This window comes from Heterocephalus glaber, unplaced genomic scaffold (assembly GCF_053883595.1).
Source record: "Heterocephalus glaber isolate CG9 unplaced genomic scaffold, H.glaber_assembly_v1.0 deba00001532, whole genome shotgun sequence".
NCBI lineage: Eukaryota > Metazoa > Chordata > Mammalia > Rodentia > Bathyergidae > Heterocephalus > Heterocephalus glaber.
This window is the reverse complement of record NW_028258330.1, coordinates 21,743,326-21,815,414: the sequence shown is the minus strand read 5'-3', so window position 1 is coordinate 21,815,414 and position 72,089 is coordinate 21,743,326. Positions and strand designations below refer to the sequence as shown.

Here is a 72,089-nt window from a genome sequence, read left to right as displayed (position 1 = left end):
CATAAACTTGGTAAACAACCCGGGGCCACAAAGTAACTATAGATTAATGATTAACAGTGGCTCTAAAAATTGCAGAAGTCAGTAGTAACATTAGGCATGAGTCTTTCATCTTTAATATTAACCTCTACTGTACCTGTTTTGAGCGGTTTACACAAATATAATAGGTAGGGTTTAAAATACACAGACTCTTCTCTATTTTGTCTATAAGAATTTGAATGTCTCCTAATTTTTAATAACTCAGTGAATAAATACACTAAATAAATATACTATTGTTTTTTGAAAATTGGGCATTGAAATTTTTGTTATAGGACTCTGTTTTGTAGTCCTGAAGACCTTTTGTAACATTAGCTGTAGATAATAAAAATATATAAAGTCTCAAATAGATAATAGGAAGTTAGTTTATACCACAAAACTAATAAAACATAGCTAGAATATTTATATTGCTATTTTTATTATATAGGTACACCTATACATGAAGCTAAATCTACCTGAGAGGTACTTGAAAGTATACTCAAATAACATAATGGGAATATTCTAAGAGAGGCAGAAGGGCACTTTTTAAAATGGTCTAGTGGTACAGGGAATCAAAGTTTTCTTATGGCTCTAAGGTTTAGGTGTAGGTGGAGATGGCCATTAGGGCCAGAGTAGTGTTTGGAGCCCCCTTGTTGCATCTAGCTGAGCTTTTTGTTTAGTATTACTATGATGGTCAATGTAGAGCTTTTTGGGGTTATACCTTCCCATTGGGTGTTTAGACCAAATTAAGACCTGTGTTAATCAAAATTAATCTCTTCACATGTGCATATATTTGTCAATGTCAAAGAAGGCTTGTAAGAGGTTAATTTTAGGGCCATGTGAGGAAGCTCTTAGCACTTCTGTAGTCTTTCACTCTCCAGTTCTGTCATTTGCCAGAATGGGCCACAGCCTTTACTCACCCATGTGGTTTCCCTTAGAAGCACGAGGATGTCACCCTCTTTAATGAACCTCCATTTATTTATTTTATTAGTGCATGCTTGTGGTATTTAATGTTTACATTCCTCATGTGGAATTGGAACATGTATATAATACATCTTAATTCCTTTCTTTCATTCCCTTTCTCTTCCTTCCTTCCCTCATTCCCCCTCCATCCATCACTGAATCTCCTTTCTGTTTTTTATGTGTCTATGGTACACAATATTTACATTTCTTGTGTAGAGTTGGCACATACACATAATACATCTTAACCCCTTTTTTCATCCCCATTCCCAGCCCTGCCTCCCTCTTCCTCTGTTGATCTCTGTTCCCTTTTATGAAGATCTGTCTCCCCACTCACTATCATCTAACTTTTCTTTCTGCTCTTTTAGTTTAAATTTCTCATATAAGAGAAACCACAGCATACTAAAGCTTGTATTTTTTATTTATTTCATTTAGTATTATGGTCTCACGGTGTATCCATTTTCCTACAAATAACTCAAGTTTATCTTTCTTTATGGCATTATGTGTAAATACCACATCTTTTTACTATGATTAGAGGTCCCACTTGACCCAGCATTTCCTCTTCTGGGTATGCTCCCAAAAGAATTAAAAGCATCACACCACAGTGATATATGTGCACCCATGTTTACAGCAGCACAATTTGTAATAACTAAACCTTGGACACAGCCAAAATGCCCAACAGCTGGTGACTGGATAAAGAACATGTGATTTCTGTATAAAATGGAGTACTACTCAGCCATAAATAAAGATAAACTAGAGACATTTATAGCTAAACAGATGCACCTTAAAACCATACTCTTAAGTGAAATAAATAGGACACACATGTGTAAATACCAAATTGTTTCTCTGGTGTGAGAAACTGAAAGTGTAAATGAAGAACAAAATGTATAATAGATACTGTGAACTAGGAAGAAAATGTTCAAAGGGGAAGGGGAACTAGGGAACAGGAACAGGGGGAAGGAAAGAAGGGAAAAAACTAGAAAGTAAGGAAAAAATGGAAACAAAGTTTTTGTGAATAAGGAGTGTGGAGGGGTGGAAGGGAGGTAAGTGGAATGGGAAAAAATTAGAACCAAGATATATCATGTACAGGTACAAATTCCCTATGATGAATGTGACCATAATATATACCTAAAATGTACCAATAAATGTAATGAATAAAAAATTACCACTTTTTTATCCATTCATCTGTGGACAGACATGTAGGCTGTTTCCAAGATTTAGCTATTATAAATATAAACATGGATATGCATGTGTAGCTATGATATGATGTCCTTAACACTTTTGGGAGGATACCTAGAAGGGGAAGAGCTGGGTCAAATAGAATCTCTCAATTTTTTGATGATTCTCCATGCTGATTTCCAAATTGGTTATACTAGTTTAGATCACACCAGCAATGTAGAAGTGTTCCTTGTTTTACCTGCAGCCTCACCAGCGTCTGATTTTTTGAGAATGATCATTTTTTCTGGGGTAAGCTGGAATCTCAGTGTTGTTCTCCCTGGCCAGTGATGTTGGACATTTCTTCCTTTATTTATTGGCCTTTGTATTTCTTCTGTGAAGCTTCTGCTTATTTCCCTTTTTGATTTCTTTATTGGTCTTTTATTGTAGGGGATCTAATTTGTTTGAGTTCTTTACATATTCTACATTTTAGTCCTCCATCTGAGGAATAGATGAAAAAGTTTTTCTCATTTAACAAATTGTCTTTTCACTCTAATTGTTGTTTCTTCACATGTGCAGAATCTTTGTAATTCGAAATGTTCCCATTTGTTGGTCCTAAAAACTATTTTCTGTGTTACCAGGGCTCTGTTCAGAAAGGTCTTTCCGAACCTATGACTTCAAGAGTTTACCTGTTTTGCCTTTCCGTGGGTTTAGTGATTCTGCTATAATATTTAGCTCTTTGATTCACTTTGGTTTTAGTTTATGACATGGTGAAAGATATGAGTCTAGATTCAATCTTCTGCATGTAGACAACCAATTTTCCCAGCACCATTTATTAAAGAGGCTGTTGTTCCTCCAGTGTGCACTTTTGGTCCCTTTGTCAAAGATCAAAGAGGTCAGTGAGCTCAAAGTTGTTTCTGCATCCTCTATTCTGTTTCATTGATGCTCATGTCTGTTTAGGTGCCAGTACCATGGTGTTTTAATCACTGTACCTTTGTAATATAACTTCAAGTCTGGGATTGCAATGGCTCTTTGTTTTTTGTTGTTGTTGTTTTTTTACCCAGGATTGCTTTTGTTATTCTGGGTCTCTTCTGGCTCCATATGAATTTTAGAATTTTTTTCTCCAGTTCTGTGAAGGATGCTCTTGCAATTTTGATTAGGGTTGCATTAAAGGTATATATCAGTTTTGGAAGTATGACCACTGTGAGGTTATTAGTTCTGTCTTTACAGGAACAGGCGACATCTTTCCCTTTTCTGATACTTAAGAATTAACCTAAGGAAGTAAATGACCTTACCTTACTTACTTTCTCATTGCTGAAACCAAATAGCTGACACCCACAACTGAAAGGATGAAAGGTTTATTTTAGCTCACAGTTTATAAAGGTTTCAGTCCATAATTGGCTGGCTCAAAGGCAGGTTAGCACAGCAGGGGGGCATTGCAGAGTAGAAACAGTTCATGCAGAGCAGGCAGGATGCAAATGGAGCAAGCAGCAGCAGCAAACCTGCCTTCCCTCTCTCCCTTTACATTTTATCTGAGCTATATATGCCCATTCATTGGTGCCAGCCACACCCAGGGTGGAGCTTTCATTTTACACACCCATAATTGTGCTAAACCCCTTTAGTTATCATACACTCTTAATCCCAGTATCACACATACTAGAATCAGCCACCTCTGCAAAGCTCCACCTATGAGGACATGAGATTTTGGGTGACATCTAGATAAAAGCCATAACAACCTCTACAACAAAAATTACAGCACTCTGAAGAAGGCAATTGTAATGAATCTCCTTTTAGCATAATGCACATCGGCTGACTCCTGTCCCTTGGGGTCCAACAGTCTCCCTGGTCAGGAGGCTGGGTGACTCACCGGAGTGGTACAACCTTTTTAGGAGTCCCATCATGTCCTGGGTCTTGGCTGACCTTGACAGGTAAGGGCCAAAGTATTGGCTTTCCTCTTAGCCCCATTACCATTTGTAGTTTTGATGTTTATGCCTTGGTTGTTGAACATCCAGATCAGTGTAACAGTCTTGAAGTAAGAACACTAGGCTTTAATCTTAACTATTATAATCTTCTTTGAATATTGGGTACTTTGAAAATAAAAAGTATGGCTAAAGAACAGCTACCTCTTTATTAATTAGAGTTACCTAATTGTGAGTCAGTGTCATATTTTATTTGTATTGTGGATGATGGCCTACAACTTTATCATGTTGTTTAAATTATCTCTGAGAAGGCATGTTGCTAAAGCATGTTCTCAGATAACAGTTATAAAGTTTTACAAGAGTTCTAAAATAAAAGGCAAACGTGGAATTGTAGCATAACAGTTATGATGACATTATTATACTAGAAAGATTAGGGATTTTATTTGTAAATATACAATTCAATTTCCTTTTTAGCATATAATAGCTTTCAATAGGTTACTTTTATCCAATTAGAACATATTAAAATTTTTCATCTAGATTTGCTAATTTTTTAATAAAGTGGTTAAGTGGAATGTACTTGTTCACAGATGTGCTATATAGATAATGAATGCCCAGTCTTTAGAGTGCCATTGCATGGACTGTATATTATTTAGGCCCATTTAACTATCATCACACAATTACATAAGAACACATAAACATAAGCCCGAAAACGTTCGACATCATAGACAACTTGAGTTGGGAGGTCGTCAATATGACAAGATGTTTTTTCAAGTTCTCCATCTTAGAAGTCCTGTACACTTGGGAAATATAAATGCAATCAACATAACAGAAGGTTAGAAATGATTAGCATTTTAGCTAATAGAAATCTTTACCATTTACTTATATAAATTATAAATATTTATATATTATATAAGTTATATAAAATTATATACATATATTTACTTCATTTTTATTCTTAAGGCAAAATTTAGATTCCTTTAACAGGTTTACATGGTATAACTGCAATGACATTATTTAGGATATTTTTAGAGTTCTTACAAGTTTAGAAAAGAGACTTATTGACCACAAATAGACTTATTAGCCAATATATAAGTATATGAGCTCAAAAAATATGTTTCTTTTAATGAGGCAGCTGCAGGTACATTAACCAGTTATTAAAACAGAATAACAGACACACAGAAAGAAGAAAACATGTAGAACACATAAAACAATTAAAGTGCACTTTTAGATACACTGGCTATGCTGAACTTTAACCATTTTCTTAGTTTCAAGTTTATAATCATAGACTAGTCAGAACTTTCCCTAAGGGTTATCAATTAGTGCTCCTTTTTTTCTGATGTAAGTCATAACAGTATTTTCTTTAATACTCCAAGTATTAAATAAAGGACCTAGTGTATCCTTTTTTCTTCTTAGTTAACATCATTCATCTACAACGAGTAAGACTCAGAAGGGGGAAGAGAAGAGGTATAAGTTGCTAAATAAAATTATTGTTCATTTTCCCTTCTTAGTGTAAAATTAAGTTTGAGACATGGTGTCTTTACTCCTTAACTGACAATTGGAGAAAAATCAACCTTCAAAAAATCTTTTATTTTAAATTTGTCCCAAATTTACAAAATATGAACTAATGACAACATTTTGAGGACTGACACTGAGCTACACATTAGAATTCAAGATGTACTATACGCCTTTAAGATTTTCCATGTGTACTTCTGGAAAGAGATGGAGAGAAAAAGGAAAGAAAAAAGACAAAAAATGAGATCCTAAGGCTCCTGAGGTGAGGCTGTGTGAGCAGTCTCAAAAACCTAAGTCAGGCTAAAGGATTTGAGTCTTCTGACAGAGGAAAGCCCTAGAGTGGGAGAAAATGGACAAGAAGGAGACTGGTGCTTTCTTGGGGGAGAGTGGAGGAAAAAATGAAAACCAGTAAGCTCCCTCTCAGTTTGAGTCCCTAGCTGCAGAAGTTGGAAGAAAAGGAGAGAGAAAAAGAGATGAGTACACTTCAGAGGAAAAGAGGATGGAGGAAAGTACACTTCAGAGAGCAAGGGGTTTAGGGAAGTGGGGAACAAAAAGAAATTAAGGCCTCTGCTTTGACGAACCAAAGTTGCCATCCCAACATCTCTTTTAACCTCCTGGCTGGCTCACCAGAGAAAATGTCACTGGACAGGATCCAAAGAGGTTCCTGAAGCTGAGCCAAGCAACCTAACACCAACTTTTTAAAAAATAAGCTTTCAGGTTGGCTGATTCTCATAGTGGGAAAAGAATTATCAAGGCTAGTCAGGAAAGTGCAGAGGGTTTTATTAGGCAGAATGTGAAAGTAACACACTCAAAAAAATACAGTGATGGCTCTCAAGAGAGAGAGAGGCACTGAGTTCCTGTAGCAGGGAACATTTTTGACCCCTCAAAATCTAGGACCCTCACAATTAATAACCAAATTCAGTACTGTAGGAGGACACAAAATCAACACACAAAAATCAATAACATTCCTATACACTGATAATAAACCCACTGAGAAAGAAATTAGAAAAAATATCATCTACAATAGCACCAGGAAAAATTGAATGCCTTGGAATTAATCTAACTAAGGAAGTGAGTGAGCTCTACAATAAAATGAAATCTACAGAACTTTGAAAAAGAAAATCAAAGAAGACATCAGAAAATGGAAAAATATCCTCTATTCCTGGATAGACAGAACCAATATAGTCAATAGGGCCTTACTTCCAAAACTGACACTCAGATTATACACATTCCACTCAAAATTCAAAGAACATTCTTTTTTTTGTTAAATTCTTTTATTGGTACATTTTAGGTATACAACACAATTACATTTCTCATTGGGAGTTCTTATTTTTTTCCCCATTCCTAGCCCTCCCTTCACCCCCTCCACCCTTCCCTATTTACTAAGACATTTTTTTCCATTTTTTCCATTTCTCATCATTTTTCCTTTCCCTTCTTTCCTTTCCCCTGCCCCTCCCACTACCCCTACCCCTTTGGACCTTTTCTTCCTATTTTGCATTATCCATTATTCATTCTAATCATTGGTATATTTTAGGTATACAATATAATGACATTCATCATTGGAAATTTGCACCTTTACATAGTCTCTTGTGGTTCTTATTTTTCACCCTTGCCCAGCTCTTCCTTCAACCTCTCCATTCCACTCTATTTACAAAGATTTTGTTCCTATTTTTTCTTTTTCTCATATTAACCCCATTCCCTTCTATCCTTTCCCCTAGTCCTCCCACTTCCTTCCCCTTTGCCCCTTTTCTTCCTATTTCACATGACCTATTATACATTTTAGTCCTTATTTACACTTTCAGTTTCTTATATCAGAGAAACTATTTGGTATTTATACATGTGTGTCCTATTTATTTCACTTAAGAGTATTGCCTCAATGTGCATCCACTTAGCTATAAATGTCTCTAATTTCTCATTTTTTATGGCTGAGGAGTACTCCATTTTATATAAAAAAAACAACCCACATTTTCTTTATCCAGTCTCCAGTTGATGGGCATTTGGGCTGTTTCCAAGCCTTAGCTATCAAAAACTGTGCTGCTATGAACATGGGCACACATATATTACGGTGGTGGTATGATTCTTTTAATTCTTTGGGGAAGACCCCCAGCAGTGGAATAGCGGGGTCAAATGGGACTTCCAGTCCTACTTCTTTGAGGTATCTCCATACTGATTTCCACAGTGTTTGCACCAGTCTACACTCCCACCAGCAGTGGAGCAGGGTTCCTCTTTCCCCACAGCCCTGCCAGCATTTGTTATTGCTTGATTTCATGATAGTAGCCATTCTTTCAGGAGTGAGATGGAATCTCAGTGTTGTTTTCATTTGCATCTCTCGAATGACCAGTGATGTTGAACATTTTTTCATATGATTATTTGCTATTTCTACTTCTTTGTCTAAAATTGTATTAGTGCATATATGACTTTTCATGTCCATTAGTATTTGTTTTATATAGTTTGGCGCACTAGTGTTTGGTGCATAGATATTTATGATTGTCATCACTTCCTCTTGGATTCTTCCCTTTACAAGGATGTAGTGTCCTTCTTCGTCTCTCTTAATCAGTGTTGGTTTGAAATCTACTTGATCTGCAAAGAGGATAGCTACTCCTGCTTTTTTGGGGGGTTCCCGTCGCATGGAGTATTGTTTTCCACCCTTTAATTTTCAGTCTGTGAGTTTCCTTTTGAATTAAGTGTGTTGCTTGTATGCAGCATATAGATGTCGCTTCTTGACCCATTCTGCCAGTCTATTTCTTTTGATTGGTGAATTGAGACCATTAACGTTGATGGTTATAACTGAAAGGTATTGACTTGTCATTGCCATGACTTTTTCTTTTTGTTGGGCTCTCTCCATTTACATTTAATTTCTTCTTGTGCCACATAGATTCATTCTGCTTTGCTTCCTGGGGTTGTGATCCTTAATGTCTGTTCTTAGGATATTGTGTAAAATTTTTGCTTGTTTGGTATTCACGAAGTTCCTAAGGGGCTCTTTGTCATGAAAGTATCTTATTTCTCCATCAATTTTGAAAGATAGCTTTGCATGGTACATTAATCTGGGTTGGAGGCTGTTTTCTTTTAGGGCTTGGAATATGTCACTCCAAGCTCTTCTTGCCTTAATGATTTGTGTTGAGAAGTCTGCTGTGATTCTGATGGGCTTTCCTTTGTATGTGATTTGTTTCTTTTCTCTAAGTGCTTATAGAACTTTGTTCTTCTGTTGAGTTTCTGGAATCTTAACATTTATATGCCTATGTGTAGATTTTTTTGATCAAGGCTATTTGGAGTCCTTTATGTCTCACTTATCTGTATGTCAAGTTCTTTTAGTTTTCTGCCATTACTTCTGTGAAGAGTTTTTTTATGTCATCTGCACTCTCTCCTGTTTCTTCATTGACTCCAATCAGTCTTATGTTATTCTTTTTTGCATCATCTAGCAGCTGCTGGATTGATTTCTTGTGTTCCCTTATAATTTTGAAGCAATTTATCTTTTCCTGGTTATTAATTGCAATCTTAACTTCTATATCTGAAATTCTGTCCTCACGTTGGCTCATTCTTCTGTGTAGGCTTTTAGCAGAATTTTTCATCTCCTGGAAATCTATTTGCATCTGCTTTATGGATTCCATTTGTTTACTATGTTGGGATTTCATCATGTTCCTCAGCTCCTCTCTAGATTTATTAATCATGTCTTGCACTAGGAGCACAATTTCTCCTGTTATGTGAGAAATTATTTCTGATTTCATTTTTTCTAGATCCCCTTTTGTTTCCAGTTCAGTCTTCCAGGTGGTTGAGTATCAGAGTGTTCTATCTCATTTCCCTTTGGGGTTGCTGTAGGTGATCTGGAAGTCTGGTTTTGAGACTTATTTACGTGTTTTCTCATTTCGACTGGGGGGTGGGGGTGTGCTGTTGGCGCCCGCATGGATCACCTCCTCTGAGCTGGGAGAGGTGGGACAGGGGCTGGGAGTGGCAGTAGGGATGGTGACCCGGAAGCCCCTTCCTCTGAGCCAGGAGTAGTGGGACAGAAGGCGTCCCAAAAGCCCTTTCCTCTGGGCTGGGAGCAGTGGGAGGGATGGTGGCCAGGAAGCCTCTTCCTCTGGACCAGGATCAGTGGGAAGGTGGCTCAGAAGCCCCTACCTCTGGGCCGGGAGTGGTGGGACAGAAGGCAGCCCAAAAGCCCAAAGAACATTCTTAATGGAACTGGAAATAGCACATCCTAAAATTCATTTGGTACGAAAAGAGCAATAAGAGAAGAGTGAAAGGCATCACAGTCCTGGATCTGAAGTTATATTACATAGGTACTGTGATAAAAAACCAAAATGGTACTGCACAAAAGCAGATATTAGGATCAATAAAGGAGAATAGAAGATGCAGAAGCAGCCTCAAGCATATTCACCTATGTGATCTTTGAAAAAGGGGCCAAAAACAAACAATGGTGAAAAAATAGGCTCTTTAATAAAAAGTGTTGGGAAAATTGGCTCTCCACATGCAGAAGATTGAATCAAGATCCATATCTCTCACCATATACTAGACTATAATCAAAATGGATCAAAATACTAAATGTTATCAGAGAAACAGTGTGTAAAATAAGTAAATGCAAACTAGGAAAAACTCAAAGTGATAGGCATAGGCGAAGACTTACTGAGCAGAACCCTGGTCACATAGGAAATAGTTCTGAGAATCAAGAAATATGAGAGGACTCATGATCCACTGGCTGGATCTCTCTGGAAGAAGAAGAAGGCAAGGGGTTCAGTGTAACAGGGTGAGTGTGACCTCTGGGCAGAAGACCTTCCCCAGGAAGGACAGGAAGTACAAGAACCTGTGACAATGAACAGCTTTGAGGCCAAGCCTCACTTTTCTGAGCTGTGCTCCCAGAAAGTGTCTGCACCTGAGTGAGGAGCAGACTGTGCCTGGCACACAGGGCCTTAGGATGGAGTGATCTGCTGCCTCTGCTGCATCCTTCTCTCCCCACTTCTCTCCTTTCCTCATTTCCTCCCTCCCTTTCTTCCTTCATCCCACAGCTATCAAATGAGTGCTTGCATTGTCCCATTGCTCTTCTAGTTACTGGGCTGTAGATGAGTCAGGTTTAGTCCCCTGCATGGTTCAGTGAGGAAGAAAAGCAGGTTGGATGACTGACTATGAAGGGGTAAACTGTTAGAGAAACACCATCATTTAAATCACAAAAAGGCTCTAAAGAAAAATTTAGGAGGTATAAAAAGAAAGGACTTGAAGAGGAATACAGTATTTAGTGAAGCTATCAGAGAAGGGCTCTCTGAAGCACTGGCCTTTGAACTGGGACCTATAGGACCAGAAATAACCAGCCATAGAGAGCTCTAGGGGAAGAGCATTCCAGGTAGAGGGGATAGCAAGTGCAGAGGCCCTGAGACCAGGAGCTTAGTGTGTGTAACAGTCAAGTGAAAATTGTGGGGCAGGGAGCAAAGGACAGCTGATAACTTTGGAGAGGGCTTGGGGGACAATGATGGAGGACCTGGGGACACTGTGAGAAATATGGATTTATCTCAGGATGAAGAAATATCAGTCTTTTTCAGCCCTGATATGAGGCAAGGCACCCTCTGGGCCCTGGGTCCTGGTGGACCCAGGTGGTTCTGGCCTCCTTTCCCCTCTGTGTTTACCAGCATCTATGGACAGCCTTGGCCACTCCTGATCTCTCCCAAGGGAGGTGCAGCCTCAGCCAACTGCTGCTCTTGACTGTTGTTGGGGTAGCAGCAGGAAGGGTTTCTGTTTCTTTGGAGTCATTGTTCCTGACCAAGGTCCCCAAGATCATGAAGGAGCCAGCAGATATTTACTAAACCAATGGATGATAAATGGGCCATTGTGTGCTTGGCGAGGTGTTCCAAAGGGAGTGCTCAGAGCAAGACCTGCACCTCTAAGACATAGCCGAGACCCTCAAATCCCTCTTCTACCACCTGAGCCTCTGAGCCTCAATTGCCTCCCCTGAGGCATGGGGGAGCTAGAAGCAAGTATGCAGCTAAACGCTCAGCCTCAGGAGAAATGGGAGAAATGGGAGTGAAGCAGTGATGAGCCACATCCTTTACAGTCACCCACAGGACTGGCACAAATTACACACCAGGGACTGCCATGTGTCAGCCAGCAAGGCTGGAAGAGGACTCACCATGTTCTGCTGGGTGTTTGGAACCCACGGAATAGTACCCATGGAACATATAGGAGTCTAGCAGTGACCCTGCAGCTTACCTCCTGGAGGAATTCTTCCTACAAGTTTCTCAACCACAGCCTTCTGTGGTCTTGCCAGTCCTCTTCCAACACTTCTATTCTCTCCGTAATAAAATCTTCATGAAAACATTGGATGGTAAAAGACCTCCATTACATTAATGAGGCTGAAATCCCAATCCACCCTCTAGTAGCAGATCTATATACAATCCTCTCCCAAATTCCAGTAGACACAAGTTGGATCTTAGCCTTGGATCTCAAAGATGATTCCTTTGCTATTCCCTCCATTCAAATTACCTGTTAATGTTTGTCTCTGACTGGTAAAACAGCAATATACTTGGATAGTTCTCCCACAAAGCTTTAGAGACACTCTCACCTTTTTGCTTGAGGACTGGGAAAGGATTTAAGGAACCTGTAGTTTAAACAGGGGATTTTCCTATAGAATGTAGATGATAATCTAATATGCAGCCCGATTTGGGAGCTATCCAATCAAAATACTATCCAAAGCCTCAGTTTTCTAGCTAAGAAAGTATATGAAATTTGAAAGAAAAAAGTGCAGATATCGCTTCAGAGAGTTCAATACTTGGGATACATTCTCTTTTTTTCCTTTTCTCATAATTTTTCCTTTCCTTCTTTCCTTTCCCCTACCCCTCTCACTTCCCCTTCCCCTTTGGATATTTTCTTCCTATTTCACATTATCTGTTATACATTTTGATCCTTATTTACACTTTCAGTTTCTCACACCAGAGAAACTATTTGATATTTACACAAGTGTGTCCTATTTATTTCAGTTAAGAGTATCGCCTCAATGTGCATGCATTTTGCTATAAATGTCTCTAGATTCTCATATTTTTATTTTTTAAAATTTTATTTTATTGGTAAATTTTAGGTATACAATATAATGACATTGATCATTGGGACTTTTACATAATCTCTCTTGGTTCTAATTTTTCCCCCCTTCCCCTGCCCTCCCTTCAACCCTTTCATCCCTCCCTATTTACAGTTTGTTTCCATTTTTTCATTTTCTCATATTAATTCCATTCTCTTCTTTCCTTTCCCCTCCCCCCGCCCTTTCCCCTCTGCCCCTTTTCTTCCTATTTCACATTATCTATTATACCTTTTAGACCTTATTAGTTTCTCATCTTTATGGCTGAGTACTACTCCATTTTATTTTTTTTTTAACTCACATTTTTTTATTCAGTCTCCAGTTGATGAGCAATTGGGCTGATTCCAAGTTTTAGCTATTAGAAACTGTGCCGCTATGAACATGGGTGCACATATATGTCTGTGGTCTGATGCTTTTAATTCTTTTGGGAAGATTCTCGGGAGGGGAATAGCTGGGTCAAAGGAGACCTCTAATCCTATTTCTCTGAGGTATCTCCATACTGATTTCCAGAGTAGTTGCACCAGTCCACACTCCCGCCTATAGTGGAGAAGCGTTCCTTTGGCCCACAGACCTGCCAGCATCTGTTATTGTTTGATTTCTTGATAGCAGTCATTCTTTCTGGGGTGAGGTGGAATCTCTCTATTTTTTTCATTTGCATCTCTGCATTGACCAGTGATGTTGCATTTTTCATATGTTTATTTACTATTTCTACTTCTTTGTCTGAGAAATGTTGATTCATTTCAGATGCCCATTTTTGAAATGGGTCTTTAAATTTGGAGGTCTGATTTTTTAGAGTTCTTTATAAATTCTAGACACTAGACCTTTGTCTGAGGAACAGCTGGTAAAATTTTTCTCCCATATTGTGGGTTGTCTCTTCATGCTGTTGGTGGTTTCCCTTACTATGCAGAAGCTTTTTAATAAGAAGAGATCACACTTGTATTTTTTCCCCATTAAGTTTATTGGTACATTTTCGGTATACAATACAGTTATATTCATCATTGGGATCTTGTACCATTACATGAGTTTCTTGGTTCTTATTTTTTTTCCCCTTCCCTTGCCCTCCCTTCACCCCCTTCACCTTTCCCTATTTGCAAAGACCTTGTTTCCATTTTTTTTCCTCTTCTCATATTTTTCCTTTCTCTTTTCTCCCTTCCCCTACCCCTCACAATTCCCCTGATCTTTTAGACCTTTTCTTCCTGTTACACAATATCAGTTATACATTTTTAAATTACAATATCAAGATCTAGGAGACATTACCACAGATTTTACAGAATTTAAAAGGATATAGAAAGCATATTACAAAAATCTTTTTTGAAATAAATTTGACAACTTCTAAGAAGTACCTTGGAAGACAAATTAATGAAACTAACTCTGGAAGAAATATAAAATTTGAATAGCACCTATTAAAGAAAGTATATTCCTAGCTTGAAAACTTACCTATATGACAACAGCAGACTCATAAACATTTTAACTGATAAATTATATCAAACAATTAAAGCAGAAAAAAGAAGGAACATTTCTCCCCTCATTTTAGGAACTCAACATTGTGCTAATCCTAAAACTGGATAAAGATAACAGAAGAAAAAAGTATGAACATAGATAGAAATTTGTTTAACAAAACAAACTATTGGAAGTCAGATCTGGTAGGATGTAGAAAGTGGTTTTGTTATAAGGATGGCAGTGTTGGTTCAACATTGGAAGATCCACTCCCAAAAGTCATCATTTTAACAGAGGAAAGGAAAAAGCCATATAATCCTGTCACTAGTTGGAGAAAAAGTATTGGACTAAATTCTACAGCTGTTCATGGTAAAAGCTATCAGGAGACTAGAAGTAGAACAGAAACTTCTCAACAGATTAAAGACATGTACTCCACACTTCCAGCGAGAATGCCTTATATAAATGGAGAAGATACAATGCTTTCTCCTTAAGGTGGGGAACAAGGGCAGATATGCTTACTCTTTATCTGTCCATTAAACTTTGAAACCTAGTTCCCACCAAAATAGTCTGGCAATAAAATGATACATCTAGGATAGGATTGGCATGGCAGAAGCAAAATCTTTATATGTAGATGAAATGATCATCTACTGAGAAAATACTAAGAAATCTCTAGGAGCCCCTAGAACTTGTACTTGAATTTAGCAGGATTACAAAAAACAAGGTATATATAAAAATTCAGGTCTATGTATACTTGCTATAAATGAAGAACTGGATATTGAAATTTAAAAGTTATGTAGGAGTACAAAGGACCTAGAAAAGTTTAAAAAAACAAAGAGTGTTGTAAGATGTTTAGTACCTAATTTTAAGACTTCCTCTAAAGCTACAATAATCAAGGCAGTGCTGGTGTAAGGAAAGACATATAGATCATTGGAATAAAACAGAGAATCTAGAAATAGAACCACACATATATGGTCCACTGAGTTTTGAAAGATTATTTAACATTAGCATTTTATAGAATATAAACTCAATTCAAGAGCTGAGGAAGAGCTAGTGTTTTCAGCAAACGGCACTAGAACACCTGGTATCCGTATATAAAAAATTAACCTCAACCCTTTTTTTCCATTCATGAAAATAACATGAAGGGATCTATGAACCTAAATATGAAAGCCTAAAAGTATAAAACTTTAAGAAGAAATTATAAGGGAAAATATTTATGAATTCAGGGTAGGCAAGAACTACCTAGGATACAAAAAAACATGATGTATAAAAGAAAAAAATTGATAAATGAAATTCCATCAAAATTTAGAACTTTAAATGACATCATTAAAATGAAAAGTAGTCCTTAAACAGACCATATTTCCAATGCATATAACCTATGGTGAGAATGTGTAAAGAATTCTTAGAGCTCATTAATAGACAACCCAATTAAAATTTAGACATAAGAAGATGATAAATAGACAGTATAGCACAATGAATGGTGTGCAACATTAGAATCAGAAAAATACTAATCAGTACAATAACAAGATTGAATTATACACTCATTAGGGAGATGAAGTTAAAAGTTTTAAAAGTCTTGTCATGACTTTTTCTTTTTGTTGAATTCTTCCCCTTTGCATTTAATTTGTCATGCCCAATGGATTCATTCTGCTGGGTTTCCTGGGGTTGTGATCCTCACTGTCTTTTCCTAGGGTATTGTCTAAAATTTTTTGGAGTGCCGGTTTGGTATTCATGAAGTTCCTGAGGTGCTCTTTATCATGAAAGTATCTTATTTCTCCATCAATTTTGAAAGATAGTTTTGCAGGGTCATCAATCTGGGTTGGAGGCTGTTTTCCCTTAGGGCTTGAAATACATCACTCCAAGCTCTTCTTGCCTTGAGGTTTGCACTGAGAAGTCTGCTGTGATTTTGGTGGGCTTTCCTTTGTATATGATTTGTTTCTTTTCTCTCACTGCTTGTAGAATTTTGTTCTTCTGTTGGATTTCTGGAATCCTAACTATTATATGCCTATGTGTAGATTGTTTTTGATTAAGGCTAGCTGGAGTCCTATATGCCTCACTAATGTGTATGTCAAGTTCTTTTCCTCTCCTTGGGAAGTTTTCTGCTATCACTTCTGTGAATGGATTTTTTATGTCATCTGCACTCTCTCCTCTTTCTTCATTGACTCCAATCAGTCTTATGTTATTCTTCTTTGCATCATCTAGCAGGCGCTGGATTGATTTCTTGTGTTCCCTTACAATTTTAAAGCAATTTTTCTTTCCTCCTCACTAATTGCAATCTTATCTTCTGTATGTGAAATTCTATCCTGACTTTGGTTCATTCTGCTGCATAGACTTTCAGTGGAATTTTTAATCTCCTGGAAATCTGTTTGCATCTATTTTATGGATTCCATTTGTTTCCTATGTTGGAATTCCATCATGTTCCTCAGCTCTTCTATTTTTTTGTCTATGTCCTCTCTAGATTTATTAATCATGTCTTTCACCAAGAACAAAATCTTTGCTGTTATCTGAGTAATTACTTCTGATTTCATTTTTCCCAGATCCTCTTTTGTTGCCAGTTCAGAGAGTCCAGGTGGTTGAGCATCAGATTGTTCCATCTCATTTCCCTTTGGGGTTGTTGTAGGTGATCTGGAACTCTGTTTTTGAGGCTTGTTTATGTGTTTCCTCATTTCCACCGGTGGGGGGGGTGCTTCTGGCACCCACGTGGCTCACCTTCCCTAGGGAGCTTCCTTCCAGGTGCTGGGACCAGCTCACCTTCTCTGCCCTAGGAGCCTGGGATGGCACCAGGGGAGCTTCCTTCTGGGTGCTGGGGCCAGCTGAGCTTCTCTGCCCTAGGAGTCTGGGATGGGAGCAGGGAGCTTCCTTCTGGGTTCTGGGACCAGCTGAGCTTCTCTGCTCTCTGGGCCAGGAGCGGTGAGACTCAGTACCTTGGTCTGGTGGTCCAGTGTCCTCTGCATCTTTGTAATGTGGAACCAGGTGGCTGGACAGAGGAGCAGGGGTGGGGGGGTGTCCAGTGGATTGTTGCCGGGGCTCAGGCTCAACACTTGTTAATTCTTTGTGCTAGTTCACAGGGAACTGAGGTTTTGTTCATGAAATATTTTCCCACACAAATGTCTTCAAAAGTGTTCCCTAATCTCTCTTCCAGGCAGTTTAATGTTTCTGTTTTAATATTTAGATTTTAATCATTTTTATTTTATTTTAGTGCATGGTGAGAGATATATGTCTAGTTTTGATCTTTGGCAAGATGAAATCCAATTTTTCCAGCACCATTTATTAAAGAAGGTATCTTTCCTACAGTGAGGGTGTTTGGCTCCTTTATCAAAGATAAGGTGACTGAGTGTGTCTAGAGTTGTTCCTGCATCTTCTAATCTGTTCCACTGATCCCCAAGTCTTTTTCTTTTCCAGTACCATGCTGTTTTTATCACAGTACCTTTGCAGTATAGTTTCAAGTTGGGGATTGTAATACCTGCTACCTTGTCTTTGTTGCCTAGAATTGCTTTTGCTACTCTAAATCTCTTCTTGTTCCAAACAAATTTTTGGATTGTTTTCTCAAGGTCTCTGAAGTATACTCTTGGAATTTCAATTGGGATTTCATTGAATCTATTTAGCAGTTTTGGAAGTATGGCCATTTTCACTATCTTGGTTCTTCCAATCCAGGAGCAAGGGATGTCTTTCTGTTTTCTGATATCCTCTTTGATGTCTCTCTTCAGAGTGCTATAGTTTTCAGAGTAGAGGTCTTTGATTTCTTTAATTAGGTTGATTCCTAGGTATTTCATTTTTTGGGGGAAACTATTGTGAAAGGAGTTGTTTCTCCAGGTCCTCTTTCACTGACTCTGTTGTTCATGTACAGGAAAGCTATTGATTTTTGTGTGTTGACCTTGTATCCAGATACTCTATTGAATTTGGTTATTAAATCTAGAAGACTTAGGCTCCCTGACTGCCTTTCCACCACTCCCAGGGCAGAGGAGGTGAGTCAATCCTAGCACCCAGGAGAAGGCTCCCTGGCCACCATTCCACAGCTTCCAGGGTGGAGGAGGTGAGCCAATCCCAGGGCCCAAGAGGATGCCCCATGGCTGCCATTCCACTGCTTCCAGGGCAAAGGAGGTGAGCCACGCAGGTACCAGCAGCACCCCACCCCCGTGGAAATCAGAAGACACATAAACAATCCTCAAAACCAGACTTCCAGATCACCTACAGCAACCCCAAAGGGAAATGAGATGGAACAATCTGATACTCAACCACCTGGACTCCATGAACTGGCAACAAAAGAGGATCTGGAAAAGATGAAATCAGAAATAATTTCTCTGATAACAGCAGAGATTGTGCCCATAGTGTAAGACGTGATTAATAAATCTAGAGGGGACACAGATAAAAAAAATAGAAGAGCTGAGGAACATGATGGAATCCCAACATAGGAAACAAATGGAATCCATAAAACAGATGCAAACAGATTTCCAGGAGATTAAAAACTCCACTGAAAGTCTATGCAGCAGAATGAACCAATGTGAGGACAGAATTTCAGATATAGAAGATAAGATTGCAATTAGTGACCAGGAAAAGAAAAATTTCTTTAAAATTGTAAGGGACCATGAGAAATCAATCCAGCAGCTGCTAGATGATGCAGAGAATAACATAAGACTGATTGGAGTCAATAAAGACACAGGAGAGAGTGCAGATGACATAAAATATCTGTTCATAGAAGTGGTGGCAGAAAACTTCCCAAGCAGGGGAAAAGAACTTGACAAACAGATAAGTGAGACATATAGGACTCCAACTAGCCTTGATAAAAAAAAATCTACACATAGGCATATAATTGTTAAGATTCCAGAATTCCAACCGAAGAACAAAATTCTACAAGCAGTGAGAGAAAAGAAACAAATCACATACAAAGGAAAGTCCATCAGAATCACAGCAGACTTCTCAGTGCAATCCCTCAAGGCAAGAAGAGCTTACAGTGACATATTTCAAGCCCAAAAGGAAAACAGCCTCCAACCCAGACTGATGTACCCTGCAAAACTATCTTTCAAAATGATGAAGAAATAAGATACCTTCATGATAAAGAGCACCCTAGGAACTTCATTAATACCAAACCAGCACTCCAAAAAATTTTAGACAATATCCTAGGAAAAGGCAATGAGGATCACAACCCCAGGAAGCCCAGCAGAATGAATCCATTGAGCGTGACAAATTAAATGCAAAGGGGAAGAATTCAACAAAAAGAAAAAGTCATGACAAGACTTTTAAAACTTTTAACTTCATCTCCCTAATGAGTGTATAATTCAATCTTGTTATTGTACTGATTAGTATTTTTCTGATTCTAATGTTGCACACCATTTATTGTGCTATACTGGCTATTTATCATCTTCTTGTGTCTACTTTTTAATTTGGTTGTCTATTAATGAGCTGTAAGAGTTCTTTATACATTCTCATCATAGGTTATATGCATTGGAAATATGGTCTGTTTAAGGACTACTTTTCATTTTAATGTGTCATTTGAAGTTCTAAATTTTGATGGAATTTCATTTATCAATGTTTTTCTTTTATACATCATTTTTTTTGTATCCTAGGTAGTTCTTGCCTCCCCTAAATTCATAAACATTTTCCCTTATAGTTTCTTCTTAAAGTTTTATACTTTTAGGATTTCATATTTAGGTTCATATATTCTTTCAAGTTATTTTTATGGATGGAAATAAAAGGTTGAGGTTAATTTTTTATATACGGATACCAGGTTTTTCTAGTGCCATTTGCTGAAAATACTATCTTTTCCTCTGCTCTTGGATTGAGTTTGTGTTCTATAAAATGTTAATGTTAAATAATCTTTCAAAACTCAGTGGACCATATACGTGTGGTTCTATTTCTAGATTCTCTGTTTTATTCCAATGATCTATATGTCTTTCCTTATACCAACACTGGCTTGATTATTGTAGCTTTAGAGGAAGTCTTAAAATTAGGTACTAAACATCTTCCAACACTGTTTTTTTCCTTCTTTTTCTTTTTACTTTTCTAGGTCCTTTGTACTCCTACATAACTTTAAAATTTCATTATCCAATTCTTCATATATAGCAGGTATACATAGACCTGAATTTTTATGTATGCCTTGTGTTTTCTAATCGTGCTAAATTCAAATACAAATTCTAGGGGCTCCTAGAGATTTCTTGGTATTTTCTCTGTATATGATCATTTCATCTACATATAAAGATTTTGCTTCTACCTTGCCAATCCTATCCTAATTGTGTCATTTTATTGCCAGACTATTTTGGTTTAGGCCTATGTTTCAAAGTTTAATGGACAGATGAAGAGTAGGCATATCTGCCCTTGTTCCCCACCTTAGGGATAAAGCGTTGCATCTTTTCCATTCATATAAGGTGTTTTTGCTGGAAGTACGGAGTACATGTCTTTTATCTGTTGAGAAGGGTCTGTTCTACTTCTAGTCTCCTGATAGCTTTTACCATGAACAGCTGTAGAATTTAGTCCAATATTTTTTCTCCAACTAGTGACAGGATTATATGGCTTTTTCCTTTCCTCTGTTAAAATGATGACTTTTGGGGGTGGATCTTCCAATGCTGAACCAGCACTGCCATCCCTATAATAAAACCACTTTCTACATACTGCCAGATATGACTTCTAATGGTTTGTTTTATTAAACAAATTTCTGTCTCTTTTTTCTTCTATTATCTTTATCCAGTTTTAGGATTAGCACAATGTTGAGTTCCTAAAATGAGGGGAGAAGTGTTCCTTCTTTTTTCTGCTTTAAATGTTTGATATAATTTATCAGTTAAAATATATATGAGCGTGTTGTTGTCATATAGGTAGATTTTCTAGCTAGGAATATACTTTCTTTAATAGGTGTTATTCAAATATTATATTTCCTCCAGAGTTAGTTTCATTAATTTGTCTTCCAAGATACTTCTTAGAAGTTGTCAAATTTATTTCAAAAAAGATTTTTGTAATATGCTTTCTATATCCTTTTAAATTCTATAAAATCTGTGGTAATGTCCTCTAAATTTTGATATTGTAATTTTTAAAATGTAAAATTGATATTGTGTAATAGGAAGACAAGGTCTAAAGGAGTAGGGGCAGTGGGAGGGGTAGGGGAACAGAAAGGATGGAAAATAAAAATATGAGAAAAGGAAACAAAGTCTTTGCAAAAAGGGACGAGTGGAAGGGGTAAAAAGAGGGCAGGGGAAGGGGGAAAAAATAAGAACCAAGAGACTCATGTAATGGTACAAGACCCCAATGATGAATGTAACTGTATTTTATACCTAAAGTGTACCAATAAACTTAATGGAAAAAAAATCTAGAAGACTTTTGGTGGAGTTCTTGGAGTCTTCTATGTAGAGTATCATGTTATCTGCAAATAATGACAATTTGACTTCTTCATTTCCTATCTTTATTTCTTTTATGTCTTTCTCTTGTCTATTTGCTGTGGCTAATGTTTCTAAAATTACATTAAACAGGAGTGGAGATAGTGGACATCTTTGTCTTCTTCCTGATTTTAGTGTGAAAGATTTTAGTTTTTAAACATTTAGTACGATGTTGGCTATTGGTTTTTCCTAGATCACTTTTGTCAGGTTGAGATAGAAACTGACTATTCCAATATCCTGTAGAATTTTTATCATGGATGTGTGTTGGATTTTGTCAAATGCTTTTTCTGCACCTATTGAGATGATCATATGGTTTTTGTCATTAGCTCTACTGATATAGTGAATTACATTTATTCATTTGCATATGTTGAACCATCTCTGCATCCCTGGGATGAATGCCAGTTGGTCAGGGTGTATGATCTTGATGATCTTCTGCATTCTATTTGCCAGTATCTTATTGAGGATTTTTGCATTTATGTTCATTAGGGACATTGGCTGATAGTTCCCTTTTTTGATTGGGTCTTTCTCTGCTTTGGGGATCAGGCGATGCTTGCTTCCAGGAATGAATTCGGGAGTATTGCTTCCCTTTCAATTTTATTGAAGAGTTTAAAAAGTAGTGGCAATAGTTCTTCTCTAAATGACTTGTAAAATTCAGCAATGAAGCCATCAGGACCTAGGCTTTTCTTTGTTGGTAAGTTTTAAAAGTATGCTTTCAATTTTGTTGATTGATTTTGGGTTGTTTAGAATTTTTAGGTTTTCTTCTTTCAACTTTGGTAATTCATATGTGTCTAGAAATTTGTAAGTATTAACGATCCTCTTAATTTCTGCTGGGTCCATTGTAATTTCACCCTTTTCATTCTTAATTGCATGGATTTGGGTCTTTTCTTTCCTTTTTTTGATAAGCTTGGCTAAAAGTTTGTCAATTTTGTTTATTCTTTCACAGAACCAACTCTTTGTTTCATTGATTTTTTTGTATCATTCTCTTAGTCTCCATTGAATTGATTTCTGCTCTGATCTTTATAATTTCCTCCCTGTGTGAGATTTGGGTTTGTCCTGCTCTTCTTTTTCTAGAAGCTTGATGTTTAGCATCAGGTTGTTTAATTGGGCTCACTCTGTTTTCCTAATATGTGTATTCACTGCTATGAATTTCCCTCATAAGACTGCTTTCATTGTGTCCCATAGATTCCGATCTGTTTAATTGTCATTGTCATTTAATTGTAGGAACTGTCTGATTTCTTCTTTAATTTCCTCTGTGACTCATTGGTTATTGAGAAGTGTGTTGTTCCATTTCCATGTGTTTATGAAATTCTTGAGGTTTCTTTTGCTACTGATTTCCAATTTCATCGCACTACTTTCAGATAACTTCCATTCCTTTGCACTTACTTAAACATGTTCTATGAGCAAGTATGTGTTGTGTTTTGGAGAATTACCTGTGTGCAGCTGAAACAAATGTGCATTCTGATTTTGTGGGATGGAACACTCTGTAAACATCTGTTAAGTTCATTTGTTCAAGGGTTTGATTGAGTTCTAGTATTTTGTTGTTTATTTTCTCTCTAGTTGATCTATCTATTTGTGACAGTGGGGTATTGAGATCCCCCACTACTATTGCATTAGTGTTTATTTGATTTTTCATGTCAGTTAGTATTTGTTTTATATAGTTGGACACATTAGTATTTGGTGCTTATATGTTTATGATTGTCATCTCTTCCTCTTGTATTTTTTCCTTTGCAAGGATGTAGTGTCCTTCTTTGTCTCTCTTAATGAATGTTGGTTTAAAATCCATTTGATCTGCAAAGAGGATGGCTACTCCTGCTTTTTGGGGGGGTTCCTTTCCCATGGATATTGTTTTCCATCCTTTAACTTTCAGTCTCTGAGTTTCTTTTTGAATTAAGTGTGTTTCTTGTATGCAGCACATTGTTGCAACTTAATACTTGACCCATTCTGCCAGTCTGTTTCTTTTGACTGATGAATTGAGACCATTAACATTGATGGCTATAACTGATATATATTGACTTATCCTTGTCATGTCCTTTTTGCTTTTGTTGGATTCTCCCCCTTTGCATTTAATTTCTTGTCATTCATGACAGATTCATTATGCTGGGCTTCCTGGGGTTCTGATCCTCATTGTCTTTTCCTAGGATATTGTGTCAAAATTTTTGGAGTGCTGGTTTGGTATTCATAAAGTTCTTCAGATGCTGTTTGTCATGAAAGTATCTCATTTCTCCATCAGTTTTGAAGGATAGTTTTGCAGCATACATCAATCTGAGTTGGAGGTTGTTTTCTTTTAGGGCTTGAAATACTTCACTCCATGCTCTTCTTGCCTTGAGGGTTTGTGTGGAGAAGTCTGCTGTGATTCTGATGGGCTTTTTTTGTATGTGATTTGCTTTTCTCTAATTGCTTGTAGAATTTTGTTTTTCTGTTGGGTTTCTGGAATCTTAACTATTATATGCCTAGGTGTAGATTTTTTTTTATCATGCCTCACTTATCTGTATGTCAAGTTCCTTTCCCCTGTTTGGGATGTTTTCTGCCATTACTTATGTGGACAGTTTTTTTTATGTCATTTGCACTCTCTCTTGTTTCTTCATTGACTTTGATCAGTCTTATGTCATTCTTTTTTGCATTGTCCAGCAGCTGCTAGATTGATTTCTCATGGTCCCTTACTATTTTAAGGAAATTTTTCTTCTACTGGTCACCAATTATAATCCTTTCTCCTATATCTAAAATTCTGTCCTCACATTGGCTCATTCTGCTGTGTAAACTTTCAATAGAGTTTTTAATCTCCTGGATACCTGTTTGCATCTGTTTTTATGGATTCCATTTTTTTCCTCTGCTGTGATTCCTTCATTTTCCTCAGCTCCTCTATTTTTTTTTAATCTATGTCTGCTGTAGAGTTATTAATCATGTCTTTCACCATGGACACAATCTCTGTTTTTATCTGAGAAATTATTTCTGATTTCATTTTTTCCAGGTCTTCTTTCATTGCCAGTTCAGGGAGTCCAGGTTGTTGATTATCAGGTTGTTCCATCTCTTTCCCCCTTGGGGTTGTCTTAGGTGATCTGGGTTTGAGACTTGTTTATGTGTCTTCTCATTTCAACAGATGCAGCCTGCTGCACCTTTGTTGAGGTGACTTTTTGCTTGCCCAGTGGGCTTCAATTTTCCACAAGCCTCAGAGAGGCCTTCTCTTTGCTACTCACCACTGTTCCAATTCCTGGGTTCAAAATGGTGTCCTTCTGGATCCCTGCACTGCCTTGTTGTCTGGGCAGGGTTCTGGCTGGTGCCTGCACACTTAGGGTGTTATGTGGGCATGCCTTTGGCTGGAGACTGCCCACCTGCTTAACTGTTGTCTGGGAGGGTCTTTGGCTGGAGGCTGTGTATCTGACTAGTGTCTGTGCAGACTTCTGTCTGAGGTCTGTGTGCACTTACCAATGGTATCTGGGAGAGCCTCTGGATATTGCTTTCATGACTGTGCAGCTCTTTTCCAGGTGGGCCTTTGGTTGGGGCCTGTGGGCCCAAGCTGCTGGTGTCTGGGCGGGGCCCTTGCTGGGACACTGGCTGCGACCTGTGCATACCTACACTGCTCTGGTCCATGCAGGCTTTTCACTGAAATCTGGGATACAGTCTTATACCTAGGGAATATAGCTGTCTAGGGACAAGATCCTATCTGTGATCTCGGGTCACTTGTTCCTTCCTGGGAATAGTTGGCTTCTGCCAAATCTGGTTACCTCATTTCGGATTAATGGTAAAGTCATTATATGAGGCTGCCAAACATCTTGAGTCTGAGACCTTAGAATAAAAAAAAGGACTGTTAATGGATTTTGCCAAATAAAACATACCCTCAGTCAGTCTATAGTACTAGGAATACCTGACTTAAGAAAACCCTTCTTGCTCTACATATCAGAAAAGAGAGGCATTGCTTTGGGTGTCTTGACCCAAAAGATGGAGCAAAAATCCTGTCCAGTGGTGTACTTTTCAAAATCAGTTAGAGGGAGCGGCTGCTGTCTAGCCACCTTGCATAAGGGCAATAGCAGCTACCGCTGTGTGAACAGAAGCTACCACACTATCTTTGGGACAAAAATTGGAATTCCTGATTCCCCATCAGGTCAGAGCTATTCCTGAGAGAAAAGGTTACTTGTGATTGACAGGGGACTAGCTTGCCAAGTACCAAAGCATGCTTTTAGACACAACTGAGGTTACCATAAAGATTTGCACTACTCTTCACTTGCCTGACTGATGCCTGCAGGCTCAGAGGTTACCCAGTCTGGTGAACAGGTGATTTCCCAGATCTATGAGAAATCATAAGAACAGTCTATCAGCCCCAGGGAGATAAATGTGCCTTAGGACCAGAGGAAATTAAAATGGTGGTTTTTGAGAAATAAACCTATTATTTCTACAAGGGACATTAGAAAGCTACATGTGAAATGATCACTTGTATGAAAACACAGGACCAGGACTAGTGGTGGCCACTTGACAGATGTGTAAAGGTTACCCACTCTGCCTGCAATAATCCTGGCAAATCTTGGCTCTGATTATTGCCAATAGCTCTCATGAGGATTCAAAACACCTTCCAAAGAGGCGAAATATGAGTCCATTTGAGATGCTATATGGGAGGCATTTGCATTTTGTTCTGGATAAGGTCTTATTTCTTCTTTGATTTCATCTGTAACCTATTGATTATCAAACAGCATATTGTTCAGTTTCCATGCATTTGCATAAATTTCTATATTTTCTTTTATAATTGATTTCTAGTTTCATTTTGCTATGATCTGACAGTATATATTGTCACAGTGTGTGACTATGGCAGTGTAGGAAGAATGATTACTTGGAGACTAGACTTAGTGCAATAACTGAGAGGCCCAGAGGGGCTATTTCAACTGAGAGTGCCCAGCATTAGGGAGACTCCCAGAAGAAGCCCAAAGCTGAATACTCTTGGCTTTTATTTAGAATATCAATGTAAGTGAAAAAAGCAGAAGAAAAAACAGTTTTGCAAGGAGCTGTCTCAAGGCTAGGAAGCTTGGGGAAAGGGCAACAGCCAGGCAAAATATGCTTCACTGTTCCAAACTTTTGTTGTTGTACCACTCATTTCTCATAGAACCTCTGTGCTATTCCTCCACAATTTAACCATTTCCTCCTCATGGATCCTGTGTGCTTTTGCCCCGCAGGTTAACCATTCATTCTTTGGGCAAGTCCCCCATATGGTACCATATGGTATAATTCCAATTCTTTTGCATGTTCTTTAGCTGGCTTTATTGGTTAGTATGTGGTCAATTTTTGAGAAAGTTCTATGTGCTGCTAAAAAAGTGTATATTTTATCATCATTGGGTGGAACACTCTGTAGATATCTATTAAATCCATTTGTTTGAAAGTTTTGCTAACATCTTATATTTCTATGTTGATTTTTTTTATTGAATTGATCTGTGTATTTGTGATAGTGGTGTGTTCAAATCCTTTACTATAATTATGTTGATGTTTATGTAATTCTTTAATGTGCAGTAGCACTTGTTTTAAGAAGTTGAGTGTGCTGTTCTTTGGTGCATATACATTAATAACTTACTCCTTCCTCTTGAGTTGTTCCATTAACCAATATGTATTGATCTTTATTGCCTCTTCTGATAAGTTTTGGCTTGAAGTACACTTTGTCTGAATATAGGATAGCTACACTCACCATTTTTCAGGTTCCTGTTGTATGGAATATTGTTTTTTTGTACTTCAATGGACCATTAGACTTAGTGTTTACACACACAGTGGGTCTGGTTGCTCCCTATGGAAAGCAAGGCCTGTATCATTCCCAGCCTGAGTTTATGCATCTCAGGAGGCCAGTTTCTGGCCCTCATCTTCTCTTGGGAGGTCTTCTGTGGTTATCTCTCACCCAGTAACACTGGAGTCCCTAAAGCTGCTGGCCTGGTCTGTACTTTCTCCCTGGGTCTATAGACTCTCTGGGCTTATTATCTCTCCCTGGACATTGTTCTTGTCCAGGATCAGGTCAGTTGGTTGGTCTCCACCTGTGCTGCCCTTTGCCAAGGGGAAGCAAAATGTACATCAGGAGGTGGTGGATGGTTGCACCATGCAGGTTGTCATCCGCTTCCTTGAATCTGTCTTACCATATTTTCTATCACACCACATAGAGATTTTCACAAGTGTGTGAGGGCAGTGTTTTGAGAGGGATTAATGGCAAAGTGTCTCTTACTATAATAAATTTTTGTGTAAATATTCACCATATACTTTGCTCCCACCGTGTATTTTTGAGTGTGTTCCAGGGGCACATGCATGTGAGGATGGGATGGGACTTTTACCTTCCTCCTCAGTTCTGAGTGATATTCCATTCATCACTGTCACCACCATCAAGGGCTCCCTCCAGCATCAGGTACAGGAAGTTGAGTGGAGAAATTTTTTTATTGCTCTGGAATTGGGAACCAGGAGATAAAGCTGAGGAGAAAGAGGTAGAAAATACTCTGGGATCTAAAGACAGCCTTACCAAGGTCCATAGGGAGTATATAGGTTATAGGGGGGCCCCTTTCTTGGGATCACTCCAAGGGACTCCCAGAAATTAAGGGTTGTCAGCCTAGTACAGCACACAGCAGTGCTATGACTTTTCCTCTACTCCAAACCCTCTAAACCTAGGGAGGAAATGCATAGGAAGCCCTCACACAGAAAGTCAAGAGCCTTCAAGGGGATTCCAGCCTCTCTTGTCCTAATGAGTCATAAACTTGTGCCTACATCCCTGTGGCTCTGCCATTCCCACAATTCTTGTATCAGAAACAGATGACCAGGAGAGAAGACAGAGCTAAAAGGGGAGACAGCAGCAGGAGAGCCTGCCTTTCCTTCATACCACGCATGAGGAGCTGTCAGGGGCCAGGACCCTTAGGAGGAACTGGGCTTGGGGGCCTGTGCAGTTGCCTTTCAGGGACCAATGGCCGGCAAGTGCCCAGAAGTGTGAGGTGAAGTGTAGACCCCTATGGGTAGAGGTGGGGAGAGTCAGAAAGAGCCCATGTCATCAAGTGCAGGAAAGGCCAGCACATCTCCTTAGAAGAAGCAACAGGGCAAACATTAACTCTTCATGTTTATACTCCATCAAGGCCAGTTGTTCAGTGAGCTGGTTGCACATATCGGTACTCTGAGCCTACAACCCTTCTTCAAATCAGCAGATGTTGGGTCCCTTCCAAAGCCTGGCAAAGTTCTTACTCCTATGAGTTTGAAACAAAAGTAGAGGGACCCATAGGATTGTGTTACTGTTGGGATCTGGAATGTCACTCAAAGGCTCCTGTGTGAAAGGCCTTGTCCCCAGTGCAGCAGCGTTCAGACACAGGGCTTTTGGGGAGTGATTGGATTATGTGGCCCTGATCTCACCACTGGGTTAATGCATTGATGATTCATAGCAGGTGGACTATTGGGATGTGATGGAAACATAGGAGCTGTGACTTAGTTGAACAGAGTCCTCCTGGGGGTGTGCCTTTGAGGGTTTTATCTTGTCCCTTTTTTTCTTCTCCCTCTCCCTTCACTCCTCTCTCCTCTCTCCTCCCTCATCCCTCCTCCCTCCCCCTCTCACCTCCTGTTCACATGCAATGAGCTGCTTTGCTCCACCACATGGTCCCACCATGATGCTCTGTCTCACCATAGGCTCAAAGGCAATAGAGCCAAGTGACTATGGCTGACACCTCAGATATCATGTACCAAAACAAATGTCTCCTCTTTTAATGTGCTGAATTTTCCTGTCTCCTCAGGCATTTTATCATAGTGACACTTGGCACAGGTGAATCTGTAGTGGAGGCAGACCAGGCGCTCTGCCCAGACCTGGCCAAGGTTTCTTTCTCCTTTCCTCTTGGGATACATTGTGCTATTTCCTAAGCCTGATCTTCAGCTCCCTGGATTCTTCAAGCCACTTCACCTTCCACATCCTGCTGAGAACTGTGTTGTTGTTGGGTTTTTTTTGTTTCCAACCAAGCAGCCTGAGCAATGTGGACAGGCCACTGGGGTATGTGGTAATTCACAAACACTGTGGACCCTCCCCCAGGCAATGGGCAAGGTGGCAATGCCTTAAATTCTCTTGCCCAGGGAAAAAGAACTGCAACAGGACAGCAGAGTGGAGATTTGTGTTTCCAAAAGTGTAGAGCTGACAGGTACCAGATGGCAAAGAGAAAGTATGACTGTTTTACAGGGATTCCCTGGGCCTGAGAGCCCCCATAGCAGAATTTAACAGGATAGGTCTTTCCACTCATTAGGCAAAACATTTAAATTCTGATCATATCAAGTGCTGGTAATGATGAGAGGAAACTTTTACTTCAGATAGGCACATACTTTGGAGGAAAACCTAGCAGCATCTAGTAAATCTGAAGTCAAACCTTTTTCATATAGCACTGTGGCTTCTAGAATCAACCCAGCACATCAGCAGTCCTGGAGACTTTGTTCTGGTATACATGACCTGTATCTACTCCAGCCTCGGATTCAGCATTTCTGTATAAATTTCTATACAGATTCACTTCTGATTCTGAATTTCTATAGAGATTTCCAGGTGCTCTGATGTTGTTCTTCCAGGGACAGGACTTTGGGGACCACTGACCTAAAGAAACTCTTGCATTGTGCACAGAGAAATATGTGCAAAAATATTTATTGCAACATGTTTAATAGCAAACAATTGTAAAATGCTAACCCACCATCAAAAGAATAGGTAAATCTGTGGTGATACAGTCGCATACCATGGTCACATACCACATACACACTCAGCCATGATACATGAGGGAGGTAGGGTTCCAGTAATCATTATGGGAAAACACAAAAGACTATGACCACGGGAAAAACAAGTCACACAATGAATCACAGCAGAACTATTTATATTGAATCCAAAGTCTATTGAACAGCTTGTAACACTGATGATGCATAAATATGTTTTCAGGGAGGACAAAGAAAGGATAAACAGACACTGAATCCAAGCTGGTGGCACCTGTGACAGATGTGGGCTAAGGGATTGGGAAACAAGCCTGGAGACTTCCTTTAAATCTGCCATATTTAATTTCTTAAAATCTGAATCAAATGTGAAAATAAATGATTTGGTCAAATTGTCTGGCAGGTGCACAGATGTGCATCACATTAATTTTTACTCTTGACTGTAAGTTTAAAATGGCCCACAGTAAAAATGCATTTAAAGAAAAAAGAATATGACTACTGTGGTGCCCTTGGGCAAGAGAGGATTGAATTCTTCTCCCTATCTTCCTTCTGCACCCCTTTCCATGTTGAGGTAATGGGCTGGAACTGTAAAATATTCTGGAGACATGCAGGGGGAGGGGGCGTTCTCAGAGCAGTGGAGAACCACACCTTGGACTAAGCAAGTACTCTCTCAGGAGAATAGCCCCCAGGTCCTAGAACTGATTTCTAACAATTCACATTGTTTAAGAGGAAAGACTGCATTTCTCAGGCTCTTTTGCTGCTATGTGTGGTTGTGTGTCCATAAGCCGTCCAATGAGATGTGAGTGGGTGTGTCATTGGCCACAGGAATGAAATGCTTTCTTTTCTGCTTCTCTCCCAAAGGAATTGCCTATTCCCTAGCTGGAGCCTTGGTGGATTCCTGTGGCTGAGAGAGCGTATAAAAAGACATCACAGTGCAGCCACACAAATTCAGGAGTGCCTACTTGAGAGATTCTATAGAAACAGGAGGAAAGTCTGGTCATCTTGTGATCACTGGGCCTTTTTTGGTTCTCCATGATTACTGATGATGTTGGGTTTTCAGCCAGCAGATGGTCACAGAGTGATGTCAGTGGAGACCTGGATGTCCTCACCTGTGCCTCTCACTGAGTAAGCTCCCTGGAGCTGAGGTGCAACCCCACCACCAAATGGCTAGAGGGCACTCAAATGACTTCAGGTGATCCCTACCATTTATCAAAATAGGAGTTCAAATTATGTTCAATTACAGAAAAACAAAATGATATTTCCTGAAAGCTCAGTTTGTGGACAGAGACACCTGACCATGGTGGGGACCTCAAGGAGACACAAAAACATTCCTGGTGTCACTCAGGGCTAATAGGGGAAAGGTCCATATCAACCTTACCCCCACTGCCATCCTCAAGCATTTGCTTAGGGCTTCTTCAGAGTCAGAAAGAGCCTAGGCCATGAAGTGAGCAACCGAGGCCTTGACCTGTCTGGGACTCACAGCTGGTGAGGGAACTGAGGTCACAGAAGTGATACCGCAAGTGAATGGGACCAGAGCTCTAAGATGAGGACTAAGTGAAACATTAAGTACTATAGGGAGAGCTCAGAAATCACTCAGCACCACACTGGCCATTTCACTAGGTACTCTGAAGGTGGAAGGGGTGGATTCTATCTCTCCCAGACTGCAAGGATGTCCTTGAGCTACTGCACAGGGTGTAGAATGATAACTTGCATGCTAGAGGAATCCTTCATGCACTCGGAGGGTGTGTGGATGCAAAGGAGATGGATCTTCAGTAACATCTTTCAACCTTGGTTTTGGTAAGCAATGGCCCTGCCACCCTCCCTCCCCTCACACGCGCGCGCACACACACACACACACACACACACACACAGAGCTCATGCTTCCTTGCCTGTGCAGTTGGCTAGGGTGCTCTCTAGTGCTTCTAGATTGTAATGCCACCTCTAACTTTCTGATTTCTCATGGTCTCATTTTAGACTCTTATTACAACTCTGTAACTTATTAGAAAAGAGCACGGATATTCCCCAAAGTTAGGGGTGTATCCTCACTTTGAATCTTCACTTTGTGAATAATAAGTGATGCCAGCAAGAGCTTGTATATAGAACTGCTCTAGAAAGATCCAAACTTGATGGTTCTTTTTTTTTTTTTTGGTACCGGGGATTGAACTCAGGTCCTTGCGCTTGCATAGCAGGTGACGAAACCACTGAGCTAAACCCCCGGCCCAAACTTGATGGTTCTTAAACTGAAACGTACATCAGAATCTTAGAGAGGTGACTCTAACCCCATGTGTGAAAGCAAACCAAAGTGGCACACTGTTCCCAGGGGAGCATGACTCTGGGAAGCAAAGGCAAACACTAACCAACCAACGAGATCCTGGATGAGGAAAGCCCCTGGGAAGAGAAGAGAATGAAGAAACCAGATCATATGACTGTCAATATTAAATCCAGCAGCCCACTGGAACTCTTGCCTTGTAGTCTCCATATGGTAGAGAACAGCAGGCTGATGGCATCCCCTCTACCAAGAGGAGCAAGGACATAGCTTGGCTTGAATGCTAACCACAATCTGTAGGGACCAACAGAGGGGCCACTAGTGCAAGAGGGCATCTCAGAGACTTATAAGCCCAAAAGTTAGGCATAGAAAATCGTGTCAGCCTGGATCTCAAGACTGAAGATCATGTAAAGAAACCACTCAGTTAATAACATAGGATTTTCTTCTTTGACTCAATCTTTTTTTGATCTTTTAAATTTTGTATTATTTTTATCTTTCTTTCACTGGATTTTTTTCAGGGTTTGGGAGTTTTCTCCCACTTGTTTTCTCTTCTTTTAGTTTCTTTTTTTGGGGGGGGGGCTTTTATATTTTTCCCTTCAAGTTTTTTTCCTCTTCCTTCTTATCTTCTTATCTTCTTTTATCTCCTGTTGTTTGCTGTTTATTATTTTCTTGTTCCTTCTTTCCAGTGACTGTTCTCTATCACTATTAATTTTTTTACTCCCTAATAGGGCCCCTTATAATACTTTTTCTTGTCTTTCTCTCATTCCAAAGATTAAGTTTTCAATTTTTTTTATTCTCCAGTTTCCCACCCCTCCACCTTTGCCATCATAACTACTAATTTTTATGAATCTTTAGAAAAATAGTTAACATTATGTTGTCCTTGCTGAATATTGTGCTATTGTTAGTAGAGGTAGAACCGTACGATTTAGAAGAGAGTTGCTGTAGGTGAATAGGTCAATATTTGGTTTGTCTTAGTGTTCATAATTATAGACCTCTTTTCTGTGGACAAGCATAGTACTTTATTGATCCTTAGGGTCTGTCAATATTCAGTTTGTATTCGATAGACAAAAGGGATGAAAGAAAGGAATATAATGATGAATGTCATTATATTGTATACCTAAAATGCACCAATGATTAAAATGAATTTTAAAAAAGAAAGGAATTGTGAGTAAGTACATGTACCAGTAATGCAAACAAATCCAAAAACGATAGGGGTTAAAGGATCAAGAGTTGAGTTGGGGCAGGGTAGAGAGAAGGGAAAGGAGATGAAAAAGAATAAAGATGTGATAAGCGTATGTACTGATTTCCCACAAGGAATATAAACATTATGTACTAAACACATGTATGTATAAACTAAAATAAAATTTTAAAAAGAACTATTCATAAAAAAGAATCTTAGAGAGCCCTATAACTTGTATATTTGAGCTCAGGAATGTGCATTTTCACATCTAAAATAATTAACAGTCATGTGGAAAGTGCTTTCCCTGCTCCCAGCCTCCTTTCCCGGTATGGGCAACTATGCTTGCACTGTGTGACCCAAGAGCTCACTTGGTCTGGGTTAATCTGACCATCTCTCTTGAGATTAACTCTGGGATGGCAGACAAGTGGTCTGGGCTGGCCACCTGGCCTATGGACGTTTACAGGTTGGGATGGTGGGCTATTTAGTGCCATGACTTCCCCCACATAAATCAAAAGATATGAGTGTCCACAGGCCCTCATTTTGCTGGCAGAAGCACACCCTTCCACCCTGCCTGGCTGTGGGCTTCACATGGAACCATCTCTATTCTGACACATCTTGCCAAGGCTTGGGCAATCAGAGCTTTGTGTGCCCTTGAAATCACTGGCTATGGGTTCAGATAATACAGGTATGTACCTTAGCAAGAGTTGGCCTTGGAATATCCCCCAAGATAATTGGTGTGTGGGGGGGATGTTTTTTTTTTCTATTCTTCAGATTAAAGAGGATGTAGATTAGAACTGGTTGGTTCCATGTTGGGGAAGAATGGAGACCACATAGCAGCAGCAGCAGGGCTAGGAGATACAGGTTCCAGAAGGAGCCATCTATGCACCTGGAACCACCTTGGGCACCCATGAGTTCTTTTCTTTTCTCAGGCCATTTTGAGTCAAATTTGCAGTCACTTCTAATCCAATGACTTTGGAGTAATGCAGAAGTAGAGAGACAGAGAGAGAGGGAGAAAGAGAGAGAGATAAGGGAGAAAAAAAGAGAGGAGCAAATCAGATGCAGGGAGAAAAGCAGCAACCAGAAATCTCATGGACTGCACAGTTTCTGACACCTTTTATTCCCTCCTAAAGCTTCGCTTGCTCCATAGCTCCAAAGTGGATCATTCTGCCACTTGAGTTAATTCTCTTCTGTCAACTTAACAATCAAAATGGGTGTTGCTTGTTATATAGAATCTTGGCAAAGCAGCTCTGTTTCCTCATGGTAGAAGGGCTTGTGGCATAAATCACACACTCTACTATCACAGTGCCAAAAGGAAGCCCTGGAGTTCAAGGAAGCACACTTTGAAAACCTCTAGGTCCTTTTACATCTTAGGTGGATGCTGGCTTTCATTGCACTGAGGCATGTTTCTAAATACAAGCATCTGAGCTTTAAATGCAACCCCCTAAGTTTCTTGGGGTATCAGATTGGATGGCAGCTCACGTAATTTCCCTTACCAAAAGTCTCCCATAATCATGACCATCCTTCCCCAATTGAAATGTCAGTTGGCCAGTATGGCCCTGCATGACCCCAGTAGATAGAGGGGCCTAAATGACAACTGAGTCACTCATCTTTCCCTCAAGCACCCAGGGGCATGGGGGAGCTAAGACTTGGATATCCATTTCATGGGGAATGATAAACATGTCAAGCCTCACAGTTGACAAAGTGATGCAGGCTGTGACAACTCTAAATATATCCATCAACCCAGGGTTGAACTACCCATCCATCCTTCCCTTCATCAAATAGTAAGCCCCTACTGTGTGTCAGTTCCAGTGCTAGCTCATTGTTTATGCAGCTGGGGGACATGGTGTGACCATGGGCAAGGTACTGTATCTCTCTAAGTCTCATTCTAGCTGTCAAATGGGGGTAAGTGCTTGTATTGCAGGGTTGTCATGATTAAAGGAGATTGTAGCAGACATCCCTGCCCAATACTAGCAGGCTAGAAGTGGCACATGCTTCTTGATTGCCATAATTCTGCTATATTGTTTTATATTAAGGGTCAGACTGTAGTCCTATGTGACTCAAATGGGCATGTCAGATGGCAGACTAAGCTAGTACAGCTCTTCCCTCAACAGCTGCCATAGAGACCTGAGACCTAGTTTGTGAAGTGGCAGGACTCTCCTGAGTTATGTGCATCTGAGGTCAATGTGACCCCACTTAAAATCCTTTCCCTTGAATTACGGCTTCTCACTGACCCAATGGATTGCTGGATAATTGCACCTGATCCCAGTATCTGTTTGTTCTCTCCAAGCAAGATAAGCAGTGCCTTCTCCCTTTATAGCCCTGCTGGGATACATCACACCAGATGTTTGGCACTATATCACCAGATGTCTTCAAAGCATACCCTGCTCACCTTCTTCCCATGCTTGTAATCAATAAATACTGGATGTCCTCGGGGCCCTTTGACTTTGTTGCCCAGAGCAGCACAGATCAGCCCCTAAGACCTAGCTTTCTCTAAGTCTTTTTTTTCCCTTAAATTATTTTATTGGTACAATTATTGTATACATTAGGTATACAAAAAATTTACGTTTATCACTGGGTACTTGTACCTGTACATGATGTATCTTGGTTCTTATTTTTTCCCCATTCCCTGTCCTCCCTTCACCCCCTCCACCCATCCCTATTTATGAAGACTTTGTTTCCATTTTTTCCTTTTCTCATAATTTTTCCTTTCCCTTCTTTCCTTTCCCCTTCCCCTCCCACTTCCTCTACCCCTTTGGACCTTTTCTTCCTATTTCAAATTATCAATTATTCATTTTAATCCTTATTTACACTTTCAGTTTCTCATACCAGAGAAACTATTTTGTATTTACATGTGTGTCCTATTTATTTCACTTAAGAATGTGGCCTCAATATGCATCCATTTAGCTTTAAATGTCTCTAGTTTGTCATTCTTTATGGCTGAGTAGTACTCCATTTTATTAAAAAAAACCCCACATCTTCTTTATCCAGTTTTCAGTTGATGAGCACTTGGGCTATTTCCAAGCTTTAGCTATTACAAACTGTGCCGCTATAAACATAGGTGCACATATATCACTGTGGTATGATTCTTTTAATTCTTTTGGGAAGATCCCCAGCAGGGGAATAGTTGGGTCAGATGTGACCCAGCTATTACTCTAAATCTTGTTTTCTGTCTTTATTCTTATTAGCTTTGGGTTGAATTGCCTCATAGGAGACCAAGACCCACTGCAGGGGTCTTTGGTAACTTCCCTTTCCTGTTCCTTATAGAAGATCTTGTAGGAAACAACTCAGAGCCCAGAACACAGCAGGCATCTGATAAATTGCAGCTAGTATCATTTTATGGAAAAGGATGTGATTTCTGCCTCTAATGATCTCAGAAATCTGAGGACATGTGTTACGGTGCAGGTGCCCATGTGGAAATCCTGGGTCCATTGCTCATTGAGTGACATTAGACCAGTCTCTTCATCTCTGAGAGCCTCAGTTTCCCCATCTGAACAACTACTATAGGCACAGGAAGCCCAAGTCCATGATTAAGACTAAGCTGACTGAGAAAGGTCTACTCTATGAACTGCTGCACTGCAGTGAGCAGAGCTCAGTACCAGGAATTAGGACCAAGATCCTGTCCCCACTTAGCCTTATGCACTGAATGCTGGCAGAGTACCTTGTCACTCCTGTGGCTCAGTTTCCTCATCTGACAAACAAAGGCTTGGTCTTGATACTGGGCTTTGGAACTTCTTTTCAGCTACAAAACCCCCTTTCCCCAAGACAAAATGGGCAGAAGCTCAACTAACAAGGCAGCAAATTGCTAAGCAGCTTTGGCTCAAGCCAGAACAGGGTGAGGGTGAGGATTCTTGCCCAGTTCTTCTGGTCCCTTTGCCCCACAGAGTCTGGGCACTCTCCAAGGTGCCTTGGTACCGATGGCAGGAGGAGAGGAGGTGCAGGTTTTTGAGCAGTCAAGAGCACTACCTCTGGAGGTGGCAGCCTGGGTTCAGACCAAACCTAATCTCTCTGGGCCTCAGTTTCCATTTCTGCAAATGGGCTGATAATGGGCAGACATTGTTTTGAAGATTCATAGCACCCTTGTGTGTGACAGGACCCAGAATAGGCAGCTACGAAGGTGAACTGCAATGGGATAGGTGCAAACAGCTGTGGAACTCCTACATGGGCCACACTGTCACACCAACTCAGGGGTGGGTGACACTAATTCATCTTACTAATAAGGAAGCTGAGGCACAAAGAAGGGAAGCAAGTTGTCCAGGCTCACACAGTTCCATGTGCCAAGCTAGAGTGCAAAGTCAGGCAGTGTTAGCAAATGTTATTATTATTATTGTTGTTATAAGTCCTTGGCAGAAAATAGATCCTTGAATAGGTCTGACTTAAGCACCTTTATCACTTTATTAACTGAAAGAAAGTTTTGGAACTGGACAGACTCCCAGCACTCAGTAATACTTGCTCTGTCCCATGAGTACCTGGAAGGGGCCAGCTACATGTCAGCTGGACAGGGCAGTGCTCAGGGCCACCCTATTTCCTCCCAGCCACCATTCTTGGGGACACAGAGGTTTCCAGGGGTCACAGGGATTTGGGGATGCAGATGGGCCTCATGCCATCCTACCATAAGGGGAGCACCTCCAGGACCCTATTCTGCTCCTCCTGTCCACACAGGCTCTCTGCCTTCAACTCCTAGTGCCTAGGAAAGGATCCCAGATGTGAACTCTTACTCAGTTCTGTGTGTCCTTGGGTATGTCCCTTCCTGTTTCCTAACCAATTTCTCCATCTGTCAAATAGATATCTAAACTTAGTGGTTCTAAGGGCCCAGTGTTCATCTATCTTTCCATCCATCCATTTTCCCTTCCTTCCTCCTTCCATTATTTCATGCATACCTACTATGGGCCAGGCTCTTTTCTTTTCTTTCTTTCCTTTTTTTTTTAACCAGGGATCAAACTCAGGTCCTTGAGCTTTCAAGATAGGCGACATAACCACTGAGCTAAATCCCCAGCCCTTACACTCTTTTCTAGATTCCATGTACATAAGAGTGAAAACAGGAAAGATAAAGCTCTCACTTGCCCCTATTTGTTTCATTTAACAAAATTAAAGGACAATCACAGTTCTGTGGGAACATTTTAGAAAGATACATGGAGATGTAAACTTCCCCAAGACACTGTCTTGTACACTAATGACTCTGCTTCACACAGTACTTCATATTGAGTGTGTCCTGTGTGTCAAATAAATGAACAAACAAGGTTTATTTTGTTGCACCAAAACTTGAAGATAAGGTTTCTGAGTCTCAAATAAATGTTCTAAACAGTGTGACCTAATTAAGGTAAAACCATGAAGACTTCCCTACTGGATTTTCAGGGAGTGGATCAGCTCCCTTTGCAGGTCTCCATCCCTCCCCTCTGCCATTCACAATAGACGTGACAGATGCAGAAGGGGGGGGGTCAGTCCTGGGATGGCCTGCACTGCCCCAGCTTGGTCAATCACTTGTCCCAGTGAAGAGGGCACTATAGAGCTAAATTAAGGTTGATTGAAGTGGTAGATTCTCAACTCAAAGGGAAGCCTCCACTAAATGACCTGGCACACCCACCGGGCACAGATGGAGGCACCACAATGTCTGGCACTCCATCCTTCTCTGATTTTCACAAGTTGATGGCCTTGAGTTTTCCATGCTAGGAACATCAGAGACTACAGCAGCACCAGAGAAGTGAATGACAGCTCTCTTTGTCCCCATCCCCCAAAAGGGGATGCTACCATTGGGATAAGTGTTCCCTGAGGGTCCACCTGTCAAAGGCTTGTCTCTCTACTGGGAGCTGGAACCCTGAGGAGGTGGGTGGGGGCCTAGTCCAGGGGCCTAGGTCACTACCTTCAGGCTGCTACCGGAAGAACACTGACACCCTGACTTTTTCCCTTTATTTTGCTTCCTGGCAGTGAATTAAGCTGTTTTGTTCTGCAAAAGGTTCTCTGCCATTGCCATTCAGCAGCCCCATCAGGTGCCCAAAGTATTGGTCCACCCAATTTGAACCACAAATTACAGAATTGTGAGTTAAATACAACTTTTCTCTCTTAAGTTTATTATCTCAGGTACTCTGTTATAGTGACAGAAAAAAAATCTCTAATACAGGGGATAAAAATCACTAGAGGGAGGAGAGGAGGGAGTGTGACATGTCCTCCATGGGGCAGATCATAGAGTCAGGATCCAAATCAGTGATCAAGAAGGACAGCACTTTGAATCAGACCTGTGTTTTAATTTTTTAGCATTGGCTTGTGCTTTATAATAGATGAAAGTTACCAGAAAGACCTGAGATGTGCCCACATTCTTAACTGGATTTTAGAGATTTTAGAGATAAAACAAAATTGGAGGGGAAAAGAGCACATCATGATTGTAACATTCTGTTAGATGTTCTGTCTGACTGCTAAGCCTGTTACACACAAGGTAGGACATGGATGATATCTGTAAAATAGAAAGAGCTTCTATAAAAGAATTTTTAAAAAGAGGATGCTCCCAGGGCAGAGGAGAAGGCGTCAGGGCCACCGTACCATTGCTTCCAGTGCAGAGGAGGTGAGCTGAGCAGATGGCAGCAGCAACCCCCCTCTTGTCGAAATAAGAAGACATATACATAAGTCTCAAAATGAGACTTCCAGATCACCTACAGCAATAACAAAGGGAAACAAGATGGAACATTCTGATACTCAACCACATGGACTCCCTGAACTGGCAACAAAAGAGGATCTGGGAAAAATGAAATCAGAAATAATTTATCAGATAACATCAGAGATTGTGCCCACAGTGCAAGATATGATTAACAAATCTAGAGAGGGCAAGATAAAAAAAAATAGAGGAGTTGAGGAACATGATAGAATCCCAACACAGTAAACAAATGGAATCCATAAAACAGATGCAGATTTCCAGGAGATTAAAAACTCCACTGAAAGTGTACACAGCAAAATGAGCCAATGTGAGGACAGAATTACAGCTATAGAAGATAAGACTGCAATTAGTGACCAGGGAAAAAAATTTCTTTAAAATTGTAAGGGACCACAAGAAATCAATCCAGCAGCTGCTAGATGATGCAAAGAAGAATAACATAAGACTGATAGGAGTCAGTGAAGAAACAGGAGAGAGTGCAGACAACATTAAAAAGAAACTGTTCACAGAAGTGATGGCAGAAAACTTCCCAAGTAGGAGAAAAGAACTTGACAGACAGGTAAGGGAGGCATATAGAATCCAACTAGCCTTGATCAAAAAAAGCTGCACATAGGAATATAACAGTTCAGATTCCAGAAACCCAAAGGAAGAACAAAATTCTACAAGCAGTTAGACAAAAGAAACAAATCACATACAAAGGAAAGCCTATCATGAATTGTAGCAGACTTCTCAATGAAAACCCTCAAGGCAAGAAGAGCTTGGAGTGATGTATTTCAAGCCCTAAAGGAAAACAGCCTCCAACCCAGATTGATGTACCCTGCAAAACTATCTTTCAAAATTGATGGAGAAATAAGATACTTTCATGACAAAGAGCACCTTAGGAACGTCATGAATACCAAACCAGCACTCCAAAAAATTTTAGACAATATCCTAGGAAAAGACAATGATGTTCCAAGCCCCAGGAAGCCCAGCAGAATGAATCCACTGGGCATGACTAGAAATTAAATGCAAAGAGGGAGAATAAACAAAAAGAGAGAGTCATGACAATGATAAATCAATACATATCAGTTATAAGCATCAATGTTAATGGTGTCCATTCACCAATCAAAAGAAATGGACTGGCAGAATGGGTCAAGAAGCAAGATGCAACAATATGCTGCATACAAGAAACACACTTAATTCAAAAAGAAACTCATAGACTGAAAGTTAAAGGATGGAAAACAATACTCTATGCAATAGGAACCCTTCAAAAAAAACAGGAGTAGCTATCCGCTTTGCAGATGAAGTGCATTTCAAACCAACACTGATTAAGAGAGACAAACAAGGAGACTACATCCTTGTAAAGGGAACAATCCAACAGGAATAGATGATAATCATAAATATATATGCACCAAGCACTAGTGCACCCAACTATATAAAACAAATAATAACAGACATAAAAAACCAAATAAACATTAATACAGTAGTAGTGGGGGACGTCAATACCCCACTGTCACAAGCAGATAGATCAACTAGACACGAAATAAACAGAGAAATACCAGAACTCTGTTGAACTCTTGAACAAATGGACTTAGCAGAGATTTACAGAGTGTTCCACCCCACCAAATCAGAATATGCATTCTTTTCAGCTGCACATGGGTAGTTCTCCAAAATAGAAAACATACTCGCTCATAGAACATATTTAAGTAATTGCAAAGGAATTGAAGTTATCCCCTGTATATTATTAGACAAAAGTGTGATGAAATTGGAGATCGATAGCAAAGAAACTGCAAGAATTTCAGAAACATATGGAAATTGAATAACACACAACTGAATAACCAATGGGCCACAGAGTAAATTGAAGAAGAAATCAGACAGTTCCTTCAATTAAATAACAATGTCAATACAAAATATCAGAATCTATGGGACACAATGAAAGCAGTCTTATGAGGAAATTCGTAGCAGTGAATACTCATATTAGGAAAACAGAGTGAGCCCAATTAAACAACCTGATGCTGAACCTCAAGCTTCTAGAAAAGAAAAGCAAGACAAACACAAAGCTCATACAAGGGAGGAAATTATAAAGATCAGGGCAGAAATCAATGCAATGGAGACTAAGAGAACAATACAAAAAAATCAATGATGCCAAGAGTTGGTTCTTTGAAAGAATAAACAAAACTAACAAACCCTTAGCCAACCTTATCAGGAAAAGGAAAGAAAAGGCCCAAATCCATGCAATTAGGAATGAAAAGGATGAAATTAAAATGGATGCAATAGAAATCCAGAGAATCATCAATACCTACTTCTAGAACTTATACGCCAATAAGATGGACAACACAGAAGAAATGGACAGATTCCTAGATACATATGAATTACCAAGGTTGAACGAAGAAGACCCAAAAATTCTAAACAACCCAATATCAATCAATGAATTTGAAAATGTAATTAAAAACTTACCAACTAAGAAAAGCCTGGGCCCTGATGGCTTCACTGCTGAATTCTATAAGACATTTAGAGAGGAACTACTGTCACTATTGTTTAATCTCTTCAATGAAATTGAAAGGGAAGCAATACTCCCAAATTCATTCCTGGAAGCAAGCATCACCTTGATCCCCAAAGCAGAGGAAGATGGAACCATAAAAGAAAACTACAGGCCAGTCTCACTAATGAACATAGATGCAAAAATCCTTAATAAGATACTGCCAAATACAATGCAGAAGATCATCAAGAAGATCATACACCCTCATTAAGTGGGATTCATCCCAGGGATGCAGGGATGGTTCAACATATGCAAATCAATCAATGTAATACATTATCTCAATAGAGCCAAGGACAAAAACTATATGATCATCTCAATAGGTGCAGAAAAAGCATCTGACGAAATTCAACATGCATTTATGATAAAAACCCTACCAAATCTTGGAATAGATGGTCTACCTCAATCTGATAAAAGCCATTTATGAAAAACCAACAGTCAATATCATACTAAATGGTCAAAAACTGAAATCCTTCACACTAAAATCAGGAACATGACAAGGATGTTCACTATCATCACTCCTGTTCAATATAGTTTTGGAAGCATTAGCCATGGCAATTAGACAAGAGAAAGAAATAAAAGTAATAAAGATAGGAAATGAAGAAGTCAAATTTTCATTATTTGTGGGTAACTTGATACTCTGTATAGAAGACCCCAAGAACTCCACCAAAAGTTTTCTAGACTTAATAACAGATTCAGTAAAGTAGCTGGATACAAGGTCAACACACAAAAATCAACAGCTTTCTTCTACATGAACAATAGACTCACTGAGAGAGAAATAGGGCAAACAATTCCTTTCACAATAGCATCCAAAAAACTGAAATACTTAGGAATCAACCTAACAAAAGAAATCAAAGACCTCTTCTGTGAAAACTATAGCACTCTAAAAAGAGTGATTGAAGAAGATATCAGAAAATGGAAAGACATTCCCTGCTCCTGGGTAGGAAGGATCAACATAGTGAAAATGGCCATACTTCCAAAACTGCTATATAGATTCAATGCAATCCCAATTGAAATTCCAAGAGTATACTTCAGAGACCTTGAGAAAACAATCCAAAAATTCAACTGAAACAAGAAGAGACCCAGAATAGCAAAAGCAATTCTAGGTTACAGAGACATGGCAGGGGATATTACAACCCCAACTTGAAAGTATACTACAAAGCTACTGTGATAAAAACAGCATGGTACTGGCAAAGAAACAGATCAGGGGACCAGTGGAACAGATTAGAAGATGCAGAAACAACTCCAGACACACTCAGCCACCTCATCTTTGACAAAGAAGCCAAACAAGGTCACTGGAAGAAAGATAGCCTCTTTAATAAATGGTGCTGGAAAAATTGGGTTTCAACTTGCCAAAGATTAAAACTAGACCTATATCTCTCACCATGCACTAAACTAAAATCAAAATGGATTAAAGATCTAAATATTAAAATAGAAACTCTGAACCAGTTGGAACAGAGGTTAGGTAGAACTTTTGAAGACATCGGTGTAGGAAAAGATTTTATGAACAAAACCTCAGTTCCCCATGAACTAGCACAAACAATCAACAAGTGGGATCTCTTCTTACTCAAAAGCTTCTGCACAGCAAGAGAAACCACCAATAGAGTGAAGGGACAACCCACAATGTGGGAAAAAATTTTCACCTGCTGTTCCTCTGAAAAAGGCCTACTATCTCGAATCTATAAAGAACTTAAAAAGATCAGACCTCCCAAATTTAAAGACCCAGCCCAAAAATGGGCATCTGAAATAAACAGATATTTCTCAGACAAAGAAGTAGAAATAGCAAATAAATACATGAAAAAATGTTCAACATCACTGGTCATTGGAGAGACGCAAATGAAAACAAAGCTGAGAGTCTACCTCACCCCAGAAAGAATGCCTGCTATCATGAAATCAACCAATAACAAATACTGGCCTGGCTGTGGGGAAAGAGGAACCTGCTCCACTGCTGGTGGAAGTGTAGACTGGTGCAGCCACTGTGGAAATCAGTATGGAGCTACCTCAAAGAACTAGGAGGTGAAGTCTCATTTGACCCAGCTATTTCCCTGCTGGGTATCTTCCCCAAATAATTAAAGGAATCACAGTATAGGGATATATGTGCACCCATGTTCATAGCAGCACAATTTGTAATAGCTAAAACTTGGAGTCAGCCCAATTGCCCATCAACTGGAGACTGGATAAAGAAAATGTGGGTTTTTTTTTTAATAAAATGGAATACTACTCAGCCATAAAGAATGACAAACTAAGCCGGGGATTTAGCTCAGTGGTTTCGCCGCCTGCTGCACAAGCGCAAGGACCCGAGTTTGATCCCTGGTACCAAAATAAAAAAAAAAAAGAATGACAAACTAGAGACATTTATAGCTAAATGGATGCATATTGAGGCCATACTCTTAAGTGAAATAAATAGAACACACGTGTGAATACCCAATAGTTTCTCTAGTGTGAGAAACTGAAAGTGTAAATAAGGACTAAAAGGTATAATAGGTAATGTGAAATAGGAAGAAAATGGGCAAAGGGGAAGGGGATGTGGGAGGGGTACAGGAATGGAATTAATATGAGAAAATGAAAAAGTGGAAACAAAGTCTGTAGATAGGGAGGGATGGAGTGCTTGAAGGGAGGGCAGAAGAAGAGGGAAAAATAAGAACCAAGAGAGATTATGTAAAGGTGCAAATTTCTGATGATGAATGTCATTATATTGTATACCTAAAATGTACCAGTAAAATTAAATTTAAAAAAAGAAAAAGAAGAACAAACAAAGAGGGAGGATGAACAAAAGTATTACAGGTAGTTAAAAAATGAATGACAAATGGACCAAAAAGCAAATGAAATGCTGAAGAGTAAAGCAGAAGTACATATTACAGATTACTGTGGTAAGATAAATAAAGGCCTGGAATCAGATATATTTCTAAAATGCCCGCTCCACACTTCACTTGATAGGGAAAAATTTTAGATAACATAGTAGATTGAATATTAAGGTAGTTGTAAAAGCAAAATAAGTAATGTGCTCCTTTAAGATTTGATTTTCTTGTAACTCTCTTGTTTAAAGTGAGGGTAATCTGACTCTTTAACCAGTAACTTCATTAACCTGACAAAGTTTCAATGACTGGGCAAATTTACAATGTGTATGTGCCTATCTTGTGTCTGCGACTTGTAAATGGGAACTGAAATTGTATTTACACATCGAAGACCACTAGGGATGAGATAATGGCTAAAAAGGATATCAAAAGGAAAATGCTGAACAAGGGGCATGGGGATATTAACCAGACTGGTTTCTGATGGTCCTGCCCACTTGCAGCAAGTAGAAATTTTATTATTTTACCTAAATTCTGTGTCTCCGTGTATTTCTTTCCGAGATTTCTGGAACACACTCTCCAGCACAGTTTCCTGACCTCTGTTTGTTGATATGGAAAATGAAGCAGTCAATATGGAAAATGAAGTTTCCCACTGGGAAACTGTCCTTTCACAAATGTTTATTGGGGGCTTACTGTTTCCTGCCCTCCTTATCTATGGATTTTGCATTTAAATGCTTGAAAGAATATATTATGTTTGCACAGAATGTGTGTGGCCTTTTTTCTTAGCATCATTCCCTCAACAATACAGTATAACCATGTGCATAAAATTTACCTGTATTAGGTAATATAAGGGACTTGGAGATGTTTTCAAGTAGGTAAAGGGGGTGGGTAATATCACACCATTTCCTACAAGGGACTTCAGCATCTGCGAGTTTTGTTATCCTTGGGGTTCCTGGAACCAGTTTCATGAGAACATCAATGACAACTGTTTTGTGTCAGGCACTGGAGAGACATCAACAAACAAAGATGGCCCACACCTTCTGGGGGCTTCCATCTTAAAGGTACTGTAGATTAAGGATTCTCATTTGCTCAGGCCTGTGAGGAGGGGCTTGGGTAAGGGGAGGAGGAAGGCAAAGTGTGGCCCAAATATCATGCTGCCTGGGTGTTTCTGGCCTGCTGTGTGCAGAGGGCTTGAAATTAGGCTCCACATGATTTTGTCCCCAAAGTCTGTCACATCATTTATTAACACATGTGCACACACAGGTATTACATTATCCATCATCACTACCATCTTTTGAAGTTCACTTTCACAGAGGCATGAACAGAGGCTCAGAGAGGGTGGGTCACTATGCCAGTCACACACTCCATCCACAAAATCAGGGTTCTCCTCCAAATGACCTTCTTTGACAACTCAGGCCAGTCAAGGACACTCACAGAGAGAGAGGGCCATGTGTTTTATGTAATAGAAAAATAATCTCCTCTGATGCAGGATGATTATCACTAATTGAGCGTTTGGTGTCTTGGGGATGTCACCTGCATAGTCTTTTGACCTTCAGGAACCTGTATACTGCAGAAGCTATTGCTGGTCTTATTGTGCTGATAAATGACATTGATCAGCCTCCACCCAGGGCTTTCTAGCTGATCAAGGGCCGGATCATCATGCGGGTGGCACGCAGAGAATATGTGGGGCCATGGGTGTGGTGCCAGCGGATGCCATTGATCTTGTGCAAGTGCTGGTCAGCTGGGTAGTAGATACCATTGAGGTTGGAGGCACCGCAGGCAGCAAACCACCACCCTGTGGAAGAGGGCAACATGATGATTAAGGCTATTGACTCCTTGGGGTACCAACTGGCTGAAGAGGCAGTCAGTGCAAAACAAACTCTGCTCAGCCAGGCCCTCTAGAGGGCAGTGGGAGCCTCTGGCCACCCCTCCAGCCCCCTCTGTGATCTGTGTACCTTACTTCCTGACCACCCAACCTTCTGATTCCCTCACAGTTCCTATCACCTTCTGTAGGTATCTGGTGGCCTCTGTATTTATCCATGAGCCTCTCTCTTTTGGTGATCTTCATATTGTGTCATACTGTGTGCCTCTCTCTGGTCAAAATCATCCCTGTTGGCTATCTCTCTCTGGTCTCTGTCACTTTATCTCCTCCAGGTCACTGTCCCCATGCACTCAGTCCTTTCCTGGCCATGCCCAGGGCTGCACTTCTCTCCAGCTCTCCCTCTGCCTTCCCTGCCCAGGGCAGCTCTGTCTCCATTGGTCCCATTTGTATCAGCCTCTGTCTCTCCCTGCTCCCATCTGTCTCTGTCTCTGTGGCTCAGGTCTCTCCTGTCTCTCTCCTTCCTGCTCTGTCTCTGACTCATCCCATCTCCGCCTCTCTGACCTCTGTCCCAGCCCAGAAGCACTGCCTGAGCCGGAGTTGGTGGGGAGCTGTACCCTGCCACGCCTGACCTCTGGGTTAGGAGGAGAAGTGTCTTGAAGAGGACCTTAGGGCCCAGCAGAGAAGGTGGCGCTGACCCTAACTCACCTCCAGACATTGTCTTCGAGCACTCACAGAGGCAATTGTCATGGTCTGCGTCACTGGTGCTGAAGTTGCTGTTCTCAAGGATCAGCTGGCCCTGGAGCAATGCCACACCGCTGTGCTTGTCTAGAAAAATCCTGCAGATGCCCCAGAGGTGGTGATAGGGAAGGGTAGCAGAGTCAGATTGGGGCCATGTTGAGGACATGTTCCTTGTGTCCACTTGCCTCTCCCAGGAAGCCCTCCATGTGGCACAGCAGCCCACAGAGAGCTACACCCAGGGAACCCCCAGCTCTATGAGCTGCACATCAGCAGGCAGCTGGGGGAGGGGGAGTTATATTCCTTGGCCAGACTCTGTGGTCCTGGCAGGCACAGCCAAGGCTGCCTGGTGCTGACAGCCATTAACCTGGATTCAAACCTCAGCTCTGTGTGGCCTCGGAAAGACTGGTTCACCTCCCGGAGCCTCAGTCTCTTCATCTGTGCATGTGGAAACCACAGAAATATTGACAGAGATCTTGTTCATTGTGTGGTTTGGTGACACCATCATGTAGAGTGTGTAGTGGTAAAAGCGAATGGACCTCATGTGTGGCAGGGAGCTCAAGGAAATACTGGTCCTTAGGGCAAGGCCAAGGAGATGCCCCTGGTGTAACCCAAGGGAACATGGGCATGGGTATGTGGTTGGTGCTGTCCCCTGGGTTTCATCTATGGGCTCTGTCTGTTTGGAGTGAGAAGAGGCATGGCCCTCTGGGTCCCAGTGGCCATGACAGCCATGATATCCTTCTATTCCCTTAAACATGCCACCCTGAGCTCTGGGGCTGGTGTGGCACAGCCCCCTGTAAAGAGGCTGCATGGCCAGGGGTGCCCTGGAGGGGACTCATTGGCTGCCAACCACTGTTATGATTCTGGCTTCTCCTTGTGGCCATTAAGGGGTCCCCTGGGCTTCTCAGTGATGTCATCCCTTACCCATTGGGAGTTAGAATGGGGTTGTAACCTTTCTGGACCCCAAGTCATGGACTAGGACACCCCCACTTAACCCACTGCTCAGGTGCACTTTAAGCACATTCATGGCTCAGGCCTGAGGAAGCCCAAAGTGAGACACATCAGGTGTGTTATCCATGTGTCCACATAGAGCCTGCAAGTCTGTTTTTTGACGCCTGGATACAGTTCCCCATGGCCATGTATAGATGTGTGGGTGAATGTTGAGTTTGCACTGGAAGAGCCACTGTGGCCCAAGTGTGCCCTCCAGGATCTTCCCTTGGATCTGGGCCTTTGTTTCCCTGGGAAGGCTTTTGGGAGGCACATTTACATATGTTTCTGTGCTCAGCTTGTGCTCATTTGTGTAGCTAGGTGTGTGTGTGTGTGTGTGTGTGTGTGTGTGTGTGTGTGACCTGTGCATGCCCAGGGGTGTGAGGATCCCCTTCCCAGTGCAGGTTGGTTGTGCTGCTACCTGAGCATCTTTGTGTGCTTCTTGCATTTGTATTCAGTTCTCCGTGTGTGTGCACTTCTGGAAAGCAGGTGTCACATAACTGTGTGCCTGCAACTCACATTAATGTGTGTGCCTCCTGGGAGCCACTTCCTCTGCAGGAAGTGAACCCTGCTAGAGCTCTCATTACTTTGTCTCACAAACAAGGGTGCACCTCACAGCTGGACGCCCACTCCCCAGCTGCTCAGTGCACCTTTACCATGGGCTTCCTGTTGGACCTGCCTGCCCTGTGAGATCCTTGACACTGGAAGGTGGGTCCCAAGGCCCAGCACTTCTTATCCTTCTCTCCTTGACCCTTACCCTCCAGGATCCGTCTCCCAGGGTTTTTCTGAATGAACACACACTCTATGATCCCAACACCCCTTGTAAGACTGTCATGTTTGGGATAGGGGTGGCCCAGTAGGAGGCTGAGTCTGCCTTTTTTTCAGAATATGCCCACTCCCTGGGGTGCTCTTCCTATCTTCTGTCTGTATGAGCAGAGTCTACTCGTGACAGCCATCACCTCCTCTCAGAGTCCTCCCTGAGCATACGGCATCTCCAGTTTCCCTGTACCTTCCCCTTTGACAAACACTGTCCCCACTGTGGTCTAGGGTGACTGTGGACATCTTAAGCTTCACCCTTACACAGACACACACACACAGACACACACACACAGACACACACACACACACACACACACACACACACCGGCAACGTTGATTGGGTGAGACTCACATCTGATTCTTCCCCAAAGGACCCGGCCAGTACATACAGGCCTGGGCAAGTGTTCAATATCCTGGTTCTTAGGGCTCTGCAGACAGCCAGGTAGTGAGGACCCTTTGAGGCCTGGGTGTAGCAGCCTGGAGTTAGGGAGCTCTCTGAGGCTCAGATAAAGAGCCAGAGGGAACCCATGCAATTCACACATGAGAGCAGGACAGGAGCTTTCAAATTTAACATGCATGCATATGTTTGCATGGTGGATGTATATAATATAGACTTACACACTGAGGCAGAAATGTGACATTTCTGCCTTTAAATTGATAATTTGTACCTCTCCAACTTTTACTTACCATTTAACACGGTCTAGGTGGCCCGCCGTAGATTATCTCACTTATGACCCAGATATTACATTGTGCAGATGGGGATGAGGTACAGAGAACTAGTTTAAAGCCACAAAGTCAATAAGTGATGGGATTGAGCTCTGGGCAGCCTGGCTCCCACAGCCTGTGTTTTTGCCTGGAATGAGATATTCCTTCTCCTGATATTCTTCCCCAAGGCATGTAAGTGGCAGATCCTAGACTACAGAAGTTCCTGCCCCAAAATTGGGTCAGAGTGAAGAGACTCAATAGCTGCCTGTGAGAAAGACTCAGAAGGCTGCCTGCATACCCTCCTATACTCTTACCATGTACAGGCCCAGGGATGGAACAGCAGGGAGCTGGGCAGCTGGGCTTGGCTCGCAGAGAGTGGGCCAGCTGAGGCCATGAGGACTGCTGTGGGGACAGCAGTTGTGACATTATTTGGTGAGTGGTGACTGTGGGCAAGCAGTGTGTTCATGCTGTCTGAGTAACATCTCATGCAAACCCTGCCAAGGGCACCCATTGTACAGATAACAATTGGCTGGGAATGGCTCAGAGTCACTCAGGGAGAAAAGGGTGGCATTAGGATTTCAGCCTGTGCTACAGTGGTCAGTGACTCAAGTAGGAGCTAGCAGGTATTGTGGCTACTTGCTGGGCAGCTGTGAGAAGCAGGGCCTCCAGCTGAGCCCTGCTTGGCCAGCCCTGGTTGGCACACTCAGTCTTATATGTGGCACTTAGGAGAAAGTTGAGCTAGTTGTGTATGTCCTCTAAGGAGGACTATCAGAGCCACCTCACTGCAGCAGGCAGAGCATTCAATGAGAAAAGAGGGTGGGGGGACATGTCACCTCATGGTTGCATTAGGCACAAGTACAAGGGGAAAGAGTCATTCAGAGATTCCTTGGGAGGAATTGACCTCCCCATCATGAGAGGCATTCAAGCTGGTGGAAGATGATTGTGCTAAGAAGGAAATTATGGCACCATGTGAGGAGGCAGATGCCATGTGAGCATCTCACAGCCTAGTTCATGTGAGTCTGCAGGTCCATTCAGTCCTGGTTTAAAGTCAATCAGAATGCAAGCTTATCAGGATCAAAGAGTTCCTCAGAGATCCTACAGCATGGTTTGGAGGTAGATTGAGTTGGGCACAGGGAGACTTGAGTTCAAATCTAGACAATGTAAATTGTCAATTTAGCCAGAAAATTTAAGTTCAATGCTTTAGATTTCATTTTACTAAAGTAGACACAGTAAACCCCACCTCACTGGAGGAGTTAAATGGAGTGTCTGGAACACAGTAGGTGCTCAGGAAATGCTCATGTCTTTCTCTAAACATATCAAGAACCAAACTCACTTCTCCCTTCCAGGTCTCTGTAAATGACTGACCTAGTGTGATTGCCCTTGGAAGGTCCCTTCTTGCTCTGGATATGTTGGTGTCAGTGACTTCCTCTCTGCCCTACCCGGTGGTCAGGGTGTGCTAAGTGCTAATCAGCTGGCTTCAGATCCTGTGATGTGTGCCCAAATCAGGACAGATGGTAGGAATAGGGATGGACCTTTGGCACAGATTCTGCAACCCCTAGCATGAGACCCAGAGCACCCACCAGGGATCCCAGCCCACCCATCCCAGAGCCCACCTGTAAAACTGCTCCTCACTGCCCAGCTGGAAATGCTCGAAGTTGGCAGAGAATGTTTTGCCATCCCAGTCTTCCATCTCCACTCGCAAAGAGTAGCTTTTGCTGCTGGTGAGCTGGTGCACCACCTCGTTGCCCAGCCAGTACTCCCCAGCTGGGTCTCCGAAGCCCTATTGGGTGGGGGGAGGATGGGGTTGGCTGAGTGCCAGGAAGGAGGCTAGGTCTGGGGCAAGTAATTAGGTTGGGCAAGCTCTGAGGCCACTTATCCCAAACCACTGTTCCTAATGATCAATGCGAGGGGTCTGGGAGACCACCCCCTCCCAGAAGAAAGTAAGTGATACATTTGAAAATGTAAAAGCCCATTAAAAATAACTGCCATCATGTTTCTCTGAAGTTCAGGAACAGAGAAAATTAATCTGTGGTGATAAAATTGAGAACAGCAATTACCTTCGAGGGACTGTTGACTGGAGGGGACGTGATGAGGGTTCTGGAATGCTGGAAGATTTGTATGGCTAACATGTGAGTGAACACCTATGTGAAATTATGGAACCTTACACTTCGTATTTGTGCAGGTAACTGGATGAGTGTTAAACCTCAGTAAAAAAAAATAAAGACAAGTCAGGCACAGACATGGTAGTGTAGACTCTGTACAAAATTTCAGCAACATAAAAATGTATGAAAAGGTAAGAGCACTTGGAATGTCTTGTCAACAGTGTCCAGGAGCAAGAAACCAAAACATTTGGAAGAACAATGATTCAGCACCAAGAACAGGGCACATCAAAGCCCTACTCCCCATTGGTGGGATGAGGGGTCTTTTCTGGCTAAGGGTTAATGTCTAGCTTTCTTTTGTGTATTTCTTTGGCTGAGTCCCCAATTTTTCTTTGCCAATTTAATGAATTTTAAAATCTCAATTGGTTCATGAACATTCATGACTTAATTTGACACATATTAAAATGTTTATCAAATCAAAGGGTAAGCAGACACAAATAATAATATTGCTATATGTCCTTGTGAGTATCTCTTCACATTTCTTTTACTTTGGAAAAAGTTAAAAGCTTTGAAAGCAAAAATACTTTACTTAAAATTTAGTTTTAAAAATCAGAAGTCAATTAGGCAGCATTTCTTACTCATAAAAGGCATGCGGTCTTTGAACCAGCAATTCCACGTTAAAGAAACTGTCCCACAGATGTGGTCACAGATGTATCAAAGGAGAAAGAAATTCATTTAAGCAATGTAGACAGGAGTGGGTGAGTAATATGTCCTTTCAGTTGCTTCCTTTGTATTATTTTTTTAAAAACACACTTATCAATGTATATCCTTTCCAGAGTTTGAAAGAAAATTTAAAATTTCATTACTAGGATGTAAGTCGGCAATTTCAAAATGAGGTTAATTTCAGGGGAAGAGGTCCTGGGAAGCGCGTGGATGCTGGGCAAATCTGTTTGAGGGTAGGTGGCTTAGGTTGGCTGATTGTTTTTTCTGAGAGAAGGTGAAGGCAAACACGCTCCCCTCTCCCTGCCAACACCCCAGCACCTGCACTGGGTTTCAGTGCTGCAATGCCCCTCCCCAGGACAGAGGTGTCACCTGCTTATAATCCTCCCAATTCTGCTGGAAGCTCACTGTGCCATCCTCACGGCGCTGGATGACGGTCCAGGCACTTCCATCGGTGTCCATCACACAGAACACCTGGGGGAAGAGGAAGCAGCTGTAATCCCTGGATACAGCCAGAATTCAGGTCCAGGACAGCACAAGGGTGACTTGGCTGATGGACCTCCCACCCCAAAAGACCAAAAGGTTATCAACATCATCAGAAAGATTCAAGCTCCAATGTCACATCTTGTGATCATTTCGTAAAGTGACAGGCCAGTGATGCTTTCCCAGAGCCACCTTCTCCTCAGTTGTAAAATAGTGGTGTTCATATCTTAACCTCTTTGTGCCTCAGTTTCTCTTCTGCAAACTGGCATTACAGTAAGACTTAAATGAGATGGGTCATGTGAATATTTGGAAGAGAGCCCAGCACACATGAGAAGAGAGATGAATGAAGGCTTCCCACTCCTTAATATTGCAGGGCTGCTGGAAGGATTAAATGTGGATGGGCACAAAGGGCTTAGCCACTGTGTAAAAGCAAGAAATGCTATTACTGCTGTTCTTCAGGGCACAATGGCTTGCTGAGCGCTTACTATATGTGAGGCTCTGTTCAAAGCACTAGGGATGCTCACATGGGTGAGATGAAAAGAATTCTTTCTCTCTCAAAGAGCTTAGCATCTATTCCAACTACATCTTTCAGCCTAATAATTGTTCACACTCTATTTTTCCTATCAGTTCAGTAAATGTTCAGTGTTCCATGAATGCAGACTTGGTGCCTGGCACTGTACTGGATGAATCCTTAATGAGTCGGAGATAAATCAGGCCTCAGGCTGGCTTAGTCTGGAGGAGGCTATGATAGGGCAGGCAGACAGTGGATTGTGAACATTTGGGTGGATAGAAGGAGGAGCCTCAAGAAGAGGTCACTGGGCAACCCTAAAAAGCTTCTTAGAGAAGGTGTCTTCTGAACAGGTCATTGAATGATGGTGTATCTGTGAAAAAGAGATGAGTGGAGTGATATTTTCAAGGGAGAGTGCAATGGGAAGGAGTTGAGGCTCTGAGGAAGGAAAGGTCAGCTGAGGGAGAGAAGCAGAACACCTGTTGTGAAGGTAGCGGGGTGTGCAGCAGGTTCAGAGGTGAACAGCTTGCTTTAGGCAAGTGAATCAAAGTAAAGCTGAGGGTAGAACCCAGATTTCTTTCCTCCCAGGCCAGCTCTTGTGTCTATATCAATGCCCCCAACCCTTCTCCATTCATACCTCCTCAATTTCCACCATTGCTACATTTACTTAATTTTTCCAAAGCAAATTTACTTTTAAATATGTCATATATTTTACTAAATAAATAAAAACATAGTTTACAAGCAAATCTTATCAATAACATCAATAGAAAAGTAGTAACAGGCTATATCACCAACCCAGAGAACCGGCACACCCACTCCCTGGGTTGTGCCATGCCATTACCTGGATCCACACCACAGAATTTCAGGGGTCATAAAGGACAGCATTCTGAGTTTGAGAAGACAGTTAGAAGTGAACAACAGAAAGAGGTCCTCTCTGAGTCCCCTTGATGAAAATTAAAGCCCACTGGAAAAGTGAAGAAAATTAACCTGTGAGCATAGAGGAGGTGAGCTGCTCCCAGCGCACCAGAGGAGGCTTCTGGGCTGCTGTACCAGGCCCATGAGTGCAGAGGAGGTGAGCCGAGCAGGCGCAAGCAGCCGCCCCCGCCCCCCCCGTTGAAAAGAGAAGACACATAAACAAGTTTCAAAAACAGACTTCCAGATCACCTAAAACAACCCCAAAGGAAAAGGAGATGGAACACTGTGACACTCCACCACCTGGACTCCCTGAACTGGCAACAAAAGAGGATCTGGAAAAAATGAAATCAGAAATAATTTATCAGATAACAACAGAGATTGTGCTCATAGTACAAGACACGATTAATAAATCTAGAGAGGACACAGATTAAAAAAATAGAGGAGCTGAGGAACATGATAGAATCCCGACATAGAAAACAAATGGAATCCATAAAACAGATGCAAACAGATTTCCAGGAGATTAAAAACTCCACTGAAGGTCTGTGCAGCAGAATGAGCCAATGTGAGGACAGAATTTCAGATATAGAAGATAAGATTGCAATTAGTGACCAGGAAAAGAAAAATTTCCTTAAAATTGTAAGGGACCATGAGAAATCAATCCAGCAGCTGCTAGATGATGCAGAGAATAACATAAGACTGATCGGAGTCAATGAAGAAACAGGAGAGAGTGCAGATGACATAAAAAAAAAACGGTTCACAGAGGTGATGACAGAAAACATCCCAAGCAGGGGAAAAGAACTTGACAGACAGATAAAGGAGGCATATAGGACTCCAACTAGCCTGGATCAAAAAATCTACACATAGGCATATAATAGTTAAGATTCCAGAAACCCAAAGGAAGAACAAAATTCTACAAGCAGTTAGAGAAAAGAAACAAATCACATACAAAAGAAAACCCATCAGAATCACAGCAGACTTCTCAATGCAAACCCTCAAGGCAAGAAAAGCTTGGAGTTATGTATTTCAAACCCTAAAAGAAAACAGCCTCCAGCCCAGAGTGATGTACCCTGCAAAACTATCTTTCAAAATTGATGGAGAAATAAGATACTTTCATGACAAAGAGCACTTTAGGAACTTCATGAATACCAAACCAGCACTCCAAAAAATTTTACACAATATCTTAGGAAAAGACAACAAGGATCACAACCCCAGGAAGCCCAGTAGAATGAATCTGTCCGGTGCGAAAAGAAATTAAATGAAAAGGGGGAGAATCCAACAAACAGAAAAAATCATGACGATGATGTCAATATGTATGAGCTATAACATAAATGTTAATGGTCTCAATTCACCAGTCAAAAGAAATAGACTGGCAGAATGGGCCAAGAAACAAGATCCAACAATATACTGCATACAAGAGCCACATTTAAATCAAAAAGAAACTCATAGTCTGAAAGTTAAAGGGTGGAAAAAAAGCAGGAGTAGCTATCCTCTTTGCAGATCAAGTGGATTTCAACCCAAAATCTGAAACACTCTGTTCCCAAGAATTTCAGATAAGGGATACTCAACTTGTACGTACAAATCTATTGTGAACATGTGTTTTCATTTCTCTCAAGTAAAAACTTAAGAACAGGACTGTTGGTTCTCATCAGTAGTACAAGAAATTTCTATACTGTTTTCCAAAATGGTTTTGTCATTTTACATTCACATTAGCAGTATTAGACAGTTCTAACTGGTTCACACCTAAGCTGACATTTGTTCTTTTAAAACTTTTAACTTCATCTCCCTAATGAGTGTATAATTCAATCTTGTTACTGTACTGATTAGTATTTTTCTGATTCTAGTGTTACACAACTTTTCTTGTGCTGTACTGCCTATTTATCATATTCTTATGTCTACTTTTTAACTGGGTTGTCTATTAATGAGCTGTAAGAGTTCTTTACATATTCTGGTCATACGTTATATGCATTGTAAATATGGTCTGTTTAAGGACTACTTTTCATTTTCTTAATGATGTCATTTAAAGTTCTAAATCTTGATGGAATCTCACTTATCAATGTTTTTCTTTTATACATCATCCTAGGAAATTCTTGCCTACCCTAAATTCATGAACATTTTCCCTTATAATTTCCTCTCAAAGTTTTATAGTTTTAGTCTTTCATATTTAGGTTCATAGATCCTTTCAAGTTATTTTTATGTATGGAAATAAAGGGTTTAGGTTAATTTTTTATATACGGATACCACGTGTTCTAGTGCCATTTGCTGAAAATACTATCTTTTCCTCTGCTCTTGAGTTGAGTTTATGTTCTATAAAATGTTAATGTTAAATAATCTTTCAAAAATCAGTGGATCATATACATGCGGTTCTCTTTCTAGATTCTCTGTTTTATTCCAATGATCTATATGTCTTTCCCTGCACCAACACTGCCTTGATTACTGCAGCTTTAGAGGAAGTCTTAAAATTAGGTACTAAACGTCTTCCAACACTGTTTTTTTCTTCTTTTTCTTTTTACTTTTCTAGGTCCTTGGTACTCCTACATAACTTTTAAATTTCAATATCCAATTCTTCATTTATGATAAGTATACATAGACCTGAATTTTTATGTATACCTTGTGTTTTCTAATCCTGCCAAATTCAAATACAAGTTATAGGGGCTTTTAGAGATTTCTTAGTATTTTCCCATTAGATGATCATTTCATCTACATATAAAGATTTTACATTTACCTTGCCAATCCTATGCTATTTATTCATTTTTATTGCCAGACTATTTTGCTTTGGGCCTATGTTTCAAAGTTTAATGGACAGATGAAGAGTAGGCATATCTGCCCTGTTCCCCACCTTAGCAAGAAAGCATTGTATCTTCTCCATTCATATAAGGCATTTTTGCTGGAAGTATGGAGTACATGTCTTTGATCTGTTGAGAAGATTCTCTTCTACTTCTGGTCTCCTGATAGCTTTTACCATGAACAGCTGTAGAATTTAGTCCAATAGTTTTTCTCCAACTACTGACAGGATCATATGGCATTTTCCTTTCCTCTGTTAAAATGATGACTTTTAGGGGTGGATCTTCCAATGCTGAACCAACACTGCCATCCCTATAATAAAACTTTCTATATACTGCCAGATCTGACTTCTAATAGTTTGTTTTGTTGAACAAATTTCTATCTCTGTTCATACTTTTTTCTTCTTTTATCTTTATCTAGTTTTAGGATTAGCACAATGTTGATTTCCTAAAATGAGAGGAGAAGTTTTCCTTCTTTTTTCTGCTTTAAATGTTTGATTATAATTTATCAGTTAAAATGTGTATGAGCCTGCTGTTGTCATATAGTAGGTTTTCATGCTAGGAATATCCTTTCTTTAATAGGTGCTATTCAAATTTTATATTTCCTCCAGAGTTAGTTTCATTAATTTGTCTTCCAAGGTACTTCCTAGAAGTTGTCAAATTTATTTCAAAAAAGATTTTTTGTAATATGCTTTCTATATACTTCTAAATTCTGTAAAATCTATGAACAAAAAAAGTGAAGAAAATCTCTGCAATAAAAGCACACCAGACCACCTCAGTTGGGGAAACAGCAGTGTGGACCAGTGCAGCGTGGCTGCAAGAAGATTCCAGCCAGGGTTCTGCCCTGACCCCAGAGGCTGGGGCACACCAGCCCAAGCCAAGGGCCTGCCTGGAAAAGAGCTGCACAGGCACACAAGCAGCAGCCAGAGGTTCACCTCAATAGCATCAGTAAGTGAATAAGACACTAGCCAGAAGCTTGCTCACACAGCAGGAACTGGGGTGCACAGCCCCCAGGCAAAGACCCTCCCAGACAACAGCTACCTAGGGGCCCTAGCCAGTGGTACACCTAGATATCATCCCAAGTGTGCACAGGTCCCAGCCAGAAGCCCATCCAGACAACAGGTCAGCTCAGGGATCCAGAAGGCCACCTTTCTGAACCCAGGAATTAGTGTACTAATGAGCAGCAGAGAAAACGCAGCTCTGAGGCTAACTGAGAATTGAAGACCACTGGGTGAGCAAAAAGTTGCCTCAACAAAGGGATAGCAGGCTGCATCTGTTGAAATGAGAAGACAGGTAAACAAGTCTCAAAACCAGACTTCCAGATCACCTACAGCAACCCCAAAGGGAAAGAAGATGGAACAATCTGATACTCAACCACCTGTACTCCCTGAACTGGCAACAAAAGAGGATCTGGAAAAAATGAAATGAGAAATAATTTATCAGATAACAGCAGAGATTGTGTACATAGTGCAAGACATGATTAGTAAATCTAGAGAGGACACAGATTAAAAAAATAGAGGAGCTGAGAAACATGATGGGATCCCAACATAGGAAACAAATGGAATCTATAAAACAGATGCAAACAGATTTCCAGGAGATTAAAAACTCCATTGAAAGTCTATGCAGCAGAATGAGCCAATGTGAGGATAGAATTTCAGATATAGACGGTAAGATTGCAATTAAGTGACCAGGAAAAGAAAAATTTCTTTAAAATAGTAAGGGACCATGGAAAATCAATCAGCTGCTGCTAGACAATGCAAAGAAGAATAACATAAGATTGATCGGAGTCAATGAAGAAACAGGAGAGAGTGCAAAAGACATAGAAAAATAAACTGTTCACAGAAGTGATGGCAGAAAACTTCCCAAGAAGGGGAAAAGAACTTGACAGACAGATAAGGGAGGCATATAGGAGTCCAACTAGCCTTGATCAAAAAATCTACACATAGGCATATAATAGTTAAGACTTCAGAAACCCAAAGGAAGAACAAAATTCTACAAGCAGTTAGACAAAAGAAACAAATCACATACAAAGGAAAGCCCATCAGAATCACAGCAGACTTCTCAACACAAACCATCAAGGCAAGAAGAGCTTGGAGTGATGTATTTCAAGCCCTAAAGGAAAACAGCTCCCAACCCAGATTGATGTGCAAAACTATCTTTCAAAATTGATGGAGAAATAAGACACTTCCATGACAAAGAGCATCTTAGGAACTTCACGAATACCAAAGCAGCACTCCAGAAAATTTTACACAATATCCTAGGAAAAGACAATGATGTTCAGAACCCCAGGAAGCCCAGCAGAATGAATCCACTGGGCATGACTAGAAATTAAATGCAAAGGGGGAGAATCTAACAAAAAGAAAAAAGTCATGACAATGATAAGTCAATATGTATGAGTTATAACCATCAATGTTAATGGTCTCAATTCACCAATCAAAAGAAATGGACTGGCAGAATGTGTCAAGAAGCAAGATCCAACAATAGGTTGCATACAAGAAACACACTTAATTCAAAAGGAAACCCAGAGACTGAAAGTTAAAGGATGAAAAACAATACCCCATGCGACAGGAACCCCCCCAAAAAGCAGAAGTAGCTATCCTCTTTGCAGATAAAGTGGATTTTAAACCAAAATCTGAAACACTTTTGGTCCCAAGAATTTCAGATAAGGGATAGTCAACCTGTATGGACAAATCCATTGTGAACATTTGTGTTCATTTCTCTTAAGTAAAACCTTAAGAACAGAAGTGTTGGTTCTTAACAGTAATACAAGAAATTTCTATATTGTTTTCCGAAATGGTTTTATCATTTTACATTCTCATTAGCAGTATTGGAAAGTTCTGTTTCACACCTAAGCTGACATTTGTTCTTTTAAAACCTTTAACTTCATCTCCCTAATGAGTCTATAATATGATCTTGTTATTGTACTGATTAGTATTTTTCTGATTCTAGTGTTGTACACATTTCCTTGTACTGTACTGGCTATTTATCTTCTTCTTGTGTCTACTTTTTAATTGGGTTGTCTATTAATGAGCTGTAAGAGTTCTTTATATATTCTAGTCCTAAGTTGTATGTATTATAAATATGTTCTGGTTAAGGGCTACTTTTCATTTTCTTAACAATGTCTTTTAAAGTTCTAAATTTTGATGGAATCTCATTTATCAATTTTTTTCTTTTATACATCATTTTTTTGTATCCTAGGAAATTCTTGCCTACCTTAAATTCATAAACATTTTCCCTTATAATTTCTTCTTAAAGTTTTATAGTTTTAGTCTGTTATATTTAGGTTCATAGATCCTTTGAAGTTTTTTTAATGTATGGAAATAAAGGGCTTAGGTTAATTTTTTACATACGGTTACCAGGTGTTCTAGTAACATTTGTTGAAAACATTATCTTTTCTTCTGCTCTTGAGTTGAGTTTATGTTCTATAAAATGTTAATGTTAAATAATCTTTCAAAAATCAGTAGACCATATATGTGTGGATCTATTTCTAGATTCTCTGTTTTATCTCATTGATCTATATGTCTTTCCTTACACCAACACTGTATTGATTACTGTAGCTTTAGAGGAAGTCTTAAAATTAAGTACTAAATGTCTTACAACACTGTTTTTTTTCTTTTTCTTTTTCTAGGTCCTTTGTACTACATAACTTTTAAATTTCAATATTCAATTCTTCATTTATAGCAAGCATACATAGATCTGAATTTTTATGTATATCTTGTGTTTTCTAGTCCAACTAAATTCAAATTCTAGGGGCTCCTAGAGATTCCTTAGTATTTTCTCTGTAGATGATCATTTCACCTACATATAAAGATTTTACATCTACCTTGCCAATCCTATGGTATTTATTTATTTTTATTGCCAGTCTATTTTGGTTTGGGCCTATGTTTCAAAGTTGAATGGACAGATGAAGAGTAGACATATCTGCCTTTGTTCCCCACCTTAGGGAGAAAACATTGTATCTTTTCCATTCATATAAGGTGTTTTTGCTGGAAGGATGGAGTTATCTGTTGAGAAGTTTCTCTTCTACTTCTAGTCTCCTGATAGCTTTTACCATGAACAGCTGTAGAATTTAGTCCAATACTTTTTCTCCAACTAGTGACAGGATCATATGGCTTTTTCCTTTCCTCTGTTAAAATGATGACTTTTGGGGGTGGATCTTCCAATGCTGAACCAACACTGCCATCTCTATAACAAAACCACTTTCTACATCCTGCCAGATCTGACTTCCAATAGTTTGTTTTGTTAAACAAATTTCTATCTATGTTCATGCTTTTGTCTTCTATTATCTTTATCCAGTTTTAGGATTAGCACAATGTTGAGTTCCTGAAATGAGAGGAGAAGTGTTCCTTCTTTTTTCTGCTTTAATTGTTTGACATAATTTATCAGTTAAAATGTTTATGAGCCTGCTATTGTCATATAGGTAGGTTTTCAATCTAGGAATTTACTTTCTTTAATAGGTGCTATTCAAATTTTATATTTCTTCCAGGGTCAGTTTCATTAATTTGTCTTCCAAGGTACTTCATAGAAATTGTCAAATTTATTTCAAAAAAGATTTTTGTAATATGCTTTCTATATCCTTTTAAATTCTGTAAAATCTGTGGCAATGTCCTCTAAATCTTGATATTGTAATTTTTAAAAAATGTATAATTGATATTGTATAACAGGAAGAAAAGATCTAAAGGAGTAGGGGAAGTGGGAGGGTTAGGGGAACGGAAAGAAGGGAAAAGAAAAATACGAGAACAGGGAAAAAATGGAAACAAAGTCTTTGTAAATAGGGAAGGTTGGAGGGGGTGAAGGGAGGGCAGGGATATGGAGAAAAAATAAGAACCAAGATATGTCATGTAAAGGTACAAGATCTCAATGATGAATGTAACTGTATTTTATACCTAAAATGTACAAATAAACTAAATGGAAAAAAAAGAAAAGTAGTAACACTTGTCTTTATTCAGATGATTGTTAAAATAAATGTAATGAAAAAAAATGCTATGAAATTTAGGTAGAAAATTTTGCCAACACAGGGTTCTCAGCTGATCTCTTTTTGTTAAAAGGTCCCTTTAGCAAATGTGTGGGAAGTGTGAAAGACACTCTGGGGACAAACAGAGCCTTTCCATGACACATTCAGAAAGTCAAAAGGAAAGTGCAGAGGGAATTTTGGAGCAGGACCTCTGGACATCTGCTCCCTTTCTCTTCCCTTTCTGGCTGCCCCAATCCCTACCTGACACCTTGCTCTCCTCCAACCCCTCCCCACCTGACGACTGGACCTGTGAGCTCAGGGCCACCTTGGGAGCTGCTCACTGAAGATGGTGGTGTCTCCATTAGACTTAGTCTCTAATTTCCTGCAAAGAGTAGAGCCCCAGATCCTCCCTTTAACCAGAAACAAACTCCATTATTCTGAGCCCCTGGAATTTAGGATTTGCTTGTTGATTCCCTGACCATGACATTAATCAGCACAGAGCTCTCTCTTGGTGCTTCAATTAGAGGTCTGTCTGAATAGTGACACTTCTACTTTTGGACTTTTGCTTTACTCCATGATCTGACCCCTGCCTAGGTGGGGGCTCCACAAGGCAGGGCACTCCCATTTCATTGGCATCTCCATTGCTGGACAAAGCCTGATGCTTATGGGAGTTCTGGCTCAGCATTCACTGATACATTCACACACACACACACACACACACACACACACGCACACACACACACACACCATGCCAGGACCCTGCTTACCCTCTTGGGGTCTTTCACATTGGGCACAAAGATGGTGTAGACATTGTCAACACTGATCCCAGACCTGTGGATGTCCTCACAGTCCTGAAACCCCAGCACAGCTCCACCTATGGAGGCAACATTGTGACAAAGCAAGTTAGCTAGAGATGAGCATGGATAGGGAAGAGACAAAGTGGGCTCGCCTGCCTGCTGTGTGCAGGTCCTGGCTGGGGAGGTGAAGCAACCAGGAGGTGAGATGATCCAGACCTGGAAATGTTTCCTAGAGGAGGTAGAAGTGAGCTGGAAACAGTGAGCAGGAGTTCCAAGTGGTGAAGTGGTGATGTGAGAAATCCTAGCCCTGTCTTTTCTATCACAAATATGAACGAGAGTGTCTCCATCTTGAACTGTAGGTTATTCTAGGGTGTCCTCCCTGCACTTTTTTCTTTCTTTAAGCACACTAAGTTAAGGAAAATGTTTGTTCAGTTTAGATTTTGGGAACAGCTGACAGCCAAAGATAACTTCTCAACAGCCAGGGACTTTCCATCTCCAATAGCCCCACTCTTCCTTCCCCTTATCAACCCTGTCCAGGAACCAGTTCTCTCTTCATACCTCTTAAATTAGCTTATCAGGATAGATTATGAACCTTCAATCCAGCCAAAGGGGAAAAAATTCAGCTGTTTCTTGTGCATTAGGGATTTAAAAAAAAAAAAAAAACCTGCTGCAGCCTCCCTGCTTGCCTGCTACCTCATGCTAGAGTGTGCTCGTGCCCTTCTTCAGAAGTAAAACCTTGTCTTGTTGAGAATTTTTGGTGTCTGAATGCTTTATTATCTGCGCTGACAAATTTAGTCTGAGGACATATTCCCAACAGTGGTGTCAGAGCAGAGGTAATATCATGGTGAAGGCTCAAGGGGGCTGGTCTGGTGTGAGCAGGGAACAGGGGCATGGGAGTTGGGACTGACACATACCATGAGAGTGGAGCTTCAGCCAGAGAATGTTCTGGCTGCTTGAGGTAGGGTAAGGCCAGCAGAGCGGGTAAGTAAGGAAGAGAACAGAGAGCAGCCCATTTCAACAGGGCCAGTTGGCCCTGAGTGCCAGGCTGAGGAGACCAGACTGTCTTGTCCAGGAAGAACACTGTTGCCGCAGACCAGCTGCAGTCGATGTAGGGTAGGAAGGGGAGATGTCCTGGGCCGGCAATGAGAAAAGAACCTTCACAAGCAATGTTCAGGTTCCCTCTGAGAAGTCTCAGGGTCTGATTTATTTTTATATCTTTGAGCAATAGCTAAGAGGCATTGGGTGGAACATGTTTACATTTTAGGTTGCCTTAGCAATTTCTATTGAAGTAAAGGTTATTTTTTGCTAAACAGAGTATATTTTTCCTAAGCTGATTCATTTCATTGAACATCATGAATACATTTTAAAAATTACAGTTGTCCCCTTATTTACCCACACCTAAGCAGAACAGAAAGTAACTTAATCAAAATCTCTATATCAGCGGGGGTACAAGCAAGATTTAGTTAATTAAATGTCAAACTTGTGGTCACCAGCTGGCCCTTGAGAAACTGCAGAATGGCTAATACAGTTTGCTATTAGCTCTCTATTTTTCTATACCTCTATTCATCTTACTTAAGTGTTATTTGGGTTCATGGTCCATGAGCAGGAGATGTTTACAGTACTTTGAGAAAAACTGAGTAACTTGCCTCCTTAGTGTATTTATCTGTCTTAACTTTCTTTCTATTTCCCATTTCCCACTGTTTCTTACATCTAAAATCTGTCCTTTCAGTCTCTTTATAAGACCCTTTTAGTAAAAAGAAAGTCATCAATAGAAGAAAGGGGTTACAATAGCGGGAAAACGGAGGGAGTTTTAGGAGAGGTTTCTTTAGAGGTGAGTGTGGCAATAGAACTGAGAGAAACAGGAATTTGGGACTCTTGAGCCAGATCAGATTTCAATACATCATTGCCAATTTGCCTTATGGAGAGTTTGTTGTTAGTCACAAACACAGTGACTCCTGTGACCAGAGTAACAATTTTAAACATTATGGCATGAAAAAAATAAAACACGAGGGTACGATGTGCTCCACCCTTCTTTCCCCAAGCTGGAACTTTGTCACGTAGCCTTGGAGGTCGGTTGGGCTTCACCACACTGTGGTGAGAGGAGAGCTGCAGGGGTGGCACCTCAAAGCAGGGAGGCCAGAGAAGAGGTGCTAGGCTCTTCAGAGAGCATAAGAGGAGCCCACAGTCTAGCAAGGAGCTTCCTATTCCACAGAACAGTAAGTTGAGGGCCCAGGATTCAGGCGCCCAGCCAGCTGGGACATAGTCCTCCCTTCTTGGTACTCTCTTGAGTGTGAGGCCTTGGGCTCTCCTCCTGGCTCAACTTTCACCTGTCTTTCCCTGAGGCCCTGGGCTCAGGGCCCTCATTCTACCCACCTTGGAGCTGGCCACTGGCCTCTACAACCCATGTTTCATCTCTCTGGACCATCTTTCTGAGCTCAGGAGAGTATTGATTTAAGGTCTGAACCTAATAGCACCAATGGTCCTTAGGAAAGTGACTAATGACAAATAAACTGCTTTGGATTTGAAAGCCTGCCTCTAGCTCATTTAGAAGGATCTGATTAGTGATGTGGTCTGTGATTCCACCAGAAGCCAAACTCTCTGAGTAAGCAGGTCACAAAGGATGGGGCTAAGGTTCAGATGGATGAATCTCAATTCCAGTGAGAGACCAGGAGACTACCAGGGGATGTGACTCCCTGTTTTGGCCTCACGCCTGGACAGTGGCTCCCAAATCCTGCATCTGGGGCACCTGTCTGAAGGAGGCTGCTGTGCCCACACTACTAATGAGAGAACTAGGACCTATATCCATCTCAGCCTGTGCACAACAGTTCCCAGACAGGGGTCTCAACTGCCCGCCTGCCAGCAGCCCCCAGCTTCCCATAGCCCAGTGGACTGGAATCTAGATAAGCACGGGCAAGGCACTGACTTAAAAGCAACAAAGGATGGGCCACACTTCCCCTGGCAAGGAAAAGGCTGATCCTGGAGCTGGCCTGAGAACTCCAGCCACCCTTTCAGGGCTCATGCACTGCAAATTTCCTTAGACAAGAATAATAGCAATAACAATGATAACAGTAACAAAGTGAAATAACCACCACTGTTGTATTACAGGGTTCTTCAGTGCCCATTTGAGTTTAGGAAAATGATTGGGAGTAAAGGTGGGACAGAAAAAAGGTGAACTGCATGGATACATAGTACAGTGCAAACCCTACCTGGACTCCCTCTGAGCCTCTGGGCTGGGAATCTGTACCTGTCTCGCCCCCTTTTGACTCCAGGTCCTTGGCTAAGCCCTTTCCTATGCATGACTTCATTTCATCCTTCATGCAAGAGCTCTGTGAAGTTATCATCCCATTTCACAGGTGAGGAAAACCAAGGGTCTGAGAAATTAAAGGAGAATGCAAAGTGCCAGAGTTAGCATGCGACAGACCCAGGGCTGAAACTTCACTGAAAGGCCATGCTCCCTTCCTGCCACCTGACCCTGGGTTCTTTGCCTTGGGACAGAGTCTCCATCAGAGGGAAAAGCACTTCACATGCATCTTTCCCAAGTGACAAATGGAAGGCATCTAGGCAATGATCCCCAAATGAACCCATGCTAATACAACCTCCCATCCACACAGGTGAGCAGCCAGTCAAAACAAAGACCAGAATAGGTGCCAGCCTGCAAGGAGAGGTGTCTCCTGCCCTGTGCTTGAGCTGAGCCACAAGTCCCACACATGGAGCTTATTCTGCAGCCTCACTAAAAGTGCAGGGCACAGGCCCCTAATGGGTTCTGGTCACTCCACATCTCATGGTTTAGAAGACACCCAGCTCGCCTGCCTTAGCTTCCTTGGGTCTGCTGGTCTTAGGGTGGAGCAACACTGGGATCTTTTCACCAAGTCCCTATCAGCATGGTGCCTGGACTCCCATCATTATTGCTGGATTCCTTGTACTTGAAGGCTCCCTAGGCTCCCATGATTGAATAGCAGCAGGAGGAGCCCCTCTCTGACTTCCCTCTTATCCAGCCATTCTCTACTCCCTAAAAGGAGGCCCTCACTGTCCCACCCACAACATCCTCTGGGCTCAGGTGAAAGTCCCCTTCACTTAGTACTCCCCATTAGGTCAGCTCTACCATGGATCTTCATGAGCACTGCTAGCAGGAAACTCGCACTCAGTAGTGTGCAAGTGTTTCCTCAAAAAAGTGTTTCCTCCCTCCCTCTGAGGCCTCAGAGGAGCTGGGTACATTTGCAAGAGACAGGCCAGCCTGTGTTCACTGCTGGATCCTTGCACCCAGTTCTGGGACTGGTACTCAGTGGGTGATGAAGCAACATATGTTGACTGAGCAAGTAAAGCTGGAATCAGGAAGTCTTGGCCCCAAAGTGGGCTTCTGTGGCAGCAGTGAGTGCTGAGGAGCACTTCTCGGACTTTGGGGTAGTGCATTAACAGCAGAGAAGTCCTTGAAGTGCACTGAGTCTCACACTCCAATTCTGCGGTGAAAGTGAGGCCAAGAAGGGGTAGGATATGCCCATGCAAGCAGGGCTGAGGGTTGAATTCTGGAACCCAAATTTGTCAGCTGGGCTTCTGCTTTCCTTGTTAACACATCACCTCCATTAAACAGATGGGGAAACTGAGGCCACGAGTCGGGTGGAATTGGGCAAACCCAGGTACCTGTAGAGCCAGGAGACAGAGTCTGGATTTGCCTCTCTTGGAACTATTGTTCTGGCCATTATTATTACTGCTTGTTGTTATTTGTCCAGATGGCCAGGAGGGTATGGCCTTTCCCAGAATGGATTCCAGCCCAGAGGGACCCTGGAGACTGAGGAGAGCTCCTTCCTGGCTCCTGCCCTTCTCTCCAGCCTCCTGCCTGGCACACCCTACTTGCTCACCTGGTCCCTGCTCTCCCAGGCTCATGAGCTGCTGCAGGTTCTCCAGGAGCTGACGCTGTTTCTGCTCCATTCGGCTGGAGCTGTTGCTTGCAGCTTGCAGGCTGTGGTGGATGCTGGTCAGGGTGCTGTTCTGGAGGTCCAGAAGTTGCTGCAGCTGCTCCTTCAAGCTATTGAGGCTGGCCAGCTGGGCCTGTTGCTGAGACTCCACAGCTGGGTTCCTGTAGGGCAGGGTGCACAAGGCTGAGCCCCCTATCCAACCCCTCATTCACACCCAAAAGAGAGAACCAGAGGGGTGGAGCATCCTGTTTGGGCTCACACATTCCACAGTCTGTGCCTATAGTAGGCTTGAACTGGGGAGGGGAGTGGTGTGCACTGGGACCCAGTAGAGGTCTGAGGTCAGGCAGCTGGGGCACCAGCAAGCAGGTTGCCATTATCTGGCTCCAGAACCCCTGGCTGAGGGGCAGTATTGGGAGGGGCACATTTTACTCTAGATTCAGGTTTGCAGACCCTTTCTCAGACTCAGAACTAAATCCAGCCAGGGCAGAAGAAATTGACTCCAGGTCCCAAATTATAATTATGAATTGAGCACACTGGAATTCTAGAATTTTAGCTGTCTTCGCCAATCAAGAGGTTATTAACAACATCTTCCATCCAACATGGATTTTTACACACCTGCCCAACTCAGAGTGATTGAAAATGCCCCAGTTCTTGCTGCCTGGACATTGGGGTGGGGGAATGAGATAAGAACTGCTGCTAAGGCCACCCAGTCAGGAACAGCATGGTCTCTATGTTTGTTCCCTGCAAAGAGCACATCCAAGTAAGAAACAAAAAAGCAGTTTATTTTCAAGAGGTCTTTTATCCTGGAGATGTGACTTAGGTCATGCATCTAAGAAGGTCTCTAAACAAAAGGGAGGAAGGTAAATAGTTAAGTATGAAATTCACTATGCTAACTCTGGAAAGCACTGACATTTAAGAAGTTACTCCCTGTAGTTTAAACATTTGCTCTTATCCACCCCTCTTCCCAAATCAGATTAAAATCATCCTCAATTAAAAAAAAGGAAATGGCTGATGGACTCCAGAATGTTAAAATATGAAGTTATTTTGTTAGAAAGGGATGATCTAATCCTCACAACTGACACCTGCTTAAATCCGACCAGCTGCTTATGGAGAGGAGAGGGAGACCCAGAGATACTAGGACATGATTCCCTGGACATCACAGAACATCAAAATAATGTTAGATGAGACCAAAGAGAGATCCTTTTCCATGATGAACTTAAGTTATTTGTGGATGGATCCTCCTGAGTTGTAGAATGAAAAAGACATAACAGATATGCCATTATTAATGGAAAGAAACACTCTTTATGTGAAGGGGGCAGATTATCGAAGAGTTAGTCAGACAAAATTTGCAAACTATATGTTCTAAATCAGGCTCTAAAGTTTCTTAAAGGCCAAGGAGGCACAATATATACTGATTCCAAATATACTGATGGGGTAGTGCACACCTTTGGAAAGATCTGGATGGAGTAAAGCCTCATAAATAGCAAAGGAAAAAAATAATACATGGGGAATTGATCAAACAAGAATATACTGGAAAATCTCCTATATCCAGAAGAAGTGGCTACAGTTCATATAAGTGGTCATCAAAAAAGGGAGCTGAATGGGGGAGATAGGAAGCAGGCTTGCCAATAAGGCTGCTGAACAAGCCTCTCAGGAAGAGGAAATCAGTATGTTAAATCTAACTCCAAATATCCCCAAGATAGTGTTAAAGCCCCAATTCACCAGGGAACAGAAAAAAAGAATTAGACAAGATTGGGGCCATACAGATTGAGGATCAAAGATGGATGCTACTCCATGGGCAGAGATGATAAGTAAACCTATGATGAGAGAACTAATGTTTATACTCCATAAAGGAAGTCACTGGGGACCCCAGTCTATGTGTGATGCAATACTTAGAAACTATGGGTGCTCAGGAATTTATACTATTGTTAAATAGGCTTGTGAAGTTGTGAACATGTCAGAGAGTAAATAAGCATGTAGATTAGACTAATTGCACTTATTATAATCAGCAGAGATTCATCAGCTACACCAGGAATGTCCCAAAAGGAGCAACCAGCTAACTAGATCTAGTAGTTTGGCCTGGGAAAACAAAATTGCTGAGGATATGATTCTAGCTGAGAGGGGTGGTCATGTTAGGAAAACAATGTTGCACCTTTATTCCTAATAATATGGCTCCAGATGGGACTACAACTAAGGCCATACAAAGACTCACAACTCCAGACAATGAATTTACAGAAAATAGGAATAGATGATCCATTTACAGACTGGCTAGAAAAAATAGTTTGGAAAATGGAAGCAGATGATTACATCGACATTAATTTCCATGATAATAGTGACAGGAGTTCTAACATTCCTGGGATGTTATATCGTCCTGTGTGTTAGGAGACTAACTCAGCAATTGAGACAGGTCTAACCAGATACCCATATCTCATCAACAGGACAACCTATTATTGCTAATTGTGAAACTGAGTCCCAGCAAGTTCTAGAGCACTTTGAAAATGAACAAATGTTAATCTGAGATGAAAATGGGACTGAATATGATACAAGAAAAGAGGAGGGAATTTTTTTTTCATTTTTTCCCCATTAACTTTATTGGTCCATTTTAGGTATAAAATACAGTTACATTCATCATTGGGATCTTGTACCATTACATGAATATCTTGGTTCTTATTTTTTTCCCCTTCCCTTGCCCTCCCTTCACCCCTCCCCCCTTCCCTATTTGCAAAGACTTTGTTTCCATTTTTTTCCTTTTCTCATATTTTTTCTTTTCCCTTTTTTCCTTTCCCCCGCCCCTCCCACTTCCCCTGCTCTTTTAGACCTTTTCTTCCTGTTACACAATATCAGTTATACATTTTTTAAATTACAATATCGAGATCTAGGAGACATTACCACAGATTTTACAGAATTTAAAGAGATATGGAAAGCATATTACAAAAATCTTTTTGGAAATACATTTGACAACTTCTAAGAAGTACCTTGGAAGACAAATTAATGAAACTAACTCTGGAGGAAATATAAAATTTGAAAAGCACCTATTAAAGAAAGTATTCTCCTAGCTTGAAAACCAACCTATATGACAACAGCAGGCTCATAAACATTTTAACTGATAAATTATATCAAACAATTAAAGCAGAAAAAAGAAGGAACATTTCTCCCCTCATTTTAGGAACTCAACATTGTGCTAATCCTAAAACTGGATAAAGATAATAGAAGACAAAAGCATGAACTTAGATAGAAATTTGTTTAACAAAACAAACTATTGGAAGTCAGATCTGGCAGTATGTAGAAAGTGGTTTTGTTATAGGGATGGCAGTGTTGGTTCAGCATTGGAAGATCCACCCCCAAAAGTCATCATTTTAACGGAGGAAAGGCAAAAGCCATATGATCCTGTCAC

The 72,089-nt window shown here is 40.9% G+C and overlaps 1 protein-coding gene across 1 annotated transcript; it reads right to left on the bottom strand.

Annotated features, from left to right (window-relative positions):
* Positions 1-46,561: 46,561 nt before the first annotated feature.
* LOC101706062 (angiopoietin-4-like) lies at positions 46,562-68,903 on the bottom strand. Its single transcript, XM_087188582.1, has 6 exons — positions 68,639-68,903; positions 63,753-63,859; positions 53,718-53,819; positions 52,140-52,306; positions 47,986-48,116; positions 46,562-47,253 (listed from the first exon to the last, which is right to left on the bottom strand). Exons 1-6 carry the CDS (start codon positions 68,901-68,903, stop codon positions 47,093-47,095), a joined length of 933 nt encoding a protein of 310 aa, XP_087044708.1. The 3' UTR covers positions 46,562-47,092.
* Between the last annotated feature and the right edge of the window lie 3,186 nt (positions 68,904-72,089).

Coding starts and splice junctions, on each gene's coding strand:
- LOC101706062 (XM_087188582.1), bottom strand. CDS start 68,903: ATGAGGGGTTGGATAGGGGGCTCAGCCTTGTGCACCCTGCCCTACAGG. Junction 63,860..68,638: donor CCTGGGAGAGCAGGGACCAG/GTGAGCAAGTAG, acceptor TTGCCTCCATAG/GTGGAGCTGTGCTGGGGTTT. Junction 47,254..47,985: donor CTCGAAGACAATGTCTGGAG/GTGAGTTAGGGT, acceptor CCTCTTCCACAG/GGTGGTGGTTTGCTGCCTGC.